This window comes from Siphateles boraxobius, unplaced genomic scaffold (assembly GCF_051911475.1).
Source record: "Siphateles boraxobius isolate OS27281-9 unplaced genomic scaffold, OSU_SipBor_1 6, whole genome shotgun sequence".
Classification (NCBI taxonomy): Eukaryota; Metazoa; Chordata; class Actinopteri; order Cypriniformes; family Leuciscidae; genus Siphateles; species Siphateles boraxobius.
The window spans coordinates 11226280-11287227 of NW_027509186.1; the positions used below are offsets into that span (position 1 = coordinate 11226280).

The 60948-nt window shown below is 37.5% G+C and overlaps 1 long non-coding RNA gene across 1 annotated transcript; it reads right to left on the reverse strand.

The window, feature by feature from the left end:
• Window positions 1–52893: 52893 nt before the first annotated feature.
• Window positions 52894–55853, reverse strand: LOC143715851 (uncharacterized). The gene is made up of 2 exons (XR_013195904.1): window positions 55737–55853; window positions 52894–55275 (listed from the first exon to the last, which is right to left on the reverse strand). It is a non-coding gene; the product is annotated as an uncharacterized LOC143715851 (long non-coding RNA).
• Between the last annotated feature and the right edge of the window lie 5095 nt (window positions 55854–60948).

Genomic DNA, 60948 nt, shown 5'->3' on the forward strand with positions numbered 1-60948 from the left:
CTTATTTAGACAGAGATTTTTTTTAATTTTTTTTTACGTTTTATAATTCAGTCTTATATTTGCATTGGCAAATTTGCACCCTTTGTCCCTTTAGAAATCTTCTCCAGATAATGTAGTAGCATAATCTGTATCACTTTAGAATAACGATCCCTTACATTAATAAGTAACTATGACTAATGAGTAGTACTACATTAACACTTCAGCTACTACTTTTAACTAATATGGAAACAAGTTTTACTAATCAGTAAGTAATATTTAGGACTAATATAGTTCCTTATTAGGTAATCAATTATTACTTAATGAGCTTGGCATCATTAAGAACAGGTAATTATGACAAATTATAAAGAATTACTGATTAATTACTAATCACAACATTATTGTGTCTGAGAAGTTAGCAATTGTCTTGTTTTACTCTCAATGTGGTCGTAAAATGCATCACTTAAGTGTTACCTAGCCACTAGGTAAGTAGTTCCTCACTAGTAGTTCCTGCACAGTGACTAGGTAACACTCTAGTAATTAGTGATGCATTTTATGATAATATTAAGTGTAAAAATCATGACTGATTATGTCTCAGAGACACAATAATGTTCTTTATAATTTGTCATTTAGTTAATTGTTATTAATGAGGCTAATCTCATTAAGTTATTGTTGGTAACCTAATAAGGGTTACCTATACCTAATAAAATTTGATTTTCCTTACTGAATAGTTGAGCTTGTTTCTATACTGCAGTAGTTAATAGTAGTAGCTGAAGTGTTAATGTAGTACTACTCATTAGTCCTGCATTACTTCCTGCATAGTTACTTAATAATGACAGACCATTATTCTAAAGTGTTACCGCATAATCCATCAATCGATAATCCGCTTCACTCGGATTCATCTTCAAAAGATCTGTCCATACGTCCATTACATCAAAACTTTAACAGGAACACAAGCTACTAGTATTTGATTTAGAGTGACAAAGAACTCCAGTTGAGACTGAGGTTTTCAAATATTTCCTATTATGTAAACTCATTGTGAGTTGCCCTTCACATATGCACCAAAACTAGCCTACTTGTACAGTGTGAGAAGTACTCTAAATTATTCATCAGGCATGTCATCTAAATTCAATTGGACAGCAGAAACACAATTGCATAAACACTGAAGGAGCTTCACATGCCTCATCTCTGTTTCCCTTAATCAAGTGAACGAGCCGAGTGAGAACATGAGTCTGATGACCTTAAAACATCAGGGGAGCCTGCAAGAGAACAGTTAATCTCTCCAAACCCTGCTGAAATCTCTCAGAACATCTCGCTTCTGTCAAGTGGGAGTGATTTGAGTGTCATTTTGAGGCATTGTTAAATAAAAGGAAACAGTTGATATATGGATTGAGCGTTTTCAACTGGGAGAAACGGGGTTTTAGGTTCTCTCTTGTCGATTCTGATTGGCTTGCATGGCTTTATCCTTCTCCCTACACTGCCGCCCATAGGTTTGGCATAGTTATGATGGCGCTCACGGCGTATTAATGTGGGTTGTGTGCACAATGTTATTATTGAAAACGGGGGGAGGGGGGGGGGGTATTCGTTTCTCTAAATACCCAGCTATGTGTAAACGTAGCCTAAAGACCACACTATCCAAGATCCAGACAAATACCAGACGCTACAAAACCCAAACCAGTACCAGTTACCCTAAGAATCACATTTTGACCAATACCAGGCCCGGTAACACCCATGCCAAGATCTGTTGGTCCAAAAACAACATCGAGCCACATCGGACAGTTGTTATGTAGCCATTCAGATTCATGGAATTCTTGGACATTTTCTCTTTTGCTACAGATAACTTGCAAGTTGAGGTAATTCTTCAGATTTTATGATGGTGCAACAACCATAGGTGATGCTCCAACTCACCTAGCTGGCCTGTTGTGAGGAGGTCTGTTGTGTCTCATCTCACACTGTGTACTCTTTTAAACATCTGTACCTCAAGGTCATGGGACCACTGAGGACACCAGAATAAAATGTTGAATCTTTTGGTCTATAAAAAACAATTAGATCAAAAGGTGTTTAGAGATTGAAGGTCTATTTACAGCAAGTCAGGGAAAAAAACACAAAAGTATAAAACCGTTTTTTGCCAGAACTATTTACACAAGACAAACTGTCATTCTTTGACATGGATACCTTAGCAAGAACTGGGGAAAGGAGTTCATAGAGGTCCATTGTTTCATTTTGCAATGTTATGATATATATATTTTTTATGTCACACTTTAGATTAGGGTCCAATTCTCACTATTAACTATAATTTTTGCCTCAAACACCTAGCTGCTTATAAATATTATTAAGGAAGTTCTTAAGATTAGGTATTGTGTAGGATTAAGGTATTAATATGTGCTTTATGAGTAGTAATAAACAGCCAAAAACATTATTTACGTAATTTTCACACTAATAAGCAACTAGATAATAGTGAGAAGTTGACCCTAAACTAAAGTGTTACCATTTTTTATGCCAAAAAAATCTAAATTTGATGTTAAAGGCCCCATCAAATGGGATGGCATACTTATCCGTTTTTTGTCTATGCTGATGTGTATCCTACTAAAACAGTAAATTGAGGCATATTAGTGCTTGGTGCTTGGCAAAACCACACTTGACCGCTTGCACCATTTATGAAAATGTCGGAGGAATTGTGGATGAGTTTTCGCCATTACCTTCATCTACACCTGTAGACCTGCCAGAAGTCAAAGCTCTGATGAAACCTGCATTTGTTTGAACTAATGCCATATCTATTTGAGCCAAGATCTAAGGGTGATGGTTCTGATAAAGAGGACCATGGCTGTCATTGGGAGTGGTCCAAATGGCACTCTATCAAATTATTTGCTACCGAGTTTGTATTTTTAAACTGTTGTTTGCTTGTTTTTGTGGCTTTAGCACAGGTAAAAGTATTATTAATAGTTAAAGGGATAGTTCACCCAAAAATGTAAATTCTGTCATAAAAATTGAATTTTAGCCTTTTAGCTTTGGGATCAACTGTTAGTGTACTCCTAAAAGTTAATATTTTAGCAGACACAGTAGTATCCAGTTTAAAATCTTTCTCTTCCTGGATGAAAAATGTATTAAAAAATATTAATGATATTATGTTGTCTGCAGGAGCTTATGCAACAAAAAAAAAATCAAATGAAATGCTCTCTTGAAGGACAATGTGTTCTTCCCTTTAAAGGGATAGTTCACCCAAAAATGAAAATTCTGTCAGTAATTACTCACCCTCATGTTGTTCCAACCCCGTAAGACTTTCGTTCATCTTCGGAACACGAATTAAGATATTTTTGATTAATCTGAGAGCTGGATCACTCCTCCATAGGCTTCTAAGGGATTGAAACTTGCCGGCCCAGAAAAGTTATTAAAGACATTGTTAAAATAGTCCAAGTGGCTACAGTGGCTCAATCTTAAGTTTATCAAACGACGAGAATACTTTTTGTGCACAAAACCAAACAAAAATAACTTTATTTCAACTATTCATTTCCTTCTCTGTGGGCCTTGAGTCAGTTAATGTAGTGTGATAGCGTAGTGCTTCTGTGTTGTACGTCACACGTAGGCTCACTATTGGCCGACGCTGGTCATGTACAGTATGTGATGCGTGTGACGTACAACAACAGAAGCTTACGCTGTTACACTAGTGAACTGACTCGAGGCCCACAGAGAAGGAAATGAATAGTTGAAATAAAGAACTTAAGATTGAGCTACTGTAGTCACTTGGACTATTTTAACCCTCTGGGGACCGATTGGGCGGTACCGCCCAAAATGGCATACTTTTACAAATGTGCAATTGTCTTAAAAACTATTAATGATAGAGAGATGCGGTCTTTTTTGCCGTCTTCCTCAGATTCCACTGAAAACAGTGATAACAAACTTACCCGGCTTGTATACACACTTCCTTGTTTCGCAATGCCACTACGTCAAAGGCCAATGAAATCGATGTTGTTTGGCAGATTCACGAGCAACAACCAATAGAAAAATTGCCGATGGAGGAATATTTTTCTTACCCAATCAGAGGAAGGTTATCATGACATATTCTAGCAAATCGGAGGACTCTGTAGCCTTGCAAGGGGTGATATACTATTACGCACACAACGTTGAGTGGCAGAGATGACAGAAAGCGAACGGACGCGCCGTCGAGTATAAACAGGGCTTTACGGAGAGAGAGTGGACAGAGATATGAGAGAGAGACAGAACAATTATAATATATTTATATATACACATACAATTATAGCATTATTTATTGTTTTAGCACTTTTATGATGGCAAGCAGTAAACGGTTTACGGTGGAACAAGCTCTGGAACAGTTACTGGAGAGTGACGAGGAGAAAGCATTTCTTAGAAAATTCTGAACATTCCTAAGAAAAACGCCTGGGACTATTTGTAAATAAAGTTACATTTTTCATTGTTCTTTACACATTTTATTTAACAATTACACATGTCTGTCAAGCAAAGGCTTTGACAAATATATTTTTTGTTCAAAAACTGTTCACTATTGTTGTGTGATGTGTGATTTTCAGAAATAAATGCCAAAAATTGAATTTCTGTTTTTGAAATTCTCTAGTTTATTGTACATTTTCATTCATACTTCCTTAATAAACATATTGCATGCATGCCTATGCTAGCTTAGGGTCTTCTGCATCCATAGATACCAAACACACAGTGTTCCATCTCCATTACATATAGTTTATAACCCCAAATGTAAAAATAGAGAAAACGGACCAAAAAGAGCTTAGTCCCCAGAGGGTTAACAATGTCTTTAATAACATTTCGAGGAACAAGTTTCAATCCCTTAGAAGCCTATGGAGGAGTGATCCAGCTTTCATATTTAATCAAAAATATCTTAATTCGTGTTCCGAAGATGAACGAAGGTCTTATGGGGTTGGAACAACGTGAGGGTGAGTAAATACTGACAGAAGTTTCATTTTTGGGTGAACTATCCCTTTAAAGGGCAGAACACATTGTCCTTCAAGAAAGCATTTCATTTGACTTAATTATTTTTTATTTTTTTGCATATGCCCCTGAAGACAACATATGTCATTAATATTTTTTATACATTTTTCATCCAGGAAGAGAAAGACTTTAAACTGGATACTACTGTGTCTGCTAAAAGATTAACTTTTAGGAGTACACTAACAGTTGATCCCAAAGCTAACAGGCTAAAATTCAATTTTTATCTTGAGTTGTCTTAAAAAGTCACACAATGAGATTTGGTTTAGCTTGTGATTTTAGTAAACCTCTCTGAAATCTCACTTTTTCAATTCAGCACTGTCTTTCTACCTCTGTTTCTCAGATATTTTCTCCTCTGAATACATAACACAGAATCTTCTCTGAGCTTGTCTGTGAATTTGGTGCCAATAGAAATGTGATGCAAATCTTCATTTCAACTGTGGATCTGTGAAATAGAACAGGGGTCACTGTGTTCCTCTTTTACGGCTCTCCAGTCCTCCCATGGGTTACCCTGTTCTATCTCTCAAAATAAAAAATGTATTCGACTTCTCCTTCTTTCTGCCCATGCTCTCCCCTTTTCATGACTAACTGGTGGGTAGTTTGAGAGCATGTGCCTGTTTGTCATGCAAACAGAAAAAAAAGCTTCTCCCCTGAGATAATAAGCCATTTAATTAACTGTGTTGGGCTGTGTGTGCATACGCACGCTAAACATCTAATGGCTCTTGGGGCTATAAAAATAATTGTGATTTTGAAAGGAAATGAAGGCTTGTTAGCACAGAAATCCATTTGACAATGTCATTTCACAAAGTTTACTTTTAACCTGGTTGTACCTGTGCTGATCTCTAAAAAAAAAAAAATACAATGTTTGTTATGAATATACACAGATAGGCTGTCCTGAATAGTTTATGTTAGCGGCCTTTTAATGAGGCTGGGTTTAGCAGACAGGATGAGGTCCAGCTGAATGACCCTATTCACTGCATGCGCTGTGGTTAAATGCTTGGATTTTATTTTCCTCATTAGTGCTCAAAGATTGCACCAAATCACCTCAGCACATCTGTCACCTTCATAGAAAATACCAATACAAGGCCGCAGAACTGGAGGTGTTGGCAGCAGTGGCATGATCCCCCATTTTCAGCCCACATCCAGTCAACTGATATTTAAAGATGCACCTGTTGACTCAAATTAAAGGAATATTCCGGCTTCCATACAAGTTAAGCTCAATCTACATCATTGGCATAATGATGATTACCACCGAAAATAATTAGTACGTTGTCGTTGCAGTGAAATTGTAAAATATAATGAAAATGTTAGAAAGCACATATTTTTTCACACTAAAAATATGTTAACATTCATGTTGTTTATGTCTTTTGTTTATATTTATATATCTTATTTTATATTTTAAAATTTGAACTTTGGCTCCACTTACTATTATAAGTGTGTTAATGTGGTACAGTCTATGCCAGAAATATTGTCGATTTGATATTATTTCATATTGGTAAGTTTTACTCATGCACTGAAAAAAGTTTACTGAAATATCATCAGAGTGTCTTTCCACAGACCGATAAAACTCCAAACAAAACTAGACTATATATAAATATATATTTAGACTTCAGATGCAAAAGCCTCTAAGTCCATCTGAAGTTTTTGTTTAATATTAACATTTTTTATCAGGCTCCTATGTATAGGTTTCTACCCAAGTATCTGCATTTCTGAATGGGCTGAGGCTGGGATTTAGTGAGTTTAATGTGATAGTATTTGATGAACGTATACTATGTGCGGAGACGGAGAGCATTCACTCAATATTATCTTAAATTATAATTAAATTGTTGTCTCTGGTCATGTCTTTCCTCTTCTTCTTTATTTTATTCCTTTCTCTGACTTTATTCTGTCCTTCATTCTCTTTCCCTCAGTGTATAACACTCCCTGCTTCATCCATTTGCACAGAACTTTTTTTCCGCTGTCTTGTCTCACCGTTATGCTCGGGTTGTGTTTTATCAGATTAACAAGGCACAATTAATAATGGATTGTTGGACAGGATAGCAGCATGTTTAATTCATCGTTCATCAAAAACTGCAGATTAAAGCCATCCACTATAGATCCCAACATATTTCCATTACTTTGATCGAACATATAAATTTAAGACCTTTTTGTTTGTATATTTTGTAGAGCATTGTTTATTTCAATGTTCCTAAACTGGTTTCCTTTCAGGAGTTGCATTAGCTGCGTTTCCACTGTCGGGCCAGTGCGAGCCAGGGCTAACAGTGTGACGGGCGGTGGTCAATATCTTCTGACCCTGAGCCGCAAGCTACCTGACTGACAACTAGCCAGATCGCAAAATGAGCATGACAGAACCAAACATTTTGTCTTACTTAAAGACTTAAGCATCTATTACCCCTTTTCCACCAAAGCATTTTGAGAGCCGGTTCGGAGCCGGTGCCTACTCGCGAACCGGTTCTTTGTGTTTCGACAGCCAAAGAACCGGTTCTCGGCCAGGAAAACTGGTTCCAAAGCGGCACCAACTCTTTGCTGGACTAGAACCAGAGAACCGTTCTTTTACCACCGTGTCATGCTTAAGGCGGGGCTGGAGGCGGGTTTAGATGTGTCCTAAACATATTTTATGACCGCAAAGCCAGGAGAAACATTTGCAGAAACACGATGTAGTCCACCATTGTAATTATTATGCTTGAAGTTGGCGCAAGCGTTTCTAGCTTTTTTTAAATTTTATTTTTTTATTGAAAACATTATGTAAGCAAAGAAGAAAACAGTCAAAATATAGAACAAATAAACGGAAAGAAAAAAAGACACAAGACAGAGGTACATAACTAATAAGAAATGATTACATATCAAAGGAAAATATTAAAAGACTTACTTATTTCAATTGTTTTTAAAGCCTTCATGGTACACAAGTTAGAGATAATCCCAAAATAATGTACTTGCTAGCGTTTCTGTATGGCGACGTACACAGTGACGTAACGACGTCGTTCGCTGGGCGCTCTAGTCAGTGGGAAAACAAACCGGTTCTGAGAAGGTTCGCAAGTTGAACCAACTCCGAACTAACTTTGAACCAGCACCAGTTCCGAACCAGTTCTTTTTTGGTGGAAAAGGGGTATATATGGGGCTTTCACACCAGGTAGTTCTAGGAAAAGTTCAAACTTTTCCTGGTTGCATTCGCACCGCCAGTAGGAACTCTGAAGTGACATAAGCCGCGCTTGTTGTTGTTACTTTTATTTTGACAGCGCGGCAGACCTTTATTTTGACGTGCTGAGAACGGCAGAGCACGAGGAAACAGAGCTTGCGTTCTCCGTCAGTGTTGCCAAGTCCGCTTATTATAAGCGACTTTGGGCTTGTTTTTCTGTAAAGTCACTTACAAATATTGGTAGTCGCGGGTCGCGTTTCTTTGGGCTTGTTTCTAAAGTGTAGTTGCTTATTTGGGCTTGTTCTCAGCTCGTTGTCAAGCAGATATTTTCTATATGTTATTTAAGCGTAGGAGTTTGTCTTGCCTGTTCCCTCTGTCTCTCCCCTTTCCCTATATACAGAGTTTTTTCCCACCCACATCCTGCTTCTAATTGGCTCTGACCCAGATGGCAATGAGTACTAGCCAATCAGAGGCAGAGCAGGGCAATCGTTTTTTTTTTCTGGTTAGGAAAACGTCAGTGAGTGACGTTAAAATGAAAATACGTGCGAGTCGCGATCGTCGCGACTGATGGTGACTGGACTGTAGGAGAGTTTTTATATATTAACTATATTTTAGATATTCTAGATATAGATATTATATCTATATCTAGAATAATTTAACCCGTTTAACCCTTTAACTGTGACTTCCCCTTTTTTCGCATAGACATGAAAATTACTATTCAAACTTAAATAGTTGTAATTCAAGAATGCGTTGGAATATAGACCTATGGTTGGTCTTGTTTTAAAGAAGACATTTACCAGATTATTGTTGAAGTGAAGTATTATGAAATTATGAAAGTGAAACAGACAAAAAGTTATACAAGTTTGAGTTTATGAAAATGAACAATGTAAAAATATAATTATTTATATTTTATATGAAATATATATTACAAAATATATTTTACTCTAAAACTGAAAGAAAATTAAAGCCAAAAATCTGAAGAAGTTGTGTTCCAAATTTTAGGTTGATATCTCAAAAAATTAGCTTTGGGTAAGATTTTATTTGGCCGCAGTACCAACATTTTTCACTAGATGGACAGCCAAGCTTCATTACAGAAGAAAAATAAACTTTACCGTGTGCACAGTTTTACAAAACTGGGCACAGTTTACCAATCTGTTCACATGGATGTAAATTGACAATCTGTACCCACAGTTTAAAACTATCCGTCCCCACGGATTGTAAAACTGTGCACACAGTTTATTTATTTTTCTCTTCCCGGAACCTAGGGGGGCTCCGTAGAAAAAGCTCTTTTACTGTCTATGAGAAAAAGTCGCTTGTTTTGGGCTTGTTTTCACGGGCCTGGTTGCTGATTTGTCTCGCGAGATCTGGCAACACTGTTCTCCGTGTTCATTAGTTTACGATGTGTCTAACAGTCCTGTCTAATACATTATTAAATAGAACTGTTATACATAGAAAGTAGACAGTATATGAAAAGGTATTAGCATATGCCGTGAGGTTTATGTCCTGAAAATTTTCATCCGGTGCGAAAGCCACTTATAAGCCCCTCAAGTACCGATTTTCATCCGTCCCAGGAGAGCGAATAACTGGAGTGGATTTCCTACAAAGTGGATTTGAGTTCCACTGCTGCACTCGCCTACTTTATTATGGAGGGCTTTATTGGTGCTTTTGGAGAAAAGATGAAGGGGTTGAATCGAATGCTGTGGTTTTTCATTGCACTGTGCCTATCTAACCATTACAGTACTAAAGGTGTTTTTCATGGGTATGACAAATCCTCTAGGCTTTGCACTAGAGGTGTCGTGTGCCAGACTGTCTTCTATACTCCAGTCCTGTTTTTGCACAGTAGACCTGGTCTGTTTGTCCAGTGTAATGGCTCTTCAGGATAATTTTACAATCTTTATAAGTGCTCACTGGAATTTTAAAATAGTAGAGACAAATGCTAAAAATTATAATATTAAATAATTTAGGCAGAGGTGCTTGATTGTTTTATTACTTTTGATTTCTGGAAATATTAAACCTAATCCAGACCCAGTTTCTGCCTCTGCATCAAGTTCAGAAACACCTGCAGATTTTAAATCAAGGTCTAGAGTTGGTTTTATTCATTTGAATGTTCAGAGTTTAATCGCTAAAATGGATATGGTTCATATTTGGGCACAGTCAACTGATGCGGGTGTGATTGTTCTAACTGAAACTTGGATAAACAAATCCGTTTTAGACAAGGATATTTATATTATGGTTATATTGTATATAGGTCTGACTGACCAAAACGTGGTGGGGGCTTAGCAATTTTTATTAAAAAAAGGTTTTATGTTAAAGTATTGCTTTTTAAATCGGTGAGTAAACAATTTGAATTTTTAGCTCTCTATCTTGTGGTTTCTAAATCTCTCAGCATAACAGTTGTTGGTTGCTATAGGACACCATCTGCTGATAGTAGTGCTCTCCCTTTTTTATTTCAGCTCTTTCAGCTCTTGATGCTAAAAAATTGGTATTTCTACCAAAAAGGCTCAGGAGATAAAATTATGTAACAAAAGCATATATTTATTAACAGCCCAGCATGCAAAAATGTATAGTTCTTTGGCGTAGGCCCCATCCGTAGCGAGCAATCCGAGGGTACGGAATCTGCATTTCCTGCCTGAAGATGAAGGCAGGGGCACAGCCGACCCCCCGGGAGGTATGGGAAGGGACCATCCTGGTGGTTGTGGGGAGGATGGAGGGGAAGGGACCATCCTGGTGGTGGTGGGGAGGATTGAAGGGAAGGGACCATCCTGGTGGTGGTGGGGAGGATGGAGGTAATTGTTTGCATCAGCAGCTGCAAACTCAGACATGTGTAAGTACCGATCTTAATACTGCAAGTACCGATCTTTTATACTGCAAGTATTAGAACATGATTGGTTAGATGTGAAGGTAATGAGTGACGTAACGATTGAGTCTTCCTGGCAGAAATTAAGCTAAAGCTTTCATTTCTTGGTGATTTAAATTGGAATCGGTTGCATTCAGCAACTGATGAATTTAAAACCTATTGCAATGCATTGAATCTTTTTCCGGTTGTTGACAAGCCCACTAGACCGAACCTAAAATATCCAGAAAAATCATCACTTATAGATCTAATCTTAACAAACACTCCCCATAAGTATTCAACTGCATCCATATTTGTGAATGACATCAGTGACCACTCTGTCATCACAACGGTTAGAAACACAAACATTCCTAAAACCAAACCACGCATCATAACCAGCCGTGACATGAAACATTTCTCAGAACAAGAGTTCCTACACAATTTGAATAATTTGGAGTGGGAACAAATTAATTTAATTCCTGACCTAGAAATAGCCTGGGAATTTTTTGTATGCATATTTTTCTGCTTTAATCAACAAACATGCTCCTCTCAAAGGGTACAGGGTGAAGGGTCGGAATTATTCATGGTTTTCTCATGCTTTATCAAATATGCTTCATGAGCGCAACCTGGCATGGGCAAAAGCTAGGAAAACTGATTTAAATTCAGACTGGCTTGATTCCAGGCGATTGCGCAATGCATGCATGGTTGCAGTCAGAAAAGCTAAAGCTGAATGTAACGTAGTTCAGATGTTATGGGAAGAAAGGGGCGGGAACCGGCGAACATTTAATCAATTTAATAACAAAATAAAACAAATAAAAAATGAAGGTAAAATACACAATAAAACAAAACATTAAATAAAATCCAGGCCTGGCCTCTCTCGATCTCCACTGTCGTCGCTCCCCATTTTCTGCTTTTTATTTTTTTCCTCGCCCCCCTCTCTCGATCTGTCGCTCCTCATGCTTCCGTCTCCGTTTCCCTCGGCTTGTCGGTCCATACCCCCCAGGGATCGCCGCCGGGGGGCAGTAGGCACAGGCTCGTGGGTACCCCCCGGCCTGTGAGGGGCGATGGGGGCATGTGGCGAACAGGACGGCCGAGGGAAGTGAGAGAACGGCGCGAGGCCGGTGGTGCGATTGATAATGAGCAACACCTGTGAGTACACCGGTCTCGCATCTCTCACGGAGGAGCGGAAGCATAAAGGAGGAGCGACGACGTTGATGATCGAGAGAGGAACAGGCCTGTATTTTAGTTGAGTTTTGGTTTTTGTATTTGTGTTTTATTTTAGCAAGCAGTCGTCCACGAGGGGCTGTTGGCCGTTATGTTTATTTTGGGTAAGCCAGCAGTCGTCCGCGAGGGGCTGCTGGCGGTATTTTAGTTTGTTTGGTTTATTTTAAATAAAGATTATTTTGATTGTTCGCCGGTTCCCGCCTCCTTCTTCCCTGAACATTGTTACAAAGGGCTCTCATACAATCATTGATAAAGTAAAAATGCTTAATTGTTTCAATGAACACTTTATAGCTTCTGTTTTTGTTTTTTTTTTGTTTTTTTTTATTAATGGTGCTCATGTGAACCCTTCGATTGTTCAGGAACAGAGAGAGATCCCATACACCCAAATAATTCCAGGTCCATTTCCAAGCTGTCAATCTTGGCTAAAGTCCTCGAAACATTTGTCAACAATCAATTAAAAGACTTTCTGTCTGTTAATAATACCCTGTCTGATTTTCAATCTGGTTTTAGAAAACAACATAGCACAACTACGGCAGCCTTAAAAGTACTAAATGATTTTATTGAATCTGTTGATAACAAAAAACAGTGTGCAGCCTTATTCATCGATCTATCAAAAGCATTGGATACTGTTGATCAAGCCTTACTGATACAACGACTTATAAGTATTGGATTCTCTAAACATACTATTGGTTGGTTTAATAACTATCTCTCAAACAGATCTCAGTGTGTAAATGCAGAAGTTTTTATCTCTGGTTCACTCAATGTAACTAAAGGTGTGCCACAGGGGTCAGTCCTAGGACCACTCCTATTTACTCTATATATAAATAATTTTGATCCAAATGTTAAGAATGTAAATTTTCATTATTACGCTGATGATACAGTTATATATAGTTCAGTATCCACACCAAATCTGGCTCTCTCTCAGTTACAGCATGCATTTAATATTGTTCAGCATAACTTATTTGAATTAAAACTATTTTTAAATGCTGATAAAACAAAATTCATGCTTCTAAATCAAAATCAATCCCTCATAATCTTCTGCCTATTACTACTTCCCAAGGTTCGGAGATTGAGTTAGTGTCTCAGTAGTTATCTTTGGATTTTAATTGATGACGCTCTCTCCTTTGGCCCTCATGTTCAGCAACTGGTTAAAATATTGAAAGTGAAATTGGGTTTTTACATTGGAATCAAATCCTGTCTTTCCTTTGGGGCAAAAAAGAGGCTTGTTGCAGCCACTTTTATGTCTGTACTGGACTATAATGATTCTATATGTATGCATGCATCTTCACAGTGTTTACATGCTTTAGACACTGTTTATCATGGTGCACTGAGGTACATAACAAATCTTAAAACCCTCACTCATCCTTGTGTGTTGTATGCTCGGGTTGGATTGTCTACATTGTCCATCCGAAGACAAAATCACTGGCAAATTTTATATATAAATCTATCCTGGGTCTACTTCCTTCATATCTTTATACCTACATCTATAAATAGTATGTTTGTAGCTATAGCCTTCGGTCCCAGGAATTGTTCTTACTGTCTGTTCCAGTGGTAACTACTGAATTGGGGAAAAGGGCATTTAAATTTGCTGCTCCCTCTGCCTAGTAATTTGCAAAGTACGTTGAAACTTAGGGAGCTGGTTTCATTGGACATTTTCAAAGTAGTTTTAGACGATTTGGAGAATGAAGCATCGGCTGTAGATGGTTTAACTAGTTATGAATTGATATTGAAATTTGATTGGATTTTCTTGCGTATGTATTAATGGATGTTAACTGTTAAACTCAAACGAGCTGTGTCTGTGAGTCATAGCCAGGACGCTCTTGTAAAAGAGATTCTTAATCTCAATGTGCTTCTTTTCCTGGTAAAATAAAGTTATAATATTCTTTTTAGTTATTTGTGATCACAAGAATGCACAAATCAACTCCATTAAGGCTCTTTCACACTGAGCGGGACAATAATGAATTCCTGAAAAACATGCTTTCACACCAAACGCGAAATGATTGATCACCTTCGACTAATTCAGGCTTGCAGGATAGGTGGCACTGACCGAAAATGCATTTTCCTTGTGTATGTATCTCGTATGTTTTTCCATTTGGCTCATCCGCTGCATGACATACAACAAATTAAGATGAATAAAGTTTGGTGCTACACCAGAAACACAAACTATCTATAATGCTTACGAGAATAATTTTGACCAAAATCCAAATACATAATAAAATCGAAGATTGGTGACAGGTGCATTAGAGCTGCAATTAGCATCAAGCTACACTTCACAATTTCTGAGATTATTTCTATGTGTTTGCTCAAACCCCTCTTTAAAACATCGAGTGCTTGTAATAAACTTCCGATTGCGATTTAAAGTTAATTTTGACCATATAATAGGCAGACACCTGCTTACCATTTCTCATGTAAACATCCTTTATTGTTATAAAAAATAGCCGTATAAAACCCATACAAAACACGTATCATTTTGGATAATCATTTATCTTATTTTGTGTTATGTTGTGTTATCTTATTTATCTTATTATGTTTCATCTGTAGCAACGTTTCTCTCAGTTGTTTATGTTCAGAACGAGGAAGTGTACAGGGCGTCGTCTTCCGGAAGGGCAGGATTTATGATCACGTAATATGATTCAAGCTCATCAAATCACATCAAATGAATAGAAATGATATTCTGTATAAAGAACATTTGAGAATTAATCTGTTTGCAGACACCAAGATAACAGCATCCATTCTCCTCTCTCTTCCAGCAAACTTTTCAAAACTGCGCCAGAATTATGGACCTTTTGTGCAACAGCAGCGGCTCCGGGCACGCGGTTTTGAGCTCACATCAAATTGGACGGCCCGTTTCATCGTGGGACTACAGGAAAAAAATCAATACACTGGTTGGAAAAAAAATTCTCCCTTTGTCGCTTCGCTTGATCGTGCCTGGTCTGAATGGCTCCATAGGGATATATTGTTTTGTTTCAAGAGCGTCATCACGACATACATTGACGTTGGGTAATTGCGCTCAGTGTGAAAGGCCCTTTAAGTCTAAAGGTTTACACATTTAGGAAAAATATTAATAAAATATCTGTCACGGGGAGGTGGTGAAAGCGGGCAGCTCTGGGATGGTCTTTACTTAGTGGTTTAGCATATACATTGTATATAATGATGAACAACTTGATTGAAAATTAAACCTCAATAAATTATTTCAAAATGTAGGTTATAATTACATTAGCATATTTAACTTACTTGCATTAGTCAAGTAATTTCATTTTATCTAAATCAACTAAATTGTATTGACTCAACTAAAATTATTTATTTTTAATGAACTAAATTAAATAGTGTGAAAGAAATTGTTCAATTAAATTAAGTAAGGGTAATGAATACATTTTTGAGTGTATTTACATCAAGCTTGAAAAGGACTTTCATCATATAAAACAAAAAAGATTTTATCAAACGTATTAAGTAATTTTACCTTGCTGGAGAAATTATTTCATGTCTACTGACATTTATGCTTCAGTAAAACCTTGTTTTTTTTTCAGGTTGGTTGAATTCAGTTATAATGAGTTATCTTAAATAATGTATTTCATTTCAACAAAACTGGCAAAATGTTTTCTTCAGTGTATATGATTTGTCTTCATGTTCTTCAAGCAGTCTCTGGTATTTTCCACAATCATATGTGTATTTATTATAGTAGCCTTTACCATCACATATAAATATATTTCTGCCTCATACGGTGGTCAGATCCCCATCGGATTACAATCGGAAGGATTGCAAACTCGCTGGTGTCTGAAAGTGAGTTTTGAGCAGAAAAGTCTTTGAGTCTTAAATGTTGAGGCTAGCTGGTAGCCTGATATGAAACTATGGGGAATGAACACCAGTGTTGACCCTTTCCTTACTCATATAAACTCTGTTTGTTCATGACCACTCCACAAGCCCCAGTAGGCCCACTTTGGACCGAAAACTCCTGCCCGTTGGCCTCAAGGAATTCCAGATGAGGCCCGATTAAGCCCCGAAAGTGACAGTGGAAACGCGAACGCACTAGTACATTTTCTAAGTAGAACTGGCAAAATGTTTTCTTCAGTGTATATGATTTGTCTTCATGTTCTTCAAGCAGTCTCTGGTATTTTCCACAATCATATGTGTATTTATTATAGTAGCCTTTACCATCACATATAAATATATTTCTGCCTCATATGGTGGTCAGATCCCCATCGGATTACAATCGGAAGGATTGCAAACTCGCTGGTGTCTGAAAGTGAGTTTTGAGCAGAAAAGTCTTTGAGTCTTAAATGTTGAGGCTAGCTGGTAGCCTGATATGAAACTATGGGGAATGAACACCAGTGTTGACCCTTTCCTTACTCATATAAACTCTGTTTGTTCATGACCACTTCACAAGCCCCAGTAGGCCCGCTTTGGACCGAAAACTCCTGCCCGTTGGCCTCAAGGAATTCCAGATGAGGCCCGATTAAGCCCCGAAAGTGACAGTGGAAACGCTAACGCACTGAAACGCACTAGCCTGCTCTCTTTTGGCCCGACAGTGGAAACACGGCTATTGGAGATCAAGTGGTGACTCAACAGTACCAACATTTTTATCATACAAAAGTAACCGCATAGGCCCAAAAAATGTGCAAAATTATTAAGATTACATTTATTGAATATGAAAACTGACTATTTTGTAAATACATAGACAACACCGGAAGTATGGTTCCCCAGTTTACATATCGAAGAAACTCTGGGCCAAATACCGTATTAGTATTAGCCAGATTAACAGTGAGAGGTGAATTTGAACCAAAATACCATAGACTTCGATTGGACACACAACCTTTAATGTAAACAACAAAAACACTGCATAATAATCCCATTTTATTATCAGCATCTTGCATAGTATTTACCCACGTTCTCCACCACTCTATCAGGACAAGCCTGCAACCCTCCAGTTAAGAACCTCTTCTCTACATACTTGTCCAATGCAATCAGGCCCAGTGAGCTTGAAAAATAGTTTGATTACAAAAGGAAAATGCTGAGCACAGCTGATTCCCGTCTGTGCATTCCCTCTTTAATCCTGTAATAATCCTGATTCAATTCTACAACTCTGCCATTCATGTTTCATCATTACTGTTTTGGCAAGCCTTCTTATTTAGAAGTGCCACAGTCATCTGACATTTATATCAAAAGGATTTGTGGGTAGCGTATTGTTGGTACTGAATAAAAAAACATTTCTTTTTAAAAAATGTGAGTGGTGCTTTTCTGTCTTCTGGATGTTTTCAGAGCATTACTGTGTGACTGGCAAACAGGGCAGGGGAACGTTACTTTTCAAAGTAATGCAATACAATATTGCGTTACTCCCTAAAAAAAGTAACTCATTGCATCAATTAGTTATTAGTAAATCATTATTGCATGTGTCACGGATACACCAGCATCAGCGCCAGACCTCTACACTCCGCCCACTCGTTCAGCCTCACCAGAATACTAATCACCAGCACCTGTCATCTTCACCTGTCAGCAATCAGCACTCACTTCGCTCACACCTTAAAAACCACACCAGTTCACTCACTCAGTTGTCTGGTCTCGTCGACACTCCATCGACTTCCTGACTCTCTCAACCTGAACCTGCTACTTACCTGACGAATTCTACCTGCTTGCTGCTATCCCGTCCAGCGATCCCAGTCTTCCAGTCTCCAACCTGTCTGCTCTCTTCGGCCTTCCCGTCATCTTCATTCTACATCAGATAAGAGACACTTCAATTACCAAACCATCCACGTTCACTGTTTCTACTCTCCACCATCATCCACTACTGCCGCAACTGTCCCTGAGTGCTTTCAATAAAGACCACTGCTACTTTACCTGTTTGTGTCCTTCCGTTTCATGACAGCATGTTTGAATAATAATTTGGGTTTGCATTTCACTGTTTTTATTCATTTTCAGGGATACTGAATGTGTATTTGAGAAGTGAGATGAGTAAATGTATGTTCACTTTTAGGGGCCGTTCGTTATATTCAGTTATTTGTTAGCTTAGCTTTATTTTGTGGACTTTTAGTTTGCTTCTCTTTGTTTACTGTTGTCTTTGTTCCCATTATCATTAGCTAGTATGGTGATTCATTTAATCATTACACCTGTTAGTTCTTTAGTTCGTATCTGTGTATATTTAAGTTCCTAGTTTCCCTGCCTTCATTGTCGATTATTGTTTGAGCTTGTGCTAGACACGCTGTTAAATTTCTATCGTCTTTGTGGATTACCTGTTTTTATTTTGTTTATTAAATACTTTTGTTTTGGAAATTTGGAATCTCCTTCATCTTTGGACCTGACTGAATGTGACAGAATAACCGACCTCAATATGGAAATGGCAGCTCAGATCGCTGCCTTGGCCCGAAGTGGCAGTGATTTTTTGGACTACACTCTGTATATCTGCTATCTCGCCAAAAGATCCCAGCCCACAGCCACCTCACGACACTGACCGACAGCCAGGGGCCCCGGCAGACAGAGTGCCAGTGCCTACCGCGATGGAGCTGCCAGCGCTAAGAAATGCGATTGAGCCAACCATCATCCCAGAGTCCCGCGAGTCTGACCTGCCAGTCCCATCGCCCATGGTGGAGGGAGTGTTATGGAGGAGAGAATGGAGGAGTTCCCCGCTCACATCAACACCCCAGTGAGGGAGTGTCTGCTGGACTGGATATGACACGTTTGGTCCCATCCTCCTCCTCTTCCAGCTTCATGGATTCCCTGGCTCCGCCTCTGTCCGCTGTCCCCATAAATCCACCTCGGCCCATCGCCCTAATTCCTCTGCCTTCACCCGTCCGTTTGATAGGACACCTCACCTCAATAAGAGACACACTTTGACATATAATTCATGTCCATATCATAAACAGTGTAGAGGTGTGTTCATATCGGAAAGATTATTTGCGAGTTGAACACACATGAAGGCCACCACAATGTCATAATTTTTACAGCTTAACACACTCTTAAACGTACCCATACCACCAAACCTGTCCTTAACCTCACCTGTATCCCATCTCATGTGTTTTGCAATACAATATGAAAACAGTAACTACATTGTACCTAACAGTTATTATTTGTATGTAAGTACATAGTAGTTAAAGACACCTAATAAAAAGTGTCGAGAAGGTTCATCGCCATCTTGCTCCAACCAAAATGATTTTAACACACCAAGTTAAGACTCCTCAACTCATAAACACGCACTTCCCAGGAGGACGATAGGATACTTAGGTTTAGGGCTTCAGAACAAACTCCTAACACTGTTGGACTAAAAATATGACTAATGAATTTAAATGTTAAGTCATTACTGGCACAATCCATTGGTAAGCATAAATCAGTGGATCAAGCTAAAATGCTGCTGCCATAAGAAACTGTATAACTGGAGCATCAGGAAAAGTGTGTGCATGTGTGTTTTGAGTGGAGGTATGTGATGTCTCAAAGGCTTGAACGTTCTCTCCAGAGATCTCTATTTCTTTCTTATGACTACTAATTAGCGGCAAACATTGACACAACAGACACATCAAGGCAGAGCCTCTCCATGGGAGTTCGGTAAACATTGTGGTGGTGTGTCTGGGCTAGTCATCAAATCTCTGGAGTGCTATAGAGCGAAGATATTCTCAGATGTAGTCCTTGAGTACATTGATTACTTCATTATCCTCTTCCCAGCAATTACTCTTCTGTCTTATATCACCTTTAAGACATCCTAATACCAGCCAACATAGATAAAAACAGAGATTACGCTGAAGTATCTGCACACACCAGAAGCAGCTATTATGAATCCACATTTCTTGCCACAAATATGCAAGTCAGGGAGAGTAAAAATCATTTTAGAGGATGCCAGAAACTCCTCCAGACTGGTAGTAATGAAGAGAGTCAGTGTTGTGCTCTGCCTTTCAATTACTCGATTTCCTCCAATTACACGAGACCTGCTGAAGTATCTCTCTGGATAATAGCGATGGTGTTCGCTGGTGTCATGATATCCAGAGCAGACTGGAACACTGTGGAGGCAAATCACCAAGAATGAACTACGGACACTGTCTACATTGTTTTAGAACCCAATTCACTAAAAGGAATTATGCAAATCAAGTAACAGCCCAAACACACAGGCATATTTTATTGGGACTGCACAGCGTCTCTCTACCAATGTTGTCCTAGTCACTGAATTTGCTATTTAAAAAGCTGAAATTGTTCTCAACAACACGGCGCGCCTGGATATATGAGGTCATAACAGTATATATTTTATTATTTGATCATCTTTGGTTTATTATTGCTGTCATGATCACTAGGAAAAAGTACAAAATATGAATTTGAAACAAAAGGTTTTCCTGTTTTCAACAGAGAGTAAAATAGCCACAGTGCGACAGGAAAACAGCACTGACTTTTGTGAATGGGCACCCTCTAATCAGCCTATTTTAAATAAAATGACATGTTTACAATTAAAAGAATGGTGCAGTGACATTAGCGACATGTTTCATTGTCAATAGTGTTGAAATGACTGGATTTCGCCCATTAACATTTGCCTGCATGTGACCGTACCTTTAGAATAACTTTTGTTTTCGCTTTTATCGCGAATTTAAATGTGAATTTAAATTCAGTTCACTCAATGTGTTATTTGGAAGGTATATGCCAATTATATCATAAAATAATCTTACATCTTAATTAGAAATTAGAAATGCTCCTTGTTTATTAGTGTTGGGTCTGAGTCCACCTTGTTGAGTCCAATAAGTCTAAGGCCCTGTTTACAGCTGGTTTTAAGATACGCTTTGGTTGATCGGATCACAAGAAGACAAGGGAGACATATGAAAGAGACACTTTCAACCACTTCTATCCTGATTTCTTTGAGGGGAGGGTATATGGGTTTTTCAGATCTTTCAATATACTGGACACAATAAGCTTGCACAGTTTACATATGAACATGCACGGAGATGACTCATGTAGATGACAAATACAGAGAGCAGCAGCTTTCGTTTCCGAAATTCGAATTCAAAAAATTTCGTCTGGAAATCAAGAAAGGTGAGAAAAAACTGTGCTTGGTACGTTTTTCGTCTTCAAACCAAACTTGGGTCTTCAGCCGACAAAGTTTAAATCTTGGCTGGCTAGCGCGATTCGAATTATGTTTGAGTCAGTAGGCGGAGAGTAGGGCGGTCTTTTGTCAACTGTCATTCTTAGTGTTTTAGACCATGTTTACACCTGTATTTTATAAGCTGTCATCCACCAACATTTTTGTCAACCAAATTTTAGCATCATCCACTTGTGTCCAAGTATGAGTTCATTCATAATTGCTGTATAATATAAATCACTTAAAAACAACTCAGGGTTGTACAATACATAAAAGTACCACCAAAGTATGAGACATTACATAAACCACCAATATAACCATATACATCAACACAACCAACATCTTGATTATGAGAAAAGTGACATTGTATATGAAAGTAATGAAAGTAGTCAACAAAACACATTTACTTCCCAGATCTTGGTAGTAATTCAAGATTTGTATGAAACAAACAACATTCCCATTTCTAGTATAATATGAATAATAACCTATTAAAAATCATGTCCTGTTTTCTGCAACCATTCGATTTTACATTTCATTATTATTAAATTGTTTTACTTTATTACCTTTATTATAAAAACATTTCAAAAATATGCCAGAGGAGTGGTTTAGCCTTTTTATATTTCACTGCTTCAGGTATAATCTTCTAAACGCACTGTTAACAGGAATATTAAAGCTATACAAAAGATGCTTTGTTGACAAATATTGTGTTTTTGTGTAGGAGGGTTTGTTTGGACACAAACCTGGACTCAGTGTATAGTTATTTGTCTCCTCGATTCAGCCCATATCAAGAATTGCTCCAGTGATTTCATAATATGGCTGCTGTTTCACAAAATGTCCTGTTTGCAGCACAGCCCCTGTGTCCCATTTGCATGGCAGAAACAAAGGCATCGCTCACTGTGCGTCTGCTGTTCTCCATATTTTCAGCGTCTTGTGTCGAGTGTAATTTAACGCGTTCATAAAAACAGTGATGTCACATTGATTGTGATCAGGAGCAGGTCAGGACAGGTGATGAAATTATAGTTTCACTGCTGACTGCAGCCTGTTATTAGACACTGACTGAAAGTCTGACAAATGAACATAATGAAGAAGACGAGAAATGCATATTTCTCTTTTTTATTATGTTATTAAAATTCCTCGTGCCTCTCTAGGTCTTTGTTCTTATATTTGACCAATTTTGGTCTGCTTTTATCTCAGGCCTTGTCCACACTAATACGTTTTTGTTGGAAAACGCATCTTTTTCTCTCCGATTTTGCCTTCCATCCACACTGAGACGGTGTTTTTATTCATGCAAACTAAGCTTTTTGAAAACGCTCTCCAAAGTAGATCAATTTGAAAACGCCGTTTTCGCGTTGTAGTGTGGACTTTGAAAACGGAGGTATTTAAAAACGATGACGTAAGTTTAGTCATGTGACGCATATTGTATCCATAGATCCAAGTTTATACTGGGTATTGTGCCTGTTATGCGCTATTGACTTTCACACTGTTGCTAAAATATGTTGGTAAATGGTAAATGGCACGCTCTGTGTTACACACACAATGTTACTTTGCTAACTCTTTATATCACAGTCCTGCAATTGCAAAGATGACAGAAAATTTTACTCCCATTTGCTGTCCTGCGGCAATACAGTGTTTTAGACCAAATATATAATGGTGACTGAGAGCGACCTGGACACATCAGTGAATGCTGAGATATTTTGCTAAATAAAATTATCCTGTCAGAAGAATTGCGCGATAACTTTATTTATTTTCCCGTCTGTATCATCTCAGTGAGCTTTTTTGAGGTTTTACGCATGCGCTAAGGTGAATTTAGTGTTTTCAGGTTTTTTCCAAAAGTTTCTCATCCACACTTCGGAAAATGCCTGAAAACGCTAAGTGTGGACGGTTTTCGTTTAAAAACGCTGTTTTCAAATGTATCCGGACTAATGTAGACGTAGCCTAAAACTCTTTAAGCTATTTTCTCTCCTAAACAGATTATTAACAAGTAAGGACAATGTTGCTGATCGTACAGCATTCTTCCTTTCATATCCATCCAATAAAAACAGAAGTGATTGAATGAGAATGAGAATTCACTAGTTCGCACCAGAGATGTTACAAATTGGAAGTGTGTTGCAGTCGTGGGTCATCGTTTCATTAGCAGTCCTGCTGCATCCATCATTAGCCAATCCTCCTGCCAGTGCAAATGGCCTGTCTCTGACACTAGCAATCCAAACAGCTGTAACCTGGCTAACCCAATTACTCCCCCAGCCAGCAGGGCTTGGAAATCCTCTAGGGACCCTGTCCGCTGGCCCTCCCTGCTGGTCGTACATTCACTTCAGGGGAAGTTTGAAAGGAAATGAATAACAAACAAAACCATAAAAAGCATTACTTTGTTTAGTTGTATACAAAAGGAACACAGAGGGAGGAAGAACCCAACCATATTTAACCTGATCTGATGTGTTTTAGTTGATCGGATCACAAGTGGATGAAGCTAAATACAGGTGTAAACGGGGTCTAAAACTTTTTGAGCTTGTCCACTTTTGACCACTTCCAGAGGAAGCACTTCCAGATTGCTTTCGTAGTGTAAACACTCATGTGGTCAAATATGTTTGAACAGCAACAAAAGACCATCCTACTCTCCACCTACTGACCTAACGCATAAACATTATGGGATTCGCGCTAGACTTACGGCCATATCATACATTTAGTGCAATGCAGAGCCAGGCGCAACGCAAGGGCATTTTTGCTATCTTCACCCCAACACAGTTATTATTTTCATGTACTGCGCCACATTGTTTAAATAGCAAATGTTATTTTGCAATAAAATATTGCAAAAACATATTTAGCAAATAGCAAGTTACATATATACTTTTGAGACATTCAATACATTAAGTGCATTTCTTTTTCACAAGGGACATTTTGGTATGTCCTTTTGAGATTTTGATCACCATTCACTTGCATTGTATGACTTTGCATTGACTAATATTCATTTGTTTTCTGTAAAAGAAAGTCATATACATCTAGGATGGTATTAGGGTAAGTAAATGAGTGAATTTTCGTTTTTTTCACCTTTAAATCTTGAAATCTCCTGGCAACCTCCCACAACTCCCTTTGTGCATTGTGGTGGTAAATTTAGTTTAGACCAGCACAACTCACGTTTTTCACTATTCGGTTCTGGCTTCCCTGGTATTCATACCATGCACATGAGTATCGACTTTAATAACTCAAACTTATCTACTGAGACATCTACCTTCCCTTTGGCTCTGTGCAAATACGCTCTGAGGTTGACATTGTGCCAAGGACTTCAAAGTAGCAATTTACAGCCAATATTACTGTGGAAGCCAAGCCATTATTATTAAGACCATGTAACTGGACCTAGTACACAAAAAGCTATTTTTTCCTGTTATTTAAGCATAATTTATACTATGTTTAGGCAGATAGGATGCATTGTGAACTCAGTCTATCCTCCCATCCTGTGCTTTTGTGCATGTGCACTGCTCATTTTTATCCATGCCCAGTACCAGTAAATTACTATGACTGTGTTCAGGCAATCCAATTTCTCTCCAGCGGTGTGCATCGACGCTCAGCAGTAATACAATTCCCCAAAATCACCAGCAACATGCAGGTTCTGAAAAGCATTTTCAGAGACAAAGGGAAACAAAGGAAATGGGGAGTCACTGGCTCATATGAGAGCAGAATTGGGAAAGGAGCACCCGGAGCCCTTGAAAGACCCTCTTACACTCAGCTGGAAAAGTCTTTGATCCGATCGATGTGTCAGTCACTTCACAGTCAAAAATGCAGCTTTTTATATGCGCTGAATTACATTTATGAATTATGGCAGATGCTTTTATGCAAAGTGACTTACATTGCAATTCAAGGTACACATTTACATTCTTATCAGTTCTTGCTTTCCCTTGGAACCAAACCCATGACCTTGGCGTTGCAAGCCCCAACACTGTTTGAGCTACAGGAAAGCTAATACTCGTTTTTAAGGAATTCTAAAGAATTAATCGTTTCTGATGCAATACCTCAAGATGCGCATAAAACAGGGTGATGGAAACATAGCTAGTGACCGCCCACTTTTTCAGTATTTCCTCATTATTTTTTCCAGAGATTAAAAAAATATTTAATAAAGAGTCTTGAGACAAACACCAACGACAATAATAATCACAAAATTTGAACTTTTTCGCCAACTTTTAAGCCAAAATTGTACACAAGAATGTGTACTTTTTTGATGGGGGAATGAACCACTGATCCCAAAGAGTATTGCAAATAATGTGAATGGAATAAAAATATAAAAAATATAAAACTACTGATTTATGGGTGTCAGGATTAGTTGTGTTGTGTGTTAGGGGCTGTTAACACGACACCGTTTTCAACTAAAAATTTATAAGTTTGTATGCTTTTTGGCCGGTTATTTAAACAACAACAGCGTTTTGGGTGCCTGGAACGTAAACTTTTGAAAACGGGTTTCAAAATGCAAGTTTTTGAAAAAGATCTCAGTGTAAACAACAAAAACGCACACCTCTGAAGACAATGACGTCATGCACATGTGTATTACGTGTTCAATCGTGTTTCATCGCCATCTAATGGTCTGGAAGAAGAATACAGGGTTTAGTTGTTTTCGCGGTCCGTGTGAATGGGAATAGTTTTGACAATGGTGTCATCTGTAAGCTGAATTTAAGCATATCGTTGTCGTGTTAACGTACCCTTAGTTTCATTCATGCTGTCAGGGATTCTGCATTCCGGACGAGGGTGGGTAGGTCATTCCACCAGCATGGAACCGTGAATGAGAATGTTCTGGACAGTGATTTTGTGCCTTGCTGTGAAGGCACCACGAGCCGTCGCTCCTTGGCCGATCGTAGGCTTCTGGTAGGGATGTAGACCCGTAGGAGCGAGTGAAAGTAGGAGGGAGCTGAGCCGGTGGACAATCTGTAAGCAAGTGTCAGCGCCTTGAACTTGATTCGAGCAGCGAGTGGTAGCCAATGCAGGGAGATGAACAGCGGAGTGACGTGGGCCCTTTTGGGCTCGTTGAAGACAAGACGAGCAGCAGCATTCTGGATCATTTGTAAGGGTTTAGTTGCACATGATGGAAGACCAGCTAGAAGAGCATTGCAGTAATCAAGCCTAGAAATAACCAGGGCCTGGACAAGAAGTTGTGTTGCATGCTCAGTTAGGAAAGGCCTGATCTTCCTGATGTTGTGCATTGCAAACCTGCATGATCGAGCTGTCTTTGAAATGTGGTCTGTGAAGGTTAGCTGGTCATCAAAGATTACTCCAAGATTTCTGACTGGCCTTGATGGGGTGATTGAGGATGAGTCTAACTGGATAGTGAAGTCGTGCTGTAGAGACGGATTGGCAGGGAGAACGAGAAGCTCAGTCTTTGCCAGATTGAGCTGCAGGTGATGTTCCTTCATCCATGCCGAGATGTCCGCCAGACAGCTAGAGATACGTGCAGCTACTGTGGGATCGTCTGGTTGAAATGAGAGGTAGAGCTGGGTGTCATCAGCATAGCAATGGTAAGAGAAACCATGTGCCTGTATGATGGGTCCCAGTGATCTGGTGTAAATGGAGAAGAGGAGGGGTCCAAGGACTGACCCCTGGGGAACCCCTGTGGTCAGTTGATGTGCTTTGGATACCTCGCCTCTCCATGCGACCCTGAATGACCTACCTGTGAGATAGGACTCAAACCAGTGGAGGGAAGATCCAGTGATGCCCAGTGATGAGAGGGTGGACAGAAGGATCTGATGATTCACATTGTCAAAGACAGCTGACAGGTCTAGGAGAATGAGAACTGATGATTTGGAAGCAGCTTTGGCGATCCGCAGGGTTTCTGTGACTGAAAGTAATGCGGTCTCGGTCGAATGCCCTTTCTTGAAGCCAGATTGGTTAACATCCAGCTGGTTATTCAGAGACAGGAAAGATGATACTTGGTTGAAAGCAACTCGTTCAAGTGTTTTTGCAATGAAAGGTAGGAGAGAGACAGGTCTATAATTCTCTAGAAGTGATGTGTTTAATGTTGTTTTTTTAAGCAGTGGGGTTACCCGAGCCTGCTTAAATGCTGTAGGAAAAATGCCAGTATGGAGGGATGAGTTGATGATGTGTGTGAGTGCTGGTAGAAGTGTGGGAGAGATGGCTTGACGAAGGTGTGAGGGGATGGGGTCTAGAGGGCAGGTGGTATTTATACTCCGTTTCATTCAGCTTATGGTCGTTTCTCGTCTTTAGTGTGTGTAGTTAATGTTATGTGTCTCTATGCCTTTGTCAATGTATTCTCGTCGTGTTCATTAAACAAGTTAGTATTTGATCTTCATTGTCATGATTCTGAACTACCACATCAGTTCTGACAATAGGTCTTGTTCACTACAAAAATGTGGGTTGGAAATCTGTGTACAGGCTTTTTCACAAACAAATCGTTATTCATCAACTTTAATTTTAAAATGTATTATAAATGTATAACATTTTTGAAACAACTGGTTTAAATAATTACAAAACCTCTACAGTTTACATCTACCACCACTGACAGTTTTATCCGGCAAACATTAATGGAAACATGCCTGTTCAAACAAATCAAACCCAATAAAAAGGATTAATTTCATCACAGTAAGAAGACACCGAACATGTCCTGCCATTAGAAAGTGTAAATGTAAATGTACTTACATTATATTACCCAGTACTTTCTAGGTAAGTACACTGTAAGTACTGTACTGTAAAATTAAGCGTTTCCAAAGTGTCTTATGGACGGATATAAATGTGTAAAGTCTTTGTACTTAAAGGTGAACTCCGTGCAATTTTTAAGTTAATCTTGATCGTTAGACCTTTGTGAGTACTGACTATAGAAAAAAAAAACGAACCGGATTGGTGCTTGCTACTCGGAGCTGCGACCGCGAATGCCCAGAGCTCCCACCCAGCTAAAACGGCAGCTATGGGGGCATGGACATAAAGAGCGTTTTTGAGCCTCTTAACAGACACAAAATGCAATTAAAATGTCTGTCCAACATGAACAGGGACCCTACATGTAAACAAGATACGTTTAGCAACTTAGCCATTGTTTCAACTCACCTAAATAGTCTTTTAGACGGCAAGATGTAGTCTCGCGCTGCAGTCCCGTGCTGTAGCCGGAAAAGGTAAACAATGTCCAGGTGGGAGGAGCGTTGATCATGTGCGACGAGTTAAGATTAGAGTTGCTTACAAGTGAAGAAGAAATGGTTCGTGTTTGTGCCTTTCCGAATTGTGGCAACAGAATGCGAAAATATAAGAGCTTAAATTTTCATTGTCTTCCTTTTCATGACCTCGAGATTCTGCAGTTGTGGCTAGTTGTACTTCAACTTGATGTGCAAACTCCCGTAGAAGTACTACGCGCTAAAGATTACCGCATTTGCAGCGAATACAATTACAATACAATTACAATTCAAGTCGAAGAAGCTAGTGAAATAATTAAAGATTAAATAATTTACTATTATTACTACTATAATTAAATAATGTAAATAAGACTACAAAAACATTCATGCACATCTCTCCTCATGCCGTGTGTGCCCAAATGGAAGGATAAATTAGTTTAGTTTAGTTTATTTAGTTTTTAATAACGTGGACAGTCCCTTTTTGAAAGAAAAAGAGCAGCTTTAGCCTCTACGGCTAATTTCCAGCTGTAGTCCCCGGACAGTTGTCAATGGGCAAACATCAGTAAAATATGTTACAATTATATTTACAGCAGGACTTATCAAAAAGGGGACAGACATACTAAACATGTGACACACAATTCAAACAAATAATCAAGCAGACACAGATTGCAAAGACACAATAACAATTCATACAGTAAAACAATACAAGACACAAACAATAATCATACAGAGGCCACATTAAGGCACATTAAGGCACATACTGGACATAACATTGAGGCAGGCAGCAGAAACCAAGTGGCAACAATAATGTAAATAAAGTTTACATTACCTCCACAGTGGTTGCACCCGTCTTCGTACATGGAATGGCATGTTTCTTCAAACGGCCCCGCTGTGTTGAGTGTGTGTAGTCATCCTTGTCAAAGTGTTCGCTGCAAATGCGGTAATCTTTAGCGCGTAGTACTTCTACGGGAGTTAGCACATCAAGTTGAAGTACAACTAGCCACAACTGCAGAATCTCGAGGTCATGAAAAGGAAGACGATGAAAATTTAAGCTCTTATATTTTCGCATTCTGTTGCCACAATTCGGAAAGGCACAAACACGAACCATTTCTTCTTCACTTGCAAGCAACTCTGATCTTAACTCGTCGCACATGATCAACGCTCCTCCCACCTGGACATTGTTTACCTTTTCCGGCTACAGCACGGGACTGCAGCGCGAGACTACAGCTTGCCGTCTAAAAGACTATTTAGGTGAGTTGAAACGATGTTGCTAAATGTAGATACTAAATGTATCTTGTTCACATGTAGGGTCCCTGTTCATGTTGGACAGACATTTTAATTGCATTTTGTGTCTGTTAAGAGGCTCAAAAACGCTCTTTATGTCCATGCCCCCATAGCTGCCGTTTTAGCTGGGTGGGAGCTCTGGGCATTCGCGGTCGCAGCTCCGAGTAGCAAGCACTAATCCGGTTCGGTTTTTTTTTCTATAGTCAGTACTCACAAAGGTCTAACGATCAAGATTAACTTAAAAATTGCCCGGAGTTCTCCTTTAATTGGTTGTGTTTCTCAGCAGATTAGGATCATGCTGTAACACATTAGTCATATGGTGGGAACATCTTGATAGGTCATCCTTCATTACTCTGGGCGTAAAATGACGCCACATGTGTCTGCTTGTTTTTGAGTTGTCTTTATCCTGAAAGCCATTAGACTGATTGAGAAAATGAATACTTGACAGTTTTCCTGCTTTGAATACATGTACAATCTCATTCAGTTATATGTTTATGAAATGAGGAACAAATCAGGATTTATTAAAATCCCCCTGTAGTCAATAATCTTATCCCTCTATCCTATCACCAAAATTACATATTTAAATGTTTTTTTCCTTGAAAAAAAATTATTCATGCCTTAAAATAGCTTGAATGTAACTCTACACCCTTGCCTCATTTAGTATATGGAGTTTTATGAGTATGTAAATACTCTTCTCTGATGATGTGTTTACTGGCGTGAAGGCGGGGCAACCTGTCACTCACATGACATCCACCAATAGCAAACCACAACCATCCAATCAATTCCCCATGGACAAAATCCAGCCCCACATTTTTTCTTGTTCCGGAAGCCAGTTCACTCGGATATACTGACATATGTTTAATTCATCAACTCAACAACTGTTAACAGATCAAAAATGTTTGCATTAGCAAATTATATTCTGAAATAGTATGCTTGTGTTTGTTTAAGAAACATACAGACTAATTCTTAATCTGGGAATGTAATGTGGCATACAGACAACAGCTTTGTTACATATTTCATTCTGTTTAGCTATTTTTCTGTGCATATAGACATTTTATAAATAATTCATTGGACCATTTAAGGAATTACTGGATGCAAGAATGATGCACATGTCTTGAATGAGAATTATGTGCAGCATCATGCTATTTACCATAAAACTTTTTGCACATAGAATAACAATCATTCACGCAATGTTCACGCACACCCACAAAATGTGAATTTTTATTAAAATATGCAAAATGCGTAAGTATTATGAAACATACCTACCTACTTTTACCTCAGTCACCCACACCAGGGACATTTTAACAGAAATGGCTGTTACACAACATGAACTATTATAAGGCTCTGATAATGAATGTCAGATTTGTGCATTTTATGTTTTTCTACTGTCAAGCAATTTAACACCCAAACACATCACCCTGAAGCTGAACCATTCATTATGTAATACTGCAATATTCAATGTAATGAGCGTCTAGGGCATTTGAATAAATAAACTCTTATGGCACTAGTCTGAATGATTTGCAAGCATATATGGAATAAAATTACTAGTTTTTTCAAAGTCTACATTTGACAAATCAAAGTTACAGTGTTGAAAGTTAAAGTTTTATATGTTCTAAAGAAAATTTCAATGCTTAGGCTGTTTTGGGTAATTGACAGTGTTGATATGAAGTTGCTAAAGGTCTTAGCATGTTGCTATGTGTATTGTTAGTATACTTTGATGATATGAGATTTATGGTGTGTTCTGGGTGATTTCTGAAAGGGATAGTTCACCCAAAAATGAAAATTAGCCCATTATTTACTAACCCTGAAGTCATCCTAGGTGTATATGACTTTCTTCTTCCAGACTAATACAATCGGAGTTATATTAAAAAAATGTCCTGGCTCTTCCAAGCTTTATAATGGGAGTGAATGGGTATATTTTTTTGGAAGTCCATCAAAGCGCATCCATCCATGATAAAAGTGCTCCACACAGCTCTGGGGGGTTAAAGGCCTTCTGAAGTGAAGCGATGCGTTCCTGTAAGAAAATATCCATATTTAAAACTTTATCGACTAAAATAATAGCTTCCGGCAGACCTATATGCTTCAGGGTGAATAAATAATTTTCATTTTTGGGTGAACTATCCCTTTTAGGGCAGCGGATATTTGCACTAAGCATAGCATATTTTTTTTAGCTCTAATTGTGATATTCTTTTCACTCTATATAAAAGTAGCAGTTCGGCAAATAGTTATATTAGATAAATAGATGCTATTTACTTATAAATAGTGGCAGATACTATTTGCACCTCAGTATTTTAGTACATTGACAGGATGCAGTAATAACATAGAGTGTAAATTACTATATTTATTAAAACTATTAAATGGATGCCACCTTATTGGGACAATAATGCCCTCTCTACACCAACCCCTAACCCTAACCGATAAAGACTTTATTATTAAACATTCGTTAGGCACTTAATTTCCATTTTTCAATCAATTTTCTTCATTTTTATTGAAAATAAAAGACTTTCTGATATGTGAAGGAAAAGGGAGAAGAACGAGTACGACAAAAGGCGGATTCGAACGCGTCAAAAGTCCCTACAGCCTACGCCACTGCAGACGTTAATATGATTTGCATCTTTTTTAAAGTCGGCCTGTGGTGAAAAACAAACTTTTAATGTTGTTTATATGTCTATGTGGTGTTTTTAATATGCCTTAAGACAAACCATGTGCAAATTCATAAGTCAACACCATTGCTGAGTATCTTCTCGTTAAAACTGCATTGAACCTACGACAGTCTCAAAAACGCAGATTGAAATCACTGGTGTTTCCGACATCACAAACTTCCTTGTAACCAATCAATCAGGTCAATGTGTGATCGACAACAAGTAGATCTCTGAGCTGGTGTGGGTGAGTGGAGGCGGGGCTAATTTAGGTATTCATAGAACCAAAGATACTGAAAGAGACAAGGGTGTGGAGTTACATTCATGCTTTTATAAGGCATAAAGATTTTTATTTTCAAGGAAAAAATGTATCATTTTGGTGATAAAAGATGAGTTTTAAGGTATAAAATTGTTGACTACAGGGTGACTTTAAATCTTGTGTGGCCCAACCTGACATTGGTGAGTGGGTGGAGTTAGTGTAAATAGCCTGTCTTGTTGGCAAAGGCTTTTTACACTAACTCAACCCAGTGCAAATAGACACTCCAATACACTTTCCCACATTTTTGCCTGGATTTGCATCCTAGAAGAGGCAGCACTAGTTCCCAAAAAGAAGAGCCAGTATGCAGATATTTGGCAGTCAGAGTTGACAGATTTAACAGAAAACTGGGCAACTCATTGTTTCGATGGTCTCTTTTAGTCATTCTGTTGACTATAAGAAACATTCCACCTACATGTCAACTAACTCTCATTGGACAATAAGTTGAGTATTATTAGACTGTCTGTTTAATATCTGCTAATGTTTTATTTTGATGGTCGCCTGACAAACATTCTACTGACTATAAGTAACTTTACAAGTACATGTCAACTTATTCTACTAACCCAAACCCTACTAATACTCAACTAATACTCCAATGAGAGTTAGTTGACATGTAGGTGGAACGTTTCTTATGGTGCGTTCACGTGCTATGGTAATTATGGTAAATACCAAAAGCCGACGTGGAAAATGCACATGAACACCCCCTCATGTGGTATTTTCCACCTGGCAGCTCGTAGAATATTTTGATGCACGAGTTGCCGAGATGAGATAACCTTTGACCTTTTCAAAATGGCGGAGAGCAATGCGAGAGTGTTGAATGGTAAGCATTGTACACAACTAAACGTTTTTTTGCTACTGTTAGCTAGGGGTGGAACGGTACAACGGCTCAAACAGAAATATCAGCTCTATTAACTCCTTTGTCCTTAAAAAAATCTGTACTATTCATGATCTAGAAAATATACAGCATATTATTTACCGTTTGAGTTTTGATAAATCATCTTGTTGCTGTAGCAGTTGACTTAAGCAATCTAAAATAGTTTTAGCTAAATAACAGGTCTGGATCTCCATCTTTTTACCACATTACGACAAAAAAAGCACTTGAACGCAACACACTGGTAAATACCAGTTCACAAGTGGAAAATATCATATTTTCCATTGCACGTGAAGGCACCATTATAGTCAACAGAATGCCTAAAGGGGACAATCAACATATCTTGTTTTTCTTCTTCTGACTATGATTAGCCTACATCCAGTCTGAGGAAATCGAGCATGTTTGATATTTTGAGCTGTTTTAGAGTTTGTGTTTGGAAATAACGTCTCGTAGTGTGTGATCCTCAGTCATTTAGTGTATGATGCCTAGTTTTTCTCTGTAACCCTTTACAAAGTCGGCAAGAGTATGATGCCTAAAACCAGTTCCCAATTTAAAAGTCATGTTTAAAAGTCATTCCAGACTTCACAAGTCAAAAGAGCTCACCACCAAGTCTTAATGATATTCTGATTTTTAAATACTATTTAGCCTACCTCAGTTTCTTTCTTCAGACTATTGGATTTGTGGGATTTTTTTTATTTTTTATTATTGTTTGTCAGGAAAAAACATATAGCAAATTGAATACTTAGGCTTAGGGGTTTGTTCAAAATCTTTCTAGTAAAGCATTTTGATCTGACATCAGTTATAAGGGTTTGTATGAACGAGCTGGTTTATCTTTATTTAAAAATGTAATTCGTGACATGGAAATGACAATCATATGTAAATTATAACACCTTATTTTGTCTTTAACCTTTGATATGAAATTATTGAATCCTTTGTATCGCTTATGGTAATAAAGTCATTCTGAGTAGTTTATGTTTTCAAGCGGGTAATTATTAATTATGCATTGATGAAAACTATATAAAATAAGAAATGCTGATTATGTGTTTATAAAATTAACTTGCCTGTAATTAAAACTAATTACCAACAAAAGCCTCTCCACAAAAGCGAATCATGCACTCACTCAGAAATGCAGTCTAATGAACTGGGTGGAAAATAACACAGAGCGTGGGAATATTGCATGACAATCAAATCTTCACCCGTCTTTTAATTATTTTAACAAAACACTGACTGGAGATGTGTTTCAGATCAATGTATTGCATGATAAAGTAGATGTTTAATTATAAGGCTTTTGAAGGTAAATGGCACCATGCAGGTGCCATTTACCATTGGTGCTATTTATTTGAAGGTAAATGGCAACAATCCGATTCACCCCAGGTCCCACTTTATATTAAGTCGCTTTAAGTACTTTGTACTTAAATTGAAATTAATAATTTGATACAATGGATTTATTGTGTACATACATGTTTTACATTGTACTTATATTTTGAAAATACCTGCATGTAATTACAGCTGTAATTACTTTTGTAATTACACAGTTGACCCTTCCCTTACATCTATTCATTTAGCTGACACTTTTATCCAAAGCGACTTACAATTGCTGTATTTCAGAGGTCGAACGCCTCTGGAGCAACTAGGGGTTAAGTGTCTTGCTCAGAGACACATTGATGTCTCACAGTGGATTCGAACCCGGGTCTCTCACACCAAAGGCATGTGTCTTATCCATTGTGCCATCACCACCCCTTTAACCTACCCTTAAACCGACCCATACAGCCACACCTGACCCTAACCTTACCCGTATCACACCTCAATAACAGCATAAGTGGTTTACAATACAACCTGAACACAATAAGTACATTGTACTTGTTTTTTTTCATGTAAGTACATAGTACTTAAAGGCACTCAATATAAAGTGGGACCAGGATTGAATATAAATATTGTACATAAACATAAATGTTATGTTTAAATATGCTGATGAGGTATTATCTAATTAAATATGTGCTAATTTTCATACATTTCCAGAACAGAAATCTGAACATTGGATAAAGCCATGTTGTTTCATTTTGTTGTGATATTAGAGAGAGAAAGAAATGATGGTTATGGTTTTTGGGCAGAAAATACTGTCAACATTCAGAAAGAAATGTTAGAATATGTCAGAAATATCAGATTTATTAGATTCGACCCCGGACGCCGAATCCCTGAAGATATTTATTCTATCAGCCTAAGAGTATAACTGAGAAAGCCGGAAGAGCAGAAGCAGGAGATGAAGTGATGATAGTAAAAAGTGCAGAGGTTATTGAATAATCTTAGTTGCGTATGTTTCAATGCTCTGACTTCGTCTGGCCAGTACAATTCCAACAAGTGTTATTATACCAAGGGAAAAGCAATGGAAAATCACTGCTTCACCTTGAAAATAAAAGACGCTTAAAAACCTTGAAATGGAGACGAATATCCCTTCAAGCCTTCAAGACATAAAATTACATAAATAAATAATAATAATAATAATAATAATAATACTAATAATAATACAATTATTAAATGATGAAATGAATAAATTATGTAAATCAAATGACAACTACATAAATAACTAATGATTATAAAATTACAAGTATAAAAAATTAAAAATTAAAACAACACCAATGTATGATGTCACACAGATGGTAAAATCATCTTTTAATTAATTTGTTTGAGGTTGAATTAATGCTAGATTTTTTGCTGTAAGTTATGATCATGGCATCTGAGGACTAATTCTAATTTTTCTCATGTAATTTTGCTTTATTTCCAGATTCAATCCTAGGCTCATTCTTACATAATAGACCACGTATGCACATGCGCACTCCTCAAAAAGGTGCTTTATCTCTTGACAAATTAAAAGACGTCAATGACATTTGTATGTATTCTAAATGAAAGATATTGAATGTACTGAATGTCAGCTTGCTTATTCTGGTCAAGATAAAGGATTTATTAAGTCCACACATGTCATAAAAAAAAAGAAACTGTGCTTCTAACCACAGGCCGAGAGCTGATGTTCAGACCACACGAATGATGTTTTATTAACAAAGTTCAGGAGGCGCACGTTCAAATGATCTACCCAATCAGTATGATTGGAGGCATTTATATATAGCCAACTTACGGCCTCAGACAGAACTCCAAATATGCATACTCTTTTACTCTATCTAATTATTATCTAATTATTTATTATGTCTTTTTGAGAATGTTCGTTGGAACTATGGTTTTGGGAAAAACAGACTCGTTGAATTATGCTAATTAGCGTTAGCGTAACTAGTGCCGGAAATTGCGACCATAGTTGGCAAACCATGCTTTCGGGAAGTGCACCCGTTAAGTTCCTGTTTTGATGAAGCCCTTCCTTTCAAAATACCAAATGTGCTATGATTGGTTAGCTGTGTGTTTTTTGGCGATCTGCTTAGACCCTTACCAGAACCGCGAGCTTCATCTGCTCAGGTGAAAATATTAACAATGGCGTCAATTATGCCATACCATTTCTAGCCCGATTCAGACCCTGAAAATGTTTACGAACAAAAGGGTCGGTGAAGAACCTTTGCAAGCATAGATTTAAGTTCCTAAGGATCAGTAAACAGTCTAAAAAAACGGAGGGTTACACTTTATTTTGACAGTGATTTTAGATTCTACTAACTATAAGTAACTTTTCAAACTACATGTCAACTAACTGTAATTAGAGTAAAAGTAGACTGTCCGTAGACTGTTAGGTTATGGTTAGGTGTTAGGGTTCGGGTTAGGATAACAAGTTGACTTGTAGTTGCCAAGTTACTTATAGTCAGTAGAATATCTGTTGGGGGACCAACACAATAAAGTGTTAGCAGATATTAAACAGACAGCCTACTAATACTCTAATGACAGTTAGTTGACGTAGTAGAAAAGTTACTTATAGTCAGTAGAATGTCTAAAGTGGACTATCGAAATAAAGTGTAACCAAAGGGAGAGCTTACAAAATCTTCAGTACTTCATCAACCCTGCAATGTTAGCTAGTAGAGACACAAATAATAAAACATACTTACAAATTGTGATCCATAAACAACAGATTTTCCCGACTAATGGGAACCGTTTTGTCTTTCGGGGAAGCTTTTGTGTATAGCCGGCTGTAACGGGGTTCAGATGTTATGGGAAGAAGAAGGTGGGAACCGGCAAACATTTAACATTTTTAATAATACAAATACAAAAACAAAAGAAACTGCCAGCAGCCCCTCACGGCCGACTGCTGGCAACACCGAACAGAAACAAAACATCAAATAAAACACAGGCCTGTCCTCTCTCGATCTCCTCTGTCGTCGCTCCCCCTTTATGCTTCCGCTCCTCCGTGAGAGATGCGAGACCGGTGCGTCTCGCAGGTGTCATTCATTACCAGTGTTGGGAGTAACGCGTTACAAAAGTAATGCATTACAGTAACATATTACGTTTTGCTGTAACGCAGTAGTGTAAGGCATTACTAATCAATTTTCAGTAATATTTTACTCGGTACATGTTCGGTAAGGCTTGCGTTACAACAGACTTTTAGTTTTAATTGTAAAACAAACAAACAAACAAAAAAACCAGCAAGACCGCCAGACATTACGAATGAAAGATGCAAGTAGGCTAAATTACCTGTTCGTGGTCAGTCAATAGCCGCGTGTGAGGTCCAAGTCTGTAATTAAAGACTAAATGGCAGCGTCTGATATATTTGTATAGCGATTTATTTTTTACAGGAGTGCCGTGAGGTATGATTTCGGCCTCTGTGCTCACGCTGGCCAGTGGAAAAGCGGCGAATGGTGAAGATGGCATGAAGAAGACTACATTCGCGAGATGGACGTATGCGCCTTAGGCTATTCGTTCTGTTTTCTTTCTAAACAGTTAGGCTATGTTTATGTGGTATTTTTCATGTTTTCATCACGCAATCATGTTTTTGATGCCGTGGTGACGCGTTCATGTAAGGGCGACGGCGCTGCCGATAAAGCACCTAAAAGCTGTCACAAAGAACCGGCAAAAGCAATGATTATGAATATGTCAAATATAGCAAGGAGACATTTTAATTGTTTATTAATAAGGTCAAGTTGAAGTTGACGATGCTGACTCGCGATCTTCGCAGTAGTGAATGCACCAGAGAGAAATGCACATTTCATTTCATAAGCAGAGAGCAGTCTGTTTTCTTTCGTTTTGAATTGTTCTGTTTACAAGTAGACATTTCAATATAGATATATTTTTCAGGTCCGTACAATTAAAACAAAAGAAAATTCACTTTAAAGAAAGGCTTCGTGTCTTCTGTGTAAGGTGTCTGTGAAAGTTTTAAAGCAGTCTTTTGCCGCTTCAGAGCGGTCGCGTCCGTAACGGAGAACTGTCACGTCTGTAACGTTATTTTTTCCTCATAAATGCGAACACGAAAAATTAAATAAAATGAATATTTTATGTTCTGTGGAGATCCAACCCTTCTTCATTAGATTTGCGCAGTGTAATTCACAGAATTACAACAACAAAAAATCGTTGCCTCCTAAAAGTTAAAGATTTTTTTTTGTCACACATGACTGTCGATTTCCCTAATATTAAATATAAAACGCATGTGTAGACTGATATTTTTCTAATGTCTGGACTCCTTTCTGGGAGGAGACTATGGATAAACAGACGTTTCAAATTTTGGTATTAATGCATTTTCTGAGAATTTATATAATTATATAAGTTAACTGCAAGTCTGCAAATGTCATGTCCATAACGCTGGAATTCCCAAATTTTAAATAATTTATCCTCAACTAGTTTTGTGGTGTAGGTCTACATATTTTATAATGTTAAGTTAACTTCAAATAATACTAATAGTAATTTAAAGATGTGGTAGCATTGGATCTGGACGGTATGGATAACGCTGGGAGTTGGAAGGGGTGTGGCGCCATTCTGCAGGTTCGTGGATCTGAGTGTCACGATTTCGGTTTCATATCGCATATCGTTACAGCCCTAGTCATTTTAGAATGTAAAGTTCTACTTCTGTATAGTTATTTTGGTGAAAGTAACTCAAAAGTAATACAGGAGTAATGTAACGCATTACAATTCTGAGACAGTAATATTGTAAGGTAATTAATTACTTTTAAATAACAGTAACAAGTAATATATAATGTATTACAGTTTGGAAGTAACTTGCACAACACTGTTCATTACCAATCACGCCACCGGCCTCGCGCCGTTCTCTCACGTCCCTCGACCTCGTCCTGCTCGCCACACCGGCATTGTACTCTCTTAATGGATTTGTGCCACACACAAATAAAGTTTGGGGTCATGCTTATCAGGAATAGTGTTAAAAAAAAATTAATGACTGTTTTCCATGTTCGTACAAGGCCAAACAAATGGGTTTTGGAACCGGGGTGGAACAAGGATACAATTCGGCAACAAGACGTTACTAAAGCAGGTCTTTTCAAGCACAGCTCAACCAGGCCTCGCTCCCTTTTTTTGCGTATTCGATTATTATTCGATCGAGTTATATTGGGACTTCATTTTGATCCAGAATAAGCACGTTGTAGTCCCAATAAGAAGTTTGTTATAGTTCTTGAAATGTGTTTTCTTTCTGAGACTAAATCCCTTTGGAGTAGACTTAGAGATTTGTAGCCTTACAGATCTTTTTTTATGCTCAAACACCAACATTACACACTAACTAAAATTGAAAAAGTGAAAAGGCATAATAGGATCTTGGTGTGAAGAACATTTTAACAACCTAATATTCTATAAAGAATCCTTTGGTTCAATAGACTGTTGAAGGTTCTTCATGGAACCAGCGATGTCAATAAAGAACTTTTATTTTTAAGAGTGTATTTCTTTAAGGGTGGGTTAAGGGCCATAACATGTTATGTGTAATTCAGCCATACACTCTCCCGAACTCAGCACATATGCGTCTTTGTCATGTTTTAATGACCTGTATTGGATTGACTCAGCAGTTTAGTTAAGTCCTCGGTGTCTAATTCACACACACACACACACACACACACACACACACACACACTCATCTCTCATTCTTCATAACCCCCTCCTCTGCCTCATATCCATGACTACTGCCTCTCACTTACTGTCTCCCTGTCCATCTGTCTCATTCTTTCTCGCCCTGTGAGTTTTGCTGATGCTGCTTTTATGTCTTGCAAGATGTTTGGGTGGAGCGTTTCTCCTCCTATCATTAATGGGTCTCAGAAGAATTGCTGTAGACACCCTTTCCAGTGATTACAATTTTATCCTCTTGTAATGTAAATCATCACCGACTATCACATTCCAGCATGCGGGTGAAAACACTAATCAGAGTAGACATCCGATTTCCGAAAATACATTTCTAACTGTTGTGCAAAAGGTGCAATTAATTCCTATGCATAAATGATGAAAGATAAGTTTTTCTATCTATATTTTTATTCTTCTTAGGCACTGTTGATTGTTGTAGATAGCAAGGAAAAACTGTGTGATACACAAGGCAGAGTGCTAATTTGGTCTGTTTCTATGGAAATGAGTTGCGCTGTCTTGAGAGCAAGTGTAGGTTGTTGTTACAATAAAGATGTCTAGTTTTGTGGCCAGACAGTTCAGAATTGTTGACCAAAGTGTATAGACTGTTCAATAAAGAAATGCGTGTTAAGTGGGAGAAAAAAAAGAGGGGCAAATTAAAACTCAGGCCTCTTAAGCTTGTTTACTGCACTTCAATACATTGAGGAATACTCTTCCCAGTCTTTACAAAAACAAAATGACAACAAAACGGTCAAAAGGCATTAACAAATCTTTAAATACCAAGTACATAAATGCCATTACATATGGTAAAAAATGGATCTTTTGAAAAATAATCAAGACAACCTAATACATGCACTTTCTCCTATTGTACTTTATTTAGCCAATATGATCTTTCCTTAACTGCACATACTCTCCTTCAACAATATGGAGACCAGCCTCACACATTTGGGAGTCAGTTTTTTATCAATCTGCCAGGGACTAAACGATATTATGAGTGCGCCTTAGAATTTATTGCTAAATTTGCCAAATCATCTTGTAACATAACATGTAACATGAAAATACTGTTTAAACTATTCTACTTCAAAATTGCTTGCAGATTCTATGTAATTATTTGGGAAATATACTAGCAATTTATGAGTGAAAATTGTTTCCACATATTGCAGTGTACATCCGAGTGTTCGAATTGTATTTTTATATATATATATATATATATATATATATATATTTTTTTTTTTTTTTTTTTTTTTTTATAAATATGAAGTATTAAGTCATAAATCATTAGGTTTTTGGGGAGTCGCACCACATGACATTTTACAACTAACTAACCTGTCTTATAAAAAATAACATAATAAAAAAAAATCGGGTAAAAGTAATCGGGTAAACAGAAAAAGACGAATAGGAGCGTCTCCAAAATCCCGCCCCCCTTGATGTAGCAACGAGGCTCCTAATCTTGTTAGGGGATTTAGAAGTTAAAGACGCAAGGACCATGCAGATACGATTAATTAAAACCAGGAGTTAGGAGTGCAGTCCGTTTAAGACAAGAGTCAGAATTGTTTTTAGTTTTTAGTAATATTTAGAAAAAGATTAATCAGGCAGAAGTCAGCTTCAAGACTCACAAGCAGTTCATAAGCCGTTCCGTTACAGTTACAAAGATCACAACAATTATACCCTTCACCAAGGTCTAAGCGACGTCATTGCTTCAGGTTGGATGATTCTGATTGGCTAAGAAATAGATAAACAAACATTTTCCACACATGGACAGATAGACTGAAGCATATCTCCTTCGATTAGGCGGCTGACACTCGGACTCTGAAGTTAGACACGTCGTGACCTTCCAGGTCACAGATCTGGGTTGCTGGGTGCCAACATGTTGAAGAAAACAAGTCAGTCAATCTTCAATAATGTCACTTGTTCCTTAACCTGTTACCAAGAATACTAACACACACACAGACACACAGCTTCTTTAAGGTTGGATTTGATCGGGCTCTAACAATAAACAGGAGACTCTTCTCAAATCATCAAGATGACGTTATTTTTCTCAATGAGAGGATACTTTAACCTGTTCAACTCTGATCGCCCGTGGGCGGGCAATATAGCTACGTCATTATATTTAAACTTATTTTTTTTATGTTTCTGGAGATACTATCACCCCATATATAGCATCATTTTAAATCTTAAAATCTCATCTTTACACAGAATATAATTATATGTGTGTATATAGAACACAAATAATTAATATAAAGCTTTAAAAAACAATCGTCACAAAATGGCTCCTCCCTCAAAATGAATTAGAGTGGAAGAGGTTAATCTAACAGTGAAGTAAAGACTTTAGCTAAGAAATGGTCATTTAAACTATAGGTTCCAATGACCCTTGTGACCTATAGTCGTCATGGTGAGCTAGAAGAACAGATATGTATATATATATATATATATATATATATATATATATATATATATATATATATACACAGTATATATATTAACACATTGAAGACCTTTCTTAAACAAAACGAGTCCATATTTCATCTCTGGAAGCCAGGCTAAATGAGCAAGCACTGTTACTGCATTCCTGGCATGGGCCAGACCCTCAGTCACCTCTCAGATATTTAATACAGACGTTTAAAGAATATATGAAAGAACATTTTAATAATCACACTGGTAACTTCTTATAATGAAGTCAAATCTCATAAGCTTAGAGAAGTCATTCAACTCATTTGATATTTAGAAGGAAAAAATATTGAGTAATACTTTGATTATAATCACTGATTAGAAGCAGCAGTGGATTCCAGAATCCGCAGGTGTTGGGAATCTGCTCATAATAAGAGGGTAACACATGCTATGTAACATTTAACACACACTATACAATATGAAATGATCGATTCTTGTGTCTCGACGGCCATTGCCGTTTACGAATCACCACGGCACCCTACGTCAAATGGATCGTACCAAAATTGGGCTGATATCATGAAGTCTAAAATCCGGCATTAGAGATGGTGACCGTGCGACCATGGTGTAGTTAATTTATAGCCTACCTTTAGCTTTTTCCTTCTGCCGAATGTATTTTCATAAAAGGCTTCAAAATGCATACAAATTTGTTTTAATTTCTAAAGATAATCATTGGTCATTTTCTGCAATATTCAAAAAGCCAATGGAAAAATCCTATTGTTTTTTGTCGAGAAAACCAGGGTTATGCTATCTTCCGGGTCGACCTAGAAAAATACGTCATCGCTGCAGCATTCTATCTTGTTTTTCATGGTATAATCTGTTTCAGATACACCCACTCCTAAAATATAAGTAAAATGGGGGGATCTCTTCATGTTTAAGTCTAAGTAGGTGATTCTTGGCCAGAATAAGCTGCCATGTGGACCAGACTTCATGCCACTGGTCAAAAAATCTGTCTGCACCAGACTATCATCTTGTGACAGATCTGTTTGAGTCACTGCTTGACAAGGATCCTCTTCAAGCTCACTAAAATCCTCTAAGGGCTTTTATTTGAATTCTGCGATCTAGTGGAGCGCTCCGGGAGCCGTTTTCAATTGTATCTATAAGTGCTTTCTTGTTTCTTCCAATCTCTTTCCCCAGACAGATAAAATAACCAACGGAGGAGAAACGTTTGGTTCTGGTTGGCGCTGTCATTGCAATTATCACTGAAATTGAATTCTGCTGTTTTCCGAGATCCCCAGTTGGAAGCTGAATAGGCATCTACACATAATAGATTTTCATCTTTCAGGCTACTGGTGAAGATTAATAATCAAAGCAGAATGACACCACATTTCTAAACCCCTCATAATTCTTCATTAGGGGCTGATTTAATGGGCAAGGCATTTTGAAAGGCAATACATATTAATAAACATACACCCTGTGACGGCAATCATTTTAATTACAATCATTTAATTAAACTCATTAAAATAGTTTCCTATGTGGAAAAAGTTTGTCTCAACAACAAAAAAATTTAATCAAAAAAATTTGCCGTTGTCAGATATTCTAATTCTAAATGACGCCATTTTTCCAGAGTAAAGCCCCTTTATTCAACCTTATGCAAGGAGAGAACAGATGTGTGAGAGAAATTAGTAATTTCTTCACTAATAAAGGAATGCTAATGGTGTTCTAATGGATTTTCTGTCATAATCTGGAGGGATTCTAAAGGATTCTAATGAGAATCCCACAGGAATCACTTCCAGTTTGTCAGAATTTCAGATCTTAATTGATGCTTAGAGGAAGGAATTTCCATTTACAGTCCTGTACATTCATATAAGACTTGAAGGGAGTTTATGTCCCCATGTGGGTTTTATCGTCATGATTTCCAGAGGAGTGGGTGGATACACCATTTTTTAATAATTGCTTCCTGGGAATTTTCAGATTTTATGAGAAGCAATCATCTCCCTCACGTCTTTTTGCAGTTGAGAGGCTGCAGGGTGCTGAATCCTAAAGATAAATGCTGGCTTTTCAAGTAGTTTCTCAACCTTCAAACGCCCCCTTCCTCCATTTTGTTCACTCTTAACAGCTTTCACAGACAGAAAGACATGATGAGAGAGAAAATCTTTATCTAGTGTTTCTTCAACTATGGCCCCTTATCAGTTGACAGCCATAAAATAGTTATCGGATTATCGATAGAAGACAGGATTTAAAATCCCCCTGTGGTGAAAATCAAGCTTTTAATGTTGTTTTATGACGAAGTGGTGTTTTTAATATGCTTTAAGACAAACCACGTACAAATTCATAAGTATTTTCTCCTTAAACCTGCAGTGAACCAAAGACTCAAAAATGCGGTTTGAAATCGCTGGTGTTTCTGACGTCACAAACTACCTTGTAACCAATCAGATAATCGTGTGATCGTCAACGAGTGGATCTCTGAGCTAGTGTGAGGGAGTGGAGGCGGGGCTAATTTACATACTCATAGAATCGCGTATACTAAATGAGGCAAGGGTGTCGAGTTACATTCAAGCTATTTTAAGGCATGAATAATTTTATTTTCAAGTAAAAACCATTTAACATGTCATTTTGGTGATCAAAGATGAGTTTTAAGGGATACAATTATTGACTACAGAGGGTCTTTTTAATAATAAAAAAATAGAAAACTATTATTTTGGCTGGCAGAAATTGTGGTGAATTCATTATTTATATAAAAATAAATACAAATATGAAAGCAAATATACCTCCTTCATCATCCCTCCTTCATCGGTTTTATCATGTTTACCTATAACAAAAACATGATATTACCCTATTTATATGGACAATTCATAGAAAATTGCCTAATTTAACCAGCATACAAAACCACTGATTGAAAAAGCAAATCATTTTTTACTCAAAAAAGCCTTTAGTTAATAGTAGGTTATACAACAATTGTGACAATTTCCTCATGTGACAGCCAGTCCAGACCTTCCCTACATATAAAAGAAATGGTCAAATTGATGTGAAACCTTTAAATCTGAATACTGCAACAACAACAACAACAAAAGGCAATAACCCACTGTACCATAAGTCAAAGAGATCTAAATTTAGCCACAGTCGGATCAATGCAGGGCCACTGAGGAAGCAGATCTGGCGCTCGTCTCTGTGGTTGGACAGTCAGCATCTCTGAGCTCAACACTAACCTCTTTTGTTTCATGTTGTTGAAGAGAACAGGGTAGATGGGGAAATGCAAGCATTGTAGGATTTAGGTTGTATAATCCTAAATGAAAATGCAAGAATTGCAGCGCTTAATTAGCTACAATGCAGAACCGACCATAAATAGGCCTCTTTGGATTGAGCTCCTTTCAAGTATTCCCAGTGCAATAGAGAGAGGAAAACACCAATACTGTTGACACTGACAGATTGCCACAGTAGTCTGGAGACATGCTGCCTTGTCTTGCTGGGTAATTATGCCTTCTCTCATTTAGTTTCCCTCCAGCAAGACTAAATGTGTTTGGGAGAGAAGCATATCAAGTAACATTAGTCATGACTGTCATCGCTAAGGGATGGTTTCATCATATCAAGCTAGCTGTGGTTATGTCATTGCTTCAGGGATCATTGATTTCTACATTTTTCATGTTGATCATTCATCCTGTGGTCATATATGGTGTCTCTATTAGCATTGCACATTTATCATTAATTTCAAATATTTTGATAAACTCATTTTGTGTCTTTTGTCAAGCTGGAAGTTTTCTCCAGATCACTTGAATAAGATTTTGTGTTTGTTATTTTTATTTGTAAATAATGATTACTGATATTTGCAGTGATATAATGATTTCAATTAAATGCTGTTAATTTGAACTTTCTAATAATTATTTTTCAGATATTTTTCAGATTTCATTGCACACCCGAATCCAATGTTAGCTTCACTTCCTGAGATACCTTCATCTGATTGATTTTTGAAGGCATAATATATGTATCTGCCTTTGATATCCCACAATCCTGTGCTTTTAATTCTGTGATAGTTGAGCTGCAAAATAAGGATGGCGTCTGAAAGTTGTACGCTTTTTGACTGTTTTCCAATTTTGATGTTATTTCTGGCAAGAAATTACTATTGTAGTGATTAAAAATCAGCCTTAGAAGTCTGTCCGAAATCAGTTTCATGAGGAACCTTTGTGCACCATGTTGATCAAAATATATCATACTGGTGTTCTGTTGAATAATCTTACCATCCAAAACTTCTAGGCATTAGTTCCTTGCATACGCCATTAAATGCAAAATGGTTGAACTAGTTTTCATAATCTGTCAAACTATGTTTGATGCATTTCTATTGGACTTTTTTGGTAAATGTGTTCCTGAATTGATTAATTATAAAGGTGAATCTTGACTTTCACTAATGACAGGGAATGTAAAGCATTAGATCAACCAATGATCAACCAGTTCTTTATAATAGCTCAGATATACATCTCATGAACCTTCGATTTGCAAGCACAGACAGGGGACAACACAGTGTTACAATTTCTGACAATGGAACAATAAGGATCAGGGTCAACAGCCGGGAAGAAGAAGAGGGGTAAGAATGTGTGCTGGAAGGGATGGGAGGCAAAACAGAGGAAGAGGTAGAAGAGGCTAAGGACATGGGCACATTTCAGCTAAAACAAGTGACACTATTGTGGACCATGTTTTCAATCATGAGCTTACTACGGCCAAGGTAATTGGTCCAAAAATGCAGCCTAATGTAAGGGAAACAACCATGTCCTCAATCGTTCAAACGTTTTGTAGAAAGAACATGTATCCAAAAATGTGCACTTTACTTCATATTAGAGAAGAAGTACATTGGATGGATGGATGGATGGATGGATGGATCGATGGATGGATGAATGGATGGATGGATGGATGGATGGATGAATGGATGGATGGATGGATGGATGGATGAATGGATGGATGGATGGATGGATGGATGGATGGATGGATGGATGGATGGATGAATGGATTGATGGGTGGATGGATGAATGGATGGATGGATGAATGGATGGATGGATGAATGGATGGATGGATGGATGGAGGGATGAATGGATGGATGGATGGATGGATGGATGGATGGATGGATGGATGGATGGATGGATGGATGGATGGATGGATGAATGGATGGGTGGGTGGATGGGTGGGTGGATGAATGGATGAATGGGTGGGTGGATGGATGGATTGATTGACTATATTTCATGCTGCCCTGAAGGTCAGAAACCAATTTAAATGGAGATCCTCTCATCAGAAAATGCTTTCTATTGTATCTGACTGAGCAGCAAAGCAGCAGGTTTCTGATTTAGATAATATCATTTATTTGAACTCATCTGGAATGCTGTACATTATTTCATCGGCAGACATTTAGGTGTTCTTGTATGGTCATGACTGGTGTGAGCACATGGCTTCTTTTTTGTTTGTTTCATATGTGCCATATGCTCCTCTGTCTAATGTCTCTATCCTGCCCTCCTTGTTAGCAGATTATTCGTTTATTTTCTCCACCTGCTCTCCCTCGTTACCCTCCTTATTTCCTTCCCAATTTACAGGCCGTTTAAACTATACAGTTAAACTGAAAACATTTTAAGCGTTTTGTCTGTTCATTTACATGACAATAGAGTTTTGGTGGCCTGAAAACGCAAGCTATTGAAATCGGGTGCAAAAAAATGCACGTTTTTGAAAATGATACCATTATCGTTTCCATGTAAACCACAAAAAAATATGTGAATTTGTGACAACTGTTGTATATGTGTATTACATGTTCAGACTATAGGCTCATAGTGTTTCTTTACAATGTGACATCGCCAACTTCTGGCCTGGCAGCAGAATAGAGTGTTTTTAGTCGTTTTCACAGATTCTTGTCAGCAGGGATCATTTTGACAACGTTGTCGCTTGTCCGCAAAAAAAGCAAAAGGAAAACTTTTTTGTCTTGTGCTAGATCGTCGCCGAACGTTCCCCATTTTTGTGGTGTTTTGGCACTTAATAAAAAGCCCTACTGTACTCTGTATTTGAGTCCTCACTCTCTCCTACCCCAAAACCTGACACTACATTTTCCTTGCTTGTTTACATTTTAAGAAGATTCTGTGGTTGGTTAGCTTTTAAATATGATGTTTAGTTAAAATATCTCTTTTATTTACTTTAAGCTAAAAAAAAATCACTCGATGTGTTTTATGTCTGTGCAATAGACCAATTTTGTGTTTGTAAACAGAGATGACGTTTTTGTGGACTAGGCCGATCTGGTGGCAGAAAGTGACAGCTCTGTAGTAGCGGTATCAGGTTTCAACAGTAAAATCAAATTCAAACCATAAGGATATGGATCATCCGGATTCTTTCTCGCAGTATTTTAATGGTTTCCCAGTAGAAGATCGACTGTCTTACATTAATAAGCTAACGCTTTGCAACGGGGTGATGTTTCCTGACCTGTACTCACTGTCGGGGCAATGGGTGAGAAATCCAGCTAAATGGTCAAAGCTGCAGTGGCCGGACATCTTCTTATACCTGATAGAAAAACCCAGCGTCTACACTAAAGAAAAACTAAAGGCATACAAGTCTCTTGACGCATACAACTTTGTACTTTGCGGTCATTTCCAGGATATCGATTATCAAGAGTTGTCTCATGACTTTTGTGTAATACGGACCGACGTTACACAAAACTCATCTATACAAAACGTGGGCTATTATTAACAGATCAAACAACTGCATACTGACGGCGAACTGCAATTGTATGGCTGGGTACGTATCAACTCCTTTTCATTGTTTCATGTCTGCTAGAACAATGTAAATCACTAGAAACTACTGCTGCTACTGCCTAGGTGGATGTAAATGTTATAACAGTTATATGATTTCTTCACTCCAGTCTGTCCGTTTAATGGCTTGCAACCATAAACGCCTAGTTTACCTGCAAATGGCGTCTTCGACGACGGTATTCTATAAAAATGTAAGTCATCTTTTTTGAGATTCCTATTCTGACATCCAACAGCACAACAAGACATTTTTGTGGGGAGTCTCGCCCGGTTCACTCATAGATGGTCGTTTGTTTCCGCTGTTTTTCTGCCACCACAGCTGCAAGTGACGTCACTGTGACGTCGGCTCGAAATTGGTCTATTTCAAGCACAAAAGGGTTTTTATGCGTTTTTTAGTTTAGTTTAGTAATATCCCATCTCACAGGAAAATGTCACCAATTTACGAGATGGAGATTTCTACATATGATGTGACTTTCGATCGTGCGAAAATGTGTGAATGAGATTGTAAGAATTCATATGAATTAGCCATGAATCAAGCAATCTATCGATCTATCTAATATATATATTGAGTAAGTAAGCACTTACATGCTTAATTAGTGGGGTAACCTACTGTCCTGGCGAGGCCAGCAAAAAAAGTCCTTAATGTTGAGAGCTGCCGTTCTATTGGCATTCATTCCAATTTCCACACTGTTACTGCATGCAAGGCCAACTGTGGTGAAAGATTCGTTCAGGAAAAACCTTTTTCTGACCTTGACATTTTGATGCAGATGTGCTCCTTGTGTTATGATGTGGTTTGACTGTAATACATCAGCAAACAGTTCCATTATGTGGGATGAAATAGCTAACGTGCAGAAGACGTATGGATGGAAACTTTGTTTTTTTTTTTACTTTCAGATTAATTACAGTCATCCAATCTCAATCTTCTTATTCATACCGAATAATGAATTCACACACTGATGTGATGTGGGCAGAGAGAGCCGTTACGTGTACAATGTGCTGCCAATGGCTGCAGCGGCCCACACACAATGAGACATAGAGAGGAGAGTGGGCTGTGTAGTGGGCACAAGTTTGGCACACCGAACAGTGTCGAACACACAGGTGTATTTACTCGAACGCTCTCTGATTGGCTGGAGGGGAGGCGCAAAGATCTCCCACATCTTCTGTTTGTTCTTTTTTTTCCTTTTGTCAGTGGTATCACACTAACCGCTGTGCTTTAACGTTCAACTGAAGAAGAAATGAAAACAATGAGAAGAGATGAGAGGAGATATTGTTCTCTACCCAGCGGTGCTCCTCTGTCACTTTTGTTCATGTCCCACACAAAGTGGATATTAGAGCAGTCAAGCAATTAGCCTTTTAACATAAATAGAGGGATGATAATTGTTTGATTTGTGAAGGGTGATTGAATTCCGGCTCTCGAGTGTAGTTTAGACAGCTGACAGCTGTGCTTTATATCCTACACCTCTGACAGGAACACACCAGCAGTAGCATTGTGTTTCTGGATCAGAACTGAATTGAGAATGCCTAAGGAATAAATAATAAAATAAAAACGGTAATTACGACTTTCCACAATTCGGACTTCTTTTCTCGCAATGAGAAAAATGTCAGAATTACATACACAGTTATAAACTTGGAATTGCGAGAAATAAAGTCTGAATTACTAGATATAAATTTGGAGTTTTAAGAAAAAAAGTTAAAATTGCGAGATAAAAAGTCTGAATTGTAAGATAAACTTGCAATTAAAAAAGATAAAAAAGATATCTTACAATTCTGCCTTTTTTCTTGAAATTCCGAGTTTATATTCTAACTTAATTTCTCACAATTGTAAGATATAAACTTGGGAGTCATTGAGAGTCATAAAATCCGTATTGCAAAATATAGGGCCCTATCTTATATCCGTCGCAATGCAGCGCCAGGCAAGTGTTTTTTGCTAGTTTTTAGCCCAACGCAGTTATCATTTTCGCATTCTGCGCCACATTGTTTAAATAGCAAATGCATTTGCGCCCATTTATGCGCCCATGGGCTGCTGGTCTGAAAAGGAGGTGTTTTCAGGCGCATTTTTTGCGCGTTGCTATTTTGAGGCAACTGAAATAGACTGTGCCACTGACCAACTGAAACCTGGTCTAAAGCCAATGGATTATTTTTTGGATTAACCATTTTTTTGTTGTTATTTAAAGAGTTTGTTAGTAATGTGTGCCTATAGGCGGTTACATAACGCGTGTACACTTTGTCCCGTAGATGGTCTGCTTTAACCTCGCACACAACAGAGCCGTTTCCTCGTTACAGAAGCATCCAGTTTTTCCGCTAGCAAATTCCGTCATGTAAATAGCGAATTTTTCCCATCGTTAAACTATCAAAAGTGGATTTGGACACTCCCTAAGTGCACTTGAGCCATGTGCTTTAGACCATGCGCTTAGATCGTTAAAATAGGGCCCATAAACTCACAATTCTGAGGAAAAAAGTCAGCTGTACAGTTATAAAGCGAGTTATACATTTGAAATTGCAAGAAAAAAGGCGAGAATTGCGAGATATAAAGCGAGATATAAACTCACACTTGCAAGAAAAAAGTCGGAATTGTGAGATAAAAAGTTTTCACAATAACTTTTATACAAATTTTTTTTATTCTGTGGTGAAAACAAGCTTCCCTACAAACAGAATGCAGAACTGCTATTCGAATTTTAATGCAAGGAAGTTGAACTAAAATGATTTAAAACTCAAAGAAATTCATAAAACTGTGTTTTTTAAATGGAAAAAATAGATTCTCAAGAAAAAGGTGTTTGCTTGCTTGTTTGTTTGAAAAATATTTTTACGAATTGAAGATTTATAGGCCTTACAGATAGATAGATAGATAGATAGATAGATAGATAGATAGATAGATAGATAGATAGATAGATAGATAGATAGATAGATAGATAGATAGATAGATAGATAGATAGTTCGTTTCAAACACTCACTGTAAGCGATTGACCAATCCCAACAGACTGAGCCATCTGACCAATCAGAACAGATTTTTCTCTCATAAAGGAGGGATTTAGAGAGACTAAATCTTTTATTGAAACCTTTCAGACACTGTGAGAATGGCAATATTGGAGATGTGCAATATTTATTATGAGAAAATTATTATTATTTTTTTACCATAATACATCTAGAGACCTAAACAAAATTAGAAACCTTTAAATTAGCATAAATGGTACACTTTAATCACTCCATTTAATTTAATTATGGATTTAAAAGAAAGTAAATAGAATATTAATACATATTAGAGCCTTAATGTTAAAGTTTAAATGTAATTTTGTAATTAGCACTTCTTCAGTTATGATGCTTTTGGGCAATAATTCTAATAATTCTAAGATGATTCATGCTAATGAATTAAAAAATGAGACACCCATTTGCACAATACTTTATTAGTAATTCAAAATCGTATGCATTGAACAAAATTAAAAACAAAGATTCAAACTGCGATCTGTTACAATACTTGATTTCGGTCTATGACTCCCATTTCCGGTTCAACACAACGTCAAGGAAATACAGAAAATGACTTTTAAAATGTTCTATTGTTTCTTATTGATTGTTACACTAGTTAGGAATGAAAAAAATATATAATACTCGATCATTAGTGCTATATTAATCTAGAGCAAAAATGCAAAATAGAGCATTAATACAGAGCTGTAACACAAAACTGAAATGCCTCAGGTTACATAAGTTTTACTATGATTATATAATGCCATGAACAAAACAAGTACAGGCTACACTACCACTAGCAGCAGCAATTGCACATTAACAGTCTCGGGGATAAAGGGGTTAAAACACTAAACCTATTCATGCCAAGCCAGAATGGCACGAATTGCGCTTCTATCTTGAAAAAAGCCACTGAGACAAAAGAAAATCCCAATTAAGAAAGTCCATTTGTCAAAAGAAACAACAATGTTGCCTAAAAGGGTTTCTAAAACCCCAAAATAAAGAAAAATTGTTGCAAGTTGTGTTGAAAGTCTACACGAATAAGACCGTTGTCTCTGTCCTTATTTTAGCGTCTGTACAGACTTTATACAAGAGAGCCGTCCCTTTAACTCTAACTATTCTTTCACTATATTTAGTAATAAACTTTGGAAGTACTGTCAATAGGTCCATAATTTGTCCATGTTTACATTGATTCATCTTGGTGTCACGACAATATGAAGAGTGGACGAGACAATCTGCATGTACAGATGCTGGGCCTGTATATAATAAAGAAATTGGCATGTCTATCATAATTTGTAGACAATCCTTACGGGATAAAACACAATCTTACTGGATTAACCAAAATTCTGAAAAACGTTAACCAAAAGAGGCTTAGGGAAAAGAATAGGCACCTCAGTTCATCCTTCCTTCTTAGATGATTCACATTTGATCCAGTTTGGATTTGGTTCCGAATCATCAGTGCTGAGTAAAATCCTACTGAATTTGATTCTTAGAGGAGTTTTTGTTTGATCCACACAGGAATGGCTCTGAATTTTATTAGAAATCCAAAAGTATTCAGTAAGATTTTATTGGATTTGACTGATCAATATCTTTTCCCCCGGAATTTCATTTTTATCTAATATAATCCTCTTTGATTTGTTGAGGATTGCTTTTTAACCCAGTTTGATATCAGTCTGAATTATGATAGAAATTCCATTAATATTCAGTAAAATCCTTTTAGATAAGTTTTTTTTAAATATATATTTGTTTTTAAGAAGATTCTTATTTTATCCTTTTAATAAGGCCTATTCATTTAATCCAGTAAGATTTTATTGATTAATAAAAATAAAATAAAATACAAATATTTTATTCAGTAGGAGCTTTTTTGATTCTTAGAGGGTATTATGTTTGATATCATTGTAAGTAACTCCTAATTATGATAGAAATTCCATTTGCATTCAATGAAATCCAGTTGGATTAACCCATTAATGCTTTTTAATTTCATTTTATCCAATAGGATCTTTTTCAATACTCTCATCTGATCCGACTAGGACTGGCTCCAAATTAATTGATAGGAACTTCCACAATCGGCACAGTCTTTTCTCCATTGAGACTGTTCATAGATTTTTTTTAAAAGACTCCTCCGGGATCTATATGATGAAAACTTATCAACTGTAATGCTTATACAAAGAATCGATATATTCCGTGGGTAATATCATATGAATACATAGGATATTTACAGTGTCCTCCCGAAGCTGGCACTGCGTTATCAAGACACAGCGACCGATTCCAACAAGTTCTCATCCTTCGCCTGTCCCGAGTGTCCCATGTCCTCTGTCACGCCAGGATCCTCCGTGTTTGGGTCACTTTTCCGCACTGCCGTGGGGGGTCTCACCATGATGCACGGCCGGACCACCGGTTTGCCTTTGCCCACTTTGGGACTACGGTTGTCGCGCTCGTACTCCTCCTGGGCTTTCTGTATCTTGCGCTTTTTCATCTTGCTTTTGTGAAAGTGAAAGGTCGTGATGGACACGGCTATTATCCCAATGATCATCGCGATGAGCACGAAAAGCACGACGGTGGATGAGAACGCCTGGAACAACTGATCCACCCGGTCAAAGCAGGTGCCATTGTTGGTCCGAGCGGTTCCGTTTAAGGCACAGTGGGGAATGGAAAGTGCCAGTCTCTCCAAGGTCCGGGCACTCATTTAGTCCGGTTCGGGCTGTGTCTGTATTGCAGGGAAGAATTGAGATGAGAGCGAAAAGAAATGTCCACCCCTGCGTCTGCGCGCGCTATATTGCATTCATTTCTCTTGGGGGGGAAACGAGTCCACCTAAAATAGATCCAATGAGGAATCCAGGGTTAGAAAAGAGCATGTGGGGTTTTTAGCGTTACAATTCTAGTCACGTTGGTAAATCGTCCTTTCAAACACTTTCAAAACCCACACCTTTGACGCACACAGAATGTCTTTAAGAACAAAAGCGATCACATTAGCACAGGGCGCGCGCGCTCTGGTCGCTATAACTTTGCGGCGTATGTGCGCAAATAATGCCGCTATAGCCTATTCCCTTTTCGCAAAGCTATTTTTGTACAATTACAAAAGGCTTAGATCTGTTTCAGCATTCGTTTCTCAACTGCGGCATTCCTTCAGATCAGCCAGCAGAAGCAGGGCTGTTCATCAATTAGATGCTGTCTGAAGAAAACCATAAAGTAGCCCATACGCAGGAAAAAGAAATAACTAGCTTCACCAGACACATGAACATGCGAAGATCTACATTGAAACCGTTAGTTTACCTGCCTCTACTGTAGGGATGTCTCTGCTCCGGAGGCGAAGACCGCTCGTGGTTGCAAATTGTGGAGAAAAAGGAGCTGAATCCAGCCAATCACTGAGGCTCGCAATGACGTATCGCCTTTGAGGATCCAAACGCTCCATCAACCTCATTCAGACGTACTGTATATACGTTCAGATGACAATCCAGGGTTACACAAGGGTAGCCTATGTGCTGTCAAAAAACGTCCCTTCCCTGCAATTGACTGATGCACCCGCATTTATAACGCATAGGCTACACTCTTTAAAATACGGTTCCAAAAGGGGGGTTTCACAGAGATGCCATAGAAGAACCATTTTTGATTCTCAAAAGAACCTTGCAGAGAACAGTTATTAAAAGAAAAAAAAAATCATAGCGTAAAGAACATTTTAACTGTCTAATGAATATTTTTTATTGTGCTGTAAAGAATTGGATGGAAGGTTCCATGGATTAGAAAACTGTTCCTTCATTAATGAATAACTTCACACGAACAAATGAGTAACGCACTATTAACATTCTAGTAACTGCTATTAACTAACAAGAAACTCTGATTAACAAATTAGTAAGTAATAGCACTCAGGTGGATGTGTTCACTATTAGCTTATAATTTTTTTCATACCTCCAAGGCCAGAGTACTATAAGGTTCATAATTAACATGAATAATGCATAATTTATAGTAAAGATAACGCTAACCCACTAGTAATAACTCAAGTGTAACTACATCCTTCTAAAGGATCTAATAATTTGGATCAGTATTTTTAAAGTGAAAAACATGATATTGACTGAAGTCATTGTAAGCTTTTGAGATTTTTGTAAGATTTTGAATAGTAATTCCTTCAGATGGAATTCAGACATCTTTAGACATCACTATGATCTTCACTTTAAAATTCTGATCCAAATAATTAGTTGTTCCTTTAGAAAGATCTACACCCGAGTCATTAAAGTGCGTATGTTCCACAAATGTTATTTTCTCGTGCCATTTATACGGCAAACATAGTTTTTGCATGCATATGATACGCACTTTATGGCGTGTATGCACGCAATCCCCACCCCTAATCCCACCCAAGGGGGTTTCAGTGGGTAGCATATGCACGCAAAAAAACATTTTTGCCATATAAATGGCACGAGAAATAAAATTTGTGGTATAGATATGCACTTTCATGAGATTGTGTTGCCAAAACCTTACAAAAACCTCAAAAGCTTACAATGACATCAGTCAATATTAGTCATCATGTTTTTCACTTTAGAATACTGATCCAAATGTTATCCTTTAGAAGGATGTAGTAACACTTGATTCATTACTAATGGGTTACCATTACCTTATTTTATACATTATGCATTATTAATATTAATTATGAACCTGTTGTTAGTAGTCTTCAGTGAAGATATGCAAAATAGAAGTTACTGATTAGCTAATAGTGAACATTCGACTGAGCGCTATTATACTTACTAATTTGTTAATCAAAGTTTCTTGTTAGTTGATAGAATGTTAATAGTGCGTTACTCATTTGTTCCTGTGTAGTTATTCATTAATGAAGGAACTGTATTCTAAAGAGTTACCTAACCTTTTTAAGGGTGTAGGGCAGGGGTGCCCAAACTCGGTCCTGGAGGGGCACTGTCCTGCTGAGTTTAGCTCAAACTTGCCTCAACACACTGCCTGGAAGTTATAGTGTGCTTAGTAAGATTTTGATTAACTGGTTCAGGTGTGTTTATTTGGGATTGGAGCTGAACCTTTTGTGATGTATTTGCAATGCAAATATGTGATAAACATACGTTTATAAAGTGATAAACTGAAACTGATCACTAAAGCATAAGGTACATATGTGGCTACCTAGCTAACAAAATATGTTCTATAAACATTTTGCTAACGTTCCCATTAAGTTATGTAATCATAATTACTGAATCTTTTCTGGATATATTCAAAAACATTCAGTAAAAGTGTTTTTTCTTGGTTATATGGCTGTTAAGGGAACATCCAATTTTTGGCTATCATTTTGCAAACTGGGATGTTACTTTTGAACATTCTTGAAACATTCTGAAACAAGTAGTAAAAAATATTACTCGAGCATCCAACTAAAACAGAAAAAAAAAAACCAGATAACTCTGAATGAACATTCTGGAATTACTGGGATAATGTTTGATCACAACTTTGACCTTAACCTTGCCAAAAGTTCTGAGAATGTTCTGTTAGCTGCATAGCGTCTGTTAATAGTTAATGTGCTTAGCTTGATGTCAGTAAATTGTAACGGATACTCATTTTACCTGTTCTGTTAGCAAGCCTATTCTTCTTATATATGGGTTTTTTGAAGGGTTTATATATTTTGAAAGATATTTAATATACTTGTTTTACTGTAATTTAATTAAGTTGAAAAACATAAATAATAGGTTATTTGATTTCAATATTTTATTTAATCTGTCATTTCAAATTTTGATATTAATATTTTTTTTTATAAAGATATGAAAATACTGTGGACTGTTTATGAGGCTGTATGGCCAAATTAAAGTCTGTTTTGAGGGTTGTGTTAACAGTTTAACAATATTAAATTAAATTTAGATTAATAGAAAAAAATATTAACACTAATATTATCTATTGAGAAAAAAATATTTTATACATATCAGGGAATAAAGAGCCATAATTATTTTCTGGACTGAAGAAATTTATGGGTTATGTGACGGTTCTGTTGCTGTTTAGAAAATTCAACATGCTTTGTTGTCTAACTCAATTCAAATTCCAAATTAGTTACAAGGAAGCCAATTCATCAATTATAAATTTTGCCTACCCGGATTTCCAGTCATATTTCAGTCATAATCGAACCCTTCAAAATGTAGCCCATAAAAGTAAAGCAATGAGCTGTTTAATAGGCCATTCAGTATCTCTCTTCGCACAACAACAGGAACTAGTGTTTGATGTCTCTTGGTTTATTGTCAGAAATAATCTCTATTCTAAAGGCCACAGTTTCAAAGAAGGAAACTGCCACAAAGAAACTGTCTACGCAATATGGAGCAAAACGAATGAAATCAGAATAAGTGTTGTCTGGCTCCCACCATTCAGAAGGTCTTTGCAGGCTTTGTTGCTAGGGGTTCATTATTGGGATGAGGTTAGAAGAAGGGCACACATGAAATGACAGTGCTCAGTACTGTCCAATTAAATAATGGGCTGTCCTATCAAGATATGAGCAAGAGCATTAAACCCACGAGAAACCTTGACCCTGACTTCCACGATGAAGATTATAGGACTCAAACTGAGCATTCCAGTGAGAAATCTACTAGGTAAAAATTGAATTTGAGCTCTTCTTTAGGATGTGAAATTTGAAGAAAAAGCAGAAGTTGTCTCATAGGAAGCTTCAAGTGATGAGTTGTCATTCTAAATAATTTATTTTATCTTATCTTCTGAATATGCTTCCTATAAGGAAGCCACCCATAGGATGATTCCCCAAACAATAAACACATTGTCTCTGTGGTGCTATCAAAACATTGTTCTGTTTGTTTGCTGACCAATGTCATGAGCTTGAGGCGGGGCTGTCTATTTTCTTCGACCAATGGCAGATGGAGGGATAGCAGGGATAGCAGTTTCCTATTCTGTGGACTGCCTGGACTTTTCCATATTCATATATCCATTTAATGTTGATGGCTCTCTGGAATACTTGATTCTGATTGGTCAAGTTTTGCATAAATTTGCCTAACCGTGTAATTGACCACTGCTATAGGTAATGAGTTTCCAGCATAGCTGTGCTGTTTAAATAAACTTCTAATTAAGTATATAATAAAAATAATTATGGTACATTATCTCAAAATTCCTGTAAAAGTAGGGTATGTGGCATATCAAGGCATTTAATTGGCTGTAGTTTGACCTTTTAAAGTCTGGCGTTAATGAAGGTGAAGAATCATTTAAATATTAAGATATAGTGTTCCTGTTAAACAGCTCATTTTCTATAAATGTACAAATTATAGACTTATTTTCTTATCATTCCAGCCCATACTTGTATTGTTTGCATTTTGTATTTTATGTGAATAAATCTCAAATCCTTTCAAGAATACGTCTTAATATTCACCCCAAAATCAAAAGAAAAAATATATAGTAAAAATACAGTATTACAGAGGCGAGTCTGTGAAAAAAAGAAATAACACTAAATAATAATTATTCTGAAGTAAAATGTGCAAACGGATTACAGTAGTGAAACTTAGTGAGAATATATACTTAATTTTCATTAAAATAATGCCACCATGCAAAAAAAATTATTAAAATATAACATTTTAAAAGTCTTAAAACCAAACTTGACCTGCACAAGTTTTGTGAAATTCAGCTGGGCAAAAATTCTCTGAAGCTCCTATTTCTCAAGTATAATGTGCAACCTTCCGTAATGAGAAATACAGTAAATGTGTTGGCTCTCGGGAAACTCACAATCCTGGCCATATGCTGGGATTCAGTGCAAGGTGTTGTACCCTTCAAGTTAAAGTTTGTTAATGAAATCCAACACACCGTTTTACACGACCGTCCCTCATGTACCACTCCTAAAGACGAGCATTTTAATCGTCCCACTAATCTATTCCAAAGGCCTATCCAATCCCAGTAGAGATTAATTACTACATAATTTGTTCTGTGCTGGATAAATGTGCAAAGTGACCTCTATTATCACTCCACCTGCTCGGCATCAGCTGTCAATTAATCTTTCAGAATCCGGTGCCTCTAATAATCGTTGGAGTGACCAAATGATTAATTTCAGCACGACAGGATTTCAACCTCTGATGTACTGGAATATTGACTACATCTATGCAATTACTTCTTTAAGAGATCAGATTTAAAATTGTACCTGGTATATGATAAAAACTCACAGTTCATGCTTCAAAACCTTGTTAATGCGTCAGTAAATTGGCCAATGCCACCAAAATAAAAAGTGTGTTTATCATGTGAGCCACATACATTGGTCAAAATATTTTGGAAATTTGACATACAAATGTCATGTTTTTTCTACTTTTTTGTTGACACTCGCTGATTTATACTATACAAGAATATGAGTTTTGTCTAGCTGAATGCTCTTGTGTCTCACACCAAGCTTTTTAGATACAGAATCAGACAGTAGGTACAATTTTACTGGAAAAAGTCAAAACTGTAGTACACAAAAAGAGAACAAACATTTGTATTTATACAGTACATTTATTTCTGTAGAAATGTACTACATGTAAACTGAAAATTCACA